The sequence below is a fragment of the Akebia trifoliata genome, chromosome 13 (assembly GCF_017979445.1).
Source record: "Akebia trifoliata isolate Shusen 1 chromosome 13, ASM1797944v1, whole genome shotgun sequence".
Classification (NCBI taxonomy): Eukaryota; Viridiplantae; Streptophyta; class Magnoliopsida; order Ranunculales; family Lardizabalaceae; genus Akebia; species Akebia trifoliata.
This window is the reverse complement of record NC_141387.1, coordinates 3,973,725-4,034,074: the sequence shown is the minus strand read 5'-3', so window position 1 is coordinate 4,034,074 and position 60,350 is coordinate 3,973,725. Positions and strand designations below refer to the sequence as shown.

Genomic DNA, 60,350 nt, shown 5'->3' with positions numbered 1-60,350 from the left:
TATTTTTAATATTATCTTGTGCGATTAATTTTTATTAGTAAAAAACCTTAGTCGCACAAGTAGTCGTCACTAACTCATGAGTCATAATAAACGTGACCTTGATCACTCCTTTTTCAAAGGATCATAAAACCCATTAAGAATTTTCTTTATGTCCCTTCTCTATATTGTGTGCCGACTACTTGTACGACTAATCTAAATCCAATTGGACTTGGGCTATTGAAACATTGTATGATGTATTTCTCATCATAGTCTATTATAACTGATTTCTTTTTTTTTTTTTGACAAGTTTATGGTACTTGCTATATTTTTCTTGGGAAAATAGTTGTTTTTGATGAAATTCATCTAGCGTAAGGAAAAAAAAGAATAAAGAAAAATCCTAATCAATTTTATGTAGTACTTGTGTCAATTGTTGCTTCAGGATATTCTTGATCGTGTTCTATTCAATGTTCCAAAACTCTCTCTCTCTCTCTCTCTCTCTCTCTCTTCACACACACACACACAAAATTGTGTCTTTGGTTTGAAGCATTACTTCGTGTTTGATTAATAAATATCTACCAAGACTCAACCTTATATAAAATTACGTGTCGTGACACTCTTTATGTATTCTGTAATTAACACATGCAAAAGGTATAAGAATGCAGAGGGATATTACATTCTCAACTTGAAAAATCTTCGACAAAGAAAAAACTCTCTTTTATTTTCACTGTACCTTCAAAAAAAAGGAAGAAAATCTGATTGATATTTTTGTTGAGGCTTTACGCGTAATATTTCATGCCGTGATAACTTACTACAGTAAAGTAAATGAAATTATTTTTTAAGTATTTATTCACCTTGAAAGTCTATATGGATTATTATTTGATGTTATGATAGAGAAGATATGTTGCTTTTAGGAATCATGGAGATCTCTAATGGTAATGGGTCTATCAAGGAATCGAGAATTCATAGTAGTGGGTGCATCATGAATTGTAAATTAGATATGACAATGTGTTTAGGTTTCTTGAAGGGAAAACAAAATATGGATCCTGTATATCCTTCACCAACTGTTATATGGTTAAACTACTAAAAATAATTATGCTCTTTTTTTCTTTTATTTTTTAAATTTTTTTATGCAGCATTAGGTGTAAAATAATTATTAATGAATTGCATATGAAAGATGTATGATTTTTGTATGCCCATTTACTTGAATTCCCTTCATTGTTTCAGAGTTCACAGGTTATTGAAGAAGAATTTGGTATGGGCATTGTTGATCCAAAGCCTGCACCTTCACCTTCTTCAAAATCTTTGGTCATAGTTTGTGCCAAATGGTTCTGCTATTAATATTTCTCAAATCGGGCCTGTTGGGTCAAGGAATGGCTCCTCCAGAACCCAACTTGCAGATTCTTGGAATCATTTAGAGACCAAACCTTGCAAGCAAAACCTATAAGATGGATTGTAGTGAGTAGCTATGTCGAGGTCGACAGTATGACATGTTGTATTCCTAATATTTATCTTTTTCAATACTTGATTCATTACAAATTTATAAAACACCTACTTGATTCATCATCATCAATAATAGAGAAATGGTTAAAAAAGAAGACAAATATAATTTCTCTAATCATAAAAGTTTACGTTATTATTTAGAACTGTGCCTGAATGGTATACTTGGAACAGCTTAAGACCATTTTTAGAATCTGAAAGAGTTTTCAATCGTTTGAAATCTTTAACGCCGCCTCAGTAAAAAAATGGGCTAAAAACCATTCATAATTGCCTTTTTGTTGTTGTAATTTTTGCTACATTTCTCATTGCCAAAGCGACATGCATGCTTGCTATTTGATCGAAGGAAAGTATCATAGTGGAAAGATTTGTGATGCGGATTTTCAAGTAGTCATCGTGAAATTTTGTGGTACCTTTCTTTGATTATATATCGATTTAAATGTTATTAAACAAAATGGATCGATCCAACAATCAAATATGTATATAGGTAGCGTTCTTTTGAAAAAAATCCTAGACAACATTCTAGACAAAGCATATGTCTTATATGGTTTGAAAGTTTCGGAATACTGATTTTTTGTGAGGATGATCTCTATGGTGAGAAAATCATCCTCACAAAAAATCTATCAATTCTGAAATTTCTTTAAAACGTGGAGTTCAATGCTTACTAATGTTCTTTTAAGTGTAAAGGTCGTCAATTGGCAAATACCTTTTAGTAAAAAAATAATATCCACGTGCAAAGCACGTGCATTTTACTAGTATAGAATAAAGACGGCTTACATTGACGCGGTGACGACTCCTGAAGGAAAAGAGATGTGATTCTAAATGCAACGTGCATCATCACAACTCATAAATGAATGAGTTAAACCGTACTCTCTATAAAGAGGTAATTGCAGTAATTTACTTGAGGAAAATGTTTGAAGTAAGACTTATTTCGACATCATTTCACACATTGCTAATATGGATATGTAAAGAAACATAGATGCTTTTCACCGAGATACAAGTAAGAAGCATCTTTGATTTTGTGCATGCCAATGTGTGAAACGATGTCAATTTCAATGTTACTCCAAAACGACTCTTACTTGCAAAAGACATACTGTATCATACAAGAGTCATGCTGGAATAACATGATTCTCACAATACTGTTGATGTGAGGTGCATACATAACCATGGATGCTTTTTCTTATGCATCTCAATGAAAAACATCTATGATTCTGTACATACATTCATGTCAACAATGTGATAATTAATGTCAAATTTAATATTACTTCAGCGTTTGCCATCATGAATTGTGATAAAATGACTCTCCACATGAGTACTTAATTGACTCCCCTTGACGTGACATTATAAATGTGCAACATACACAACTACACTTATTTATGGGTTGTGCAGTTGTGTATCCCGAGAAATATACATCTATGATTCTAGCATATGTCACGTCAAGAGAGTCGATTGAGTATGTTAAGTGGGTGAGGCATTTTGTCATTGTTCTTTCCATCATATACAAATCCTAGTCTTCTTGTATTTGCATGTTTAAGTTAAACTCGTTCACTAGGGGTAACTTAGAGATTTAAGGGCTTGCTGCATCCGTTAAATGCAGTTGTGTAACTTACGAAAATAATCTACACTTTAAGTTTTTTACTTTACTTTCGCTTGAGATTAGCAAAATCTTGGTTTGGGGTTGTGATCAAATTTAGAAAGTGATTTCCAAAGCTTTTATTACATGAACTGTATGGATAAATTACATACTAAATTTTCTCATTAGACATAATGCATGGTTAGTCCATATTTATCATTGATTTTAATAAAATGATGTATTTTAGAATTAATTACTATTATTTTTGTGTAACAGAAAAAAGTCACAAAATTTCAAGACAAATCAAAAAAATTCAAAGTTACCACTTTGATCTAGGATTCAAAACAAGACTTAGGACCCAAATTCAAGTCATTTTGGCCCACTTGGATCATGGCGCCTTGGTCAACGTGGGCACCGCGATAATGTCGGTGAATCAAATCTCAAAATTTGTGTAGAAGATTTACAGCTAAATACCATTCGTATTGAAATAGGATTTTTTAGTTATTGTAAATTTGAAAAATTTTCGAAACCTTAAAAATCCTAATTCTCCTTGAAACCCTAATCTGGACTCTATAAATAAGATACCATACTAGAGGCAAAAGGTATCTCAACTCCCTTGAGATCAACTTCTCTTCTTCTATTCTTATACTTTGTTGATTTCAAAATAAAAAATAGTAGAGAAGAATTTTATTTTCTAATATCTATTTTCTTTCTTTTTTATGTTTCATTTATTTATTATTCTTGCGATGACCATCGACCAATACTCCTCATTAGATCTGTCGAGGAAGCCGGAGCAAGTTTCTATTAATTTCTTTTTACTGTTCTCGTAGTTAGGCTTTCTTGTTTATTGTGAAATTTATTAAGTAAATATTATCAGTTGGAATGTTGATTGTTCTAACTGTTCTGATGGTTTATACTTAGATAAGTTCAAGATAAACCATACTTTACAAAAAAATCTTCAATATTTCTCTTATAATCTTGACTTAATCATTAATCACATAGTTTTGAATTCATCTGTAATATAATTGATTGATTTTTGATCCACATACATTAGTTTTTTTTTAGTTGATCGAGATAAATAGAGGACATCTAAAGATTGTTAATAAGCCATACAATGATGGATTTGACTGATCTATATTTCTTTATAGTATTTTAAACCCTTTTCTTTTAGTATCTTATTTCAGATAATTTCTCTCATTTTTTTTTAATTTAGTTATATAAATTGAATTGGATTTGAAGTGAAAAGATTACCGGATTAACGTTGTCTCTATGGTTTGACCCTTGCTTACCAATGTCTTTCTTTTGTTCTTATTTTTATCTTAAGTTATAGCTCGAACAATCAAGGTCTAAAAAGTGATTTCTAGAGCCCTAATTACATAAATTTTACGGGTAACATATACACTAAATCCCCTTATTTGATATAATTTATTATTAGTCTATAATAATTATTGATTTCAATAAAATGATCTAGTTTGGAAACTAATTACGGTTATTTTCTTGTAACATAAAATACCACAAAGTTCTAGAACAAGTTAGAAAATTTGATGAATTCACTTATACCTAGTATCCGGATAAAGTCAACTAACCAAGACCCAAGTCAATTGGGCCCATATGAACCACGACGGCTTGGTTAATCTGGGTAATACGATGATGTCAGTGAAGATCCCTTGAGATTTATACATAATTTTAGTGGTTGAAAATAATTCATATTGAATTAGGGTTTGAAAGTTTTTGTGTTTACAAAAGGACCCCGAACCATAAAAGCCATAATCTGGTCTCTATAAATAGGAGATCAGACCAGAGTTTAAATCTAAAATTTTAGGGCCTTTCTCTATTATTTTTCTTTTAGCTTTTATTTAAAGTAGAAGTTGTAATCAATGAGACTCTGCCGGTTTTAAAATCAAGAGCAATAAAAAAGACCTTTTATTCTCTATCTCTATTATTTTTCTCTTTTATGTTTATTTTATTTATTGTTCTTGCAATGACTATCGGTAAAATTATCCATTAGATCAGTCGAGGGAACCTAAGCAAGTTTCTATTAAACTCTTTTTACTATTCCTCTAACTATGCTTTATTGTTTTATTGTGAAAATCCTTAAATAAAAATTATTAGACATAATATAGATCGTTCTACCGTTTTGATGGTTTATATTTTGATTAGTTGAAAATAAACATATTTTACAAAAAAACCTTTAATATTTGTCTTGAAATTTTGACTTAATAACTGATCACATAATTGGGAATCCCTTGGTAATATAATTGATTAATTTACTATTCTAAAACATTAGTTTTATTTAGTGGATCGAGATAAATAGATGACAGTTAAAACATTAATAGAACTTATAATGGTGGATTTGACTAATCTAATCATTCTTTTATAGTTTCTATATTCCATTTTAATTTAATTTAAGTTTATTCCTAAAAACAGTTTTAATCTGTTAACTTCGAATCCCAATTGGTTTTGAGTTGAAAGAATGGCTGAATCAACGTTTTTTCTGTGGATCAATCCTTACTTGTTAAGGTTTATTTTTTGTTTATAATTTTATCATCAATTTACACTGAACAAGAGCCTTTAGAGAGAGTGAGTGAAAATGGGCCTAGACTGGGGTTTCTGTCAAACTTTGTAAAATCTCATCGAAGATAGTGGATTGATTATCACTGCTGGTGCATGTAGGCATCTTGCCAAACCATGTATATCATGTCTTCTATTTTTTGTTTTTTGTTTTGTTCTGTTATTATTTTTTTTTTTTCTCTATTTTCATTAGCATTCAATTTCTTGCTCCTACATTTTATTTGTAGCACGCTTTCATACAATAAGAAGTAGTATCATTTTTAATCATGATTACTTAGAAATATGGACATTGGGTAGTTGTTTATACCATGTGGTGCCTTAATTATTCACACAAGTTTCTAACAAATGATTACTTATATGATAAACAAAGTTTACGTAGCACTTAAGTCGATTAAGTCTCTTGAAAGCACAATATTGGTAGAGAGCCTGGTTTTAAGGGACTAAGCATTTGTGACCATAAATATCAAAGTCAGAGTCAAGAAAGATGAATTGAAGGTGATTTAAGTGGAGGAGCTTGGAAGGAAACTTATCAAGAACTTCCACAATGTGAAAAAAAACCTATATTTTACAATTCAAGGCCGTCGAATTTCACAAAATTCAATGGACTAAGGCATCAAAATTTTCAGAGTCAAATATTTTTTTTCGACGGACCAAAACTATCAAATTAATGGAGGATGACAGAAATGTGATGGCTCTAAGCCATCGAATTGGGAACATAAAAAATTTCAACAGTCATGAGTCGTCAAAATTCAGTTTCTAAAATTTGTGAGCTTTGGCCCGTGTCAAATTCTCGTGTCAAAATTTTCAATTTTCACATAGTGAATTCAAGCACCTCAACTTGGATTTGTAAGTCAATTCTTTTTGTATTACCTACTAAATTCACTTTGACATTTACGTTAGCAGACATAAAATATGCCATATACATAGTATCAGTTAAATTGAATTATTGACTTCTAGCTATCCTAAGGATTTTGATCACACCACAGTTATATTTTCTTCCTCATCATTTCATTCTCAAGAACAAGATATTTTGATGCAAATGGGTCTTGGATACAGAAAAGTAACTTTTCTTCTTTCATATATATTGCTTACGTGCTTGTTTGTATCACGATCTTGCTTTGCGATAAACCATATATCATCAACCCAATCGATCACAGATGGAGAAACATTAACGTCAGTAGGTGAAGTTTTTGAATTAGGCTTCTTTAGTCCTGGAAATTCTAGTAATCGTTACATTGGAATGTGGTACATGAAAATCTCTGATCGAAAAGTAGTATGGGTCGCTAATAGAGAGGAAACCGCTAAGTGATTTCTCTGGAGTTTTAACGATTAGTAGGGATGGAAATCTAGTGCTTTTGGATGGGAGAAAAAACACTATATGGTCCACAAATGTTACTTTTTCATCCAATAATTCAATAGCACAACTCTTAGATGATGGAAATCTTGTTTTAAATCCAAATAATTCACAGCAAAGGAATTACTTATGGGAGAGCTTCAATCACCCGACGGATACATTCTTGCAGAATATGAAGTTGGGGTTGAACACTAGAACAAAGGAAAAACATTTCCTAACTTCATGGAAAAGCAACGATGATCCATCACCCGGAAATTTCATTTTCGGTGTCGGTCATCCACAAATCCCGCAGGCTTTTGTTTGGAACGGATCGGTTCCGCATTGGAGAAGTGGGGAATGGAATGGGTCTGCCCTGATTGGAGTGCCAGCAATGAATTCAGTTTATCTTAATGGTATTCAGTACCTCCCCGATAATCAAGGAGGGGTATATTTTTCATTTTCGATGTACGACAACTCTTACATTTTACTTCTCACTATGGGTTCTTCGGGAATTCTTAGGCTAATGATTTGGTATGAAGGGGACAAGCAATGGTCTGAAAAATGGAGGACACCTGAGGATCAATGTGATTTTTATGGTAAGTGTGGGCCTTTCGGTACATGTAACATGGCTAAATCGCCGATATGTTGGTGTTTGCAAGGATTTGAACCCAATTATATTGAGGAATGGAGAAAGGAGAATTGGAGTGGAGGGTGTGTAAGAAGAACTCAATTGCGGTGTGAGAAAAATAACTCATATTTAAATGAGAAAGGAGATAAGTTTTTCAAGTTAAGAGGTGTTAAATTGCCAGATTTTTCGGAGTACTTGAATGTTGCCAATGCAACACAATGCCAAGATGAGTGCTTGAGAAACTGCTCATGCCTAGCGTATGCGTTTGTTGATGGAATTAATTGTATGGTTTGGAGGGGTGATCTGATTGATATTCAGGAGTTTCCCGTTGGTGGGGAGGTGCTTTTTCTTCGTCTTGCACACTCAGAATTTGGTAAGTTATCCATCACTCTCATGCTCCAACTTATTGCATGTTAACTTTTGCAAGAACCAAATCATTGAAGAGTGCAATCTTCTTAAGGCCATGGTGTTGGATGGTCCTCTTGATTCCTACACCCCAAATCTTCAGGACCATATATCTCTGTGAGCCAAAGAAGGATACACTCATTAAGGGGACACAATTCATAGTTAGAACTATGTATTAGTCCTGTTTACTATTTCTACATTTATGTTCTTGTTCTTGTTCATATTCGATGGTCCTCTTGATTCCTACACCCCAAATCTTCAGGACCATATATCTCTGTGAGCCAAAGAAGGATACACTCATTAAGGGGACACAATTCATAGTTAGAACTATGTATTAGCCCTGTTTACTATTTCTTCATTTCTGTTCTTGTTCTTGTTCATATTCTTATTCTTTTCTTTCTTCTCTTCTATTATTTTTTACTACAAGCGTGAATATATTGGAGCATTTAAGAATAAATTTCAATATGGAACAAGAATTTTAAAAGACAGTTGTAGTATTGATTAGATTTATATGAATTTTTTTTTGTAGTATTTAGGATTATGCAGTGACCCTATGAAAGAGATGACGAGGGTACAAAATATGATAAATCTAGAAAGGGATTCTTACCCAATAAATGACAATCTTTTTATGGTTAAGGTCAGTATTTTGCTCGAACCAAAACCTAAACTCTTTTATATAAAATTTATCCGAGTTGTGCTGGAGTAACATTGAAATTGACGTCGATGCTCAGATTGCTGTTGTGGAGGTGCACACATAGCCTTTTCCTCGTATCTCGATGAAAATTATCTATGATTCCATACATACATCCACATCAGCAATGTGAGAATCGATGTCAATTTTAATGTTACTTAAGCATTTTCCAATTCATATTGACTTGATCCTTAGGGAATCTTTATAGGTGCCCCTACCAATTGTCAAACCCAAGGATCCTTAATCAATGGTAATTTTACTTAGGGTCATAATTTTTAAAAATCAAGTAATTTTATTAGGGACATTCTATTGCACACTAAATATATTAGAGAGCTGCTATTGACACCCTAACTTTTACTTATTACATCCCAATTTCTTAAATTATTTATCATACTCTAATTAAAGATTAAAACACATCATTCAAACATTACAATAGTTTTGTCCGAGTTATTATCTCAACATTGCAAAGCATTATAACACATTCAAACAACTTCAACAGTTTCTTACAATTAGGATTAGGCTCATATAAAATTCTAAATCTAACAAATAGAAATCTAAACAAAAAAAGAGAGAGAGTTTCTATTGGCAGCCCAACTTTTACTTTTTTTTTGTCATTCACATTTGCTTAATTTGGTTGTAATAAGTAAAAGTTTGGGTGCTAATTGCAGCTCTCTTATATTATTATACATCAAATATGAAACATTTTCTTGACTTCTTCTAAGATTTCTAGTGGGTTTGTTAGGCCTCACTTTCTCCTTCCGGGCTTCCCCTGAATCAAATAAAATTTTAAATTTGTGATTTTTGGACTATAATACCATTCATTTTAATTAAAACGAAAAATCTGACAGTGAAAGATTGGTTGATTATTCAATTGTTCACATTTTCTTCAAAGAGCAAAGTCCTTGTCACCTGTACCAACTGAGTTCTTAAAAATAATATTATAGATATTTCTACGATTAACTAGTCCTAGACTCCTATTCTTTTTTCCTTCAAATACAAAATATTATTAGATTTAGTGATTTACATTAGAAAATATAATTGAATTATTGACTTCTAGTGATCGAAACAACTTCGATCACACCATAGTTATATTTCCTTCCTCATCATTTCATTCTCAAGAAGAAGATATTTTGATGCAAATGGGTATTGAAAATAGAGAAGTAAGTTCTCTTCTTTCATCTATATTGTTTGTATACTTGTTTGTTTCGCGATTTTGCTTTGGGATAAACATTATATCATCGACCCTATCAATCAAAGATGGAGAAACATTAACGTCGGTAGGTGAAGTTTTTGAATTAGGCTTCTTTAGTCCTGGAAATTCTAGTAATCGTTACGTTGGAATGTGGTACATGAAAATCTCTGATCGAAAAGTTGTATGGGTCGCTAATAGAGAGAAACCATTAAGTGATTCCTCTGGAGTTCTAACAATTAGTAGGGACGGAAATCTTATGCTTTTGGATGGGAGACAAAACACTATATGGTCCACAAACGTTACTGTTTCATCCAATAATTCAATTGCACAACTCTTAGATGATGGAAATCTTGTTTTAAAAATAAATAATTCACAACAAACCAATTACTTATGGCAGAGCTTCGATCACCCGACAGATACGTTCTTGCAGAATATGAAGATTGGATTGAACACTAAAACCAACGAAACAAATTTCCTAATTTCATGGTAAAGTGATGATGATCCATCACCCGGAAATTTCATTTTCGGTGTCGGTCATCCACAAATACCGCAGGCTTTTGTTTGGAACGGATCGGTTCTGAATTGGAGAAGTGGGGAATGGAATGGGTCTACCCTAATTGGAGTGCCAGAAATGAATTCAGCTTATCTTAATGGTATTCAGTACCTCCCTGATAATCAAGGAGGTGTATATTTTTCATTTTCGCTATACAACAACTCTTACGTTTTACTTTTCACCATGGGTTCTTCGGGAATTATTAGGGAAATGAATTGGTATGATGGGGACAAGCAATGGTCTGAAAAATGGAGGACACCTGAGGATCAATGTGATTTTTATGGTAAGTGTGGGCCTTTCGGTACATGTAACATGGCTAAATCGCCAATATGTTGGTGTTTGCAAGGATTTGAACCCAATTATATTGAGGAATGGAGAAAGGAGAATTGGAGTGGAGGGTGTGTAAGAAGAACACAATTGCAGTGTGAGAAAAATAATACAAATTTAAATAAGGGGAAAGGAGATAAGTTTTTAAAGTTGGAAGGTTTTAAATTGCCAGATTTTTCAAATTACTTGAATGTTGACAATGAAACACAATGCCAAGATGAGTGCTGGAGAAATTGCTCGTGTCTAGCGTATGCGTTTGTTGAAGGAATTGATTATATGGTTTGGGGAGGTGATCTAATTGATATTCGCGAGTTTCGCATTGGTTGAGAGAATCTTTTCCTTCGCCTTGCACACAGAATTTGGTAAGTTATTTATCCGTCTCAGGAAGAGTTCACATCGCACCTGTTCCCACAGACTGGGTGCCTATGTTTACAAGAACAGAATCATTAATGAGTACACCCTTCTTGAGGCCATGGTGTAGGATGGTCCTCTCTACACTCAAACCTTCAGGACCATATAACGCTGTGAGCGAAAGGAGGATGCATTCATCAAGGGAACATAATTCATAGTTAGAACTATGTATTAATCCTACTTACTATTTCTTCATCTCTCTTCTTGTTCAATGTCTTATTATTTATTTACTATTCTGTTTCATTATGTTTTCAACAACTCCCACTTTACAATTTTTATTTTGGATTCTTTGGGGACTCTGAGACAAACTTGTTCCGATATGTTATGGGTCAAAATGAGTTTTTTTTTTTGGTCCGTCTTAAGAAAGTTGTATATATATTTTTTCCGCTTCACTTACTAATTATGTTTTTATACAGGTGGAAAGAAACTTAAGACATACATCATTGTACTCATAACCATAGCTGTATTAATAATCGTGAGCGCCTTAGCATTCATTTTGTATTGGTTGAAGGCAAAACGAAGAGGTTAGTGCTTCGTTAGTCTGTTAGTGAGTCTAGTAAAGTTCCTAAATCATACCTTCATTTGTTTGAGATTATCAAATTTTCGATGCTCATTTTCTAATTCAGGGGAAAAGAAAGAGTTGCTAGAGATTACTGATTTAGGTAAAATTATAGAGTCTCCACGGGCAATTTTGTTGAAAGGTCATGCAGAGGGAAGCGAAAACACAGAACTACCATTATTTGACTTTGGGACCATAAAAATCGCTACAAACAACTTTGCGAATAAACTTGGGGAGGGGGGATTTGGTCCTGTTTATAAGGTAATCTTTAATTTATTAAAATGTAAGAATTAGATCGGTTTGGATATGAAGACTTAATTCCTTCCATGAATGTGTTTTTTTCAGGGTACGCTACGCGATGGACAAGAAATAGCAGTCAAAAGACTATCAAGAAGCTCTGGACAAGGCATTGAAGAGTTCAAGAATGAACTTAAGTTGATATCTAAACTCCAACATAGGAACCTTGTTAGGCTCCTCGGCTTCTGCATTGATGGGGAAGAGAAGATTTTAGTCTATGAGTACATGCCTCATAAAAGTTTGGATGCCTTTCTCTTTGGTTAGTATACCCAAATACTCTCTTAAAGATATATATCGACCTTATTTTTAATAAAAATATTGTGTGAATTTGAAATGGTTCAAAATGCATATTTTGACTAATTAAACCAAGAGTCTAGAACACCAACCTATTGATGTGGCATTTATCACTATATCATTTAATTTTATACTTGTAAAACATACCAACATGTGGACCTCATATAGTAATTGGTATGGGTCCCAGATCCAACAAGAAGAGTGTTGCTAGATTGGGGTAAACGCTTCAACATTGTTGATGGTATCGCTCGGGGGCTTCTTTATCTTCATCGTGATTCTCGACTAAGAGTGATTCATCGAGATTTGAAGGCCAGTAACATTCTTTTGGATGAGGATATGAACCCTAAAATTTCAGACTTTGGCATGGCTAGGATATTTGGAGGGAAGCAAACACTTGCAAATACGAATAGAGTTGTTGGAACATAGTAAGTTTCTTTTCATAAATAAAACCTGTTTTATTTGTCCTCCTTACCTAAATAATTTGATTAATTATAACTTGTTTACGATCGACTGCAGTGGCTATATGTCCCCAGAGTATGCCATGGAAGGTACATTTTCTGAGAAATCTGACGTCTTTAGCTTTGGAGTCTTGCTATTAGAGATTGTGAGCAGTAAGAGGAATACAAGCTTCTATCAGCATGAACAATCTTTAAACCTTTTAGGATATGTAAGCGGATTTCAATTTATTCTATTTTATATGATTTACAACTGATTGTTTCTTATAATTTTCAAGTTGGAATACTTATTATTCTTTTCAGGCATGGAGATTGTGGAATGAAGACAAGGCATGTGAGTTGATGGATCCATCATTGGTTGACTCATATTCTCCATTAGAATTGATGAGATGCATTCATGTGGGACTACTTTGTGTGCAAGAACATGCAATTGATAGGCCAAACATGTCTACAATAGTTTTCATGCTTGGCAGCGAGACAACCCTTCCAACACCAAAGCAACCTGCATTTACTTTCGAGAGAATACACGTGGTCTCTGATTTGCCTTCAAATGTAAGTAGTATCTCGATAAATACTGTTACAATAACGTCTGTTGGAGGACGATAACTTGGTGGCGCTCTTGACTTCGTTGATTACTTAGTTTTCTTGACATAAGCAGCTGTAATATTATTGTGTTCTCATGCCATTTTCTGTGTACAGAGCACACTAAACTTGAATAAGAGAAACCCAATTTTGTGCCATCCAAGCAGTACCTTAAAAATCCAGTCAGATTAAGCTCAATCATCCTAACTTGGTAATTTCATGGTGTTCACCCTATAAATCTATTATTTTCTTGATCGACCTCTATATTCTTCAAGAGGATAACTCGTTCATCATGAAAATCCTTTTTACAATGATATTTCAAATCAAGAGAAAATATTCAATATATTGACCAAATATGTACTCACTCTGTACAGTTTTTTTACTATTAATTTGATGATTTTTTTTCTAATAGTAGGGTTGATTTTGTTTTTACGATTATAAATGATAGTAATTTTGAAAAACAAATTAACAAAAACAATTATACGCCATCATTCCATCAGATTTGTGTTCTTACTCCATATTTGTAGTCCCATGCACTTATTAATCAATAATGTTGGTTGATCCAATCATCGAGTAAATATTATTCCCACACGCTTATAAAGTTACTTGATCTTGTGAACTTGGATGAAAAATCCAGTAAAAAGAGAGAAGAATCTGTCAATCACATTCGCATGGAATCAAAGGCCCAATGTAATCCATAATGTATTTTAGGCAACAATTCTCCATTTTTTTATCGAAATCACAAGAGTACAAAAGGTTCTAGAGAAAGCGTCACCTAGTGATAAAGATGTTGTGATTGGTTTATGCATCTTACATTCACAACACAGAGTACTCTGGTTGATGTTTTCTGAGTAATGCCCAATTTTACGACGAGAATCTTTTGAATTCTTTCAAACACTCGAATTTTTTAATCTCACACTTCTGGATGTGCTCAACATGCCAAGGAAATTTTTTAGTTTTTCTTTCTGAACGACACTTCAAACACGAAAGAAGAGGTGTACCATGTAAGCCAAACCTTTGTTACTCTTAAAACTAACTTAAGAACACTTGAATGAATATACTGGCAGTCCTGCATGGTAGAAATCAAGGTGAAAAGAAGAAAACTAAAGGACTCAATTTGTAAATCTTGACATGTAGGATGTAAAAATATAGTTAGAATCGCATGGCTTGAGCCAGGTAGATACTAAAGGGACTGTTTGGATGGGAAGATATATCTACTCTATCGTGTGGTATTAGTTCCCGTACCCAAACACATAAAGTGACATAAGTGTAAGCAAGCTAGTCAATTGCCTATGAAAAACTATCGATATTAAGAACTTGATAAATTAAATGAATCAAGTTTAGTATGTTATGTGCACAGATCCTGGCACGTGAGCTGGACATTATAGCAGTTTATGTCAAATACGAAAAAATAAAAAATAAAAACTACGAGATCAACTTTAGAGCCCCAACACATGATCTTCCTTCAAGTGATGTAATGGTAACACTATTTATCGAGACCATACCAGTTATATTCATAGGAAAATCAGAGCCTGTTTGTATTCTCTCGAGAGTAAATGCTGGTTGCTTTGGGGTAGGAACAGTTGTCTCACTGCCGAGCATGAAAACTATTGTAGACATAGTTGGTCTATCAATTGCATGTTCTTGCACATGTAGGAGTCCTACATGGATGCATCTCATCGATTCCACTGGGGAATATGTGTCTAACAATGATGTATCCATCAATTCCAATGCCTTGTTTTCAATCCACAAACTCCGTACCTGAAAACAATTATAAGTATTCCAACTTAAAAAAATTTCAGAAACAATTGGAATGCAAATTATAGAAACAAAATACACATATTCCAAAAGATATAAAGAATGTTCATTGTGATTTAAGCTCGTATTTTTCTTACTGCTCACAATCTCTAATAGCAAGACTCCAAAGCTAAATACATTGGATTTCTCAGAAAATATCCCTCGCATGGCATACTCTGGAGACATATAACCACCGCATTCAATTGTAAAGATGTTAAATTCTAGGTATGAGGTAAGACTGACAAACTGGTTAAATATTCAATGTAGGAAAATAACTAAAACAAGGAATAACAAACTGAGAGAAAGGGTCCTAAACTTTTTTCTTTATCAGATAACCATAAAGTACCTTGGCCCAAAAGATTCTATTTCAACTGGTTTACTCAGAGAAAACTAAAAACAAATTTCATAACCTATGCAAACATTTGTATATGTAGACCGGATCCTCCACTCCTACGAACCATAGGTTGAAACCCAACTCCTTCAGACTAGCACCAGATGGTCTAGTTATGGAAAATGGTGCCATTAGAGGGGGACAGACGTCTATAATTTGTCTTAAGGAGTGGGATTTCCAATACAATGTCCACGAATAGAGGATTTGTACACATTGCATGCTAAGGAAAATAACAAAGTAAACAGGTAAAGTCATGAAATTATACTTACTATGTTCCAACAACTCTTTTAGTATTTGCTAGTGTTTGCTTCCCACCAAATATCCTAGCCATGCCAAAGTCTAAAATTTTGGGGTTCATATCTTCATCCAAAAGAATGTTGCTGGCCTTCAAATCTTGATGAATCACTCTCAGTCGAGAATCACGATGAAGATAAAGAAGCCCCCGAGCGATACCATTAACAATTTTGAAGCGTTTACCCCAATCTAGCAACATTCATCTAGATGGATCTAATGCACACACCCATTATAATATATCAAGTTTATAATCTCCATGCATGTAATTAGTGAAATATATCATTTAACATATACTGGCAACATATGTATGTTAGTGATCTAGATTCTTGGTTTAATTGACCAAAAAATGCATTTTGAATATACTTAGTTCAAAATATTCCAAATGAACACTAGGGTATTTGGGTATACTAACAGAAGAGAAAGGCATCCAAACTTTTATGAGGCATGTACTCAGAGTAATATCTTCTCCTCCCCTGTAATGCAGAAACTCAAGAGCCTAACAAGATTCTTGTGTTGGAGTTTGCATATCAACTTAAGTTCATTCTTGAACTCTTCTATGCCTTGTCCAGAGCTTCTCGATAGTCTTTTCACTGCTATTTCTTGTCCATCTAGTAGCATACCCTGAAGTAGAAAACAAATTCATGGGAAGTCATTGTTCATTTTCAAACCTGTACATTTCTTAGATTGTAATAAATTAAAGATTACCTTATAAACATGACCAAATCCCCCCTCCCCAAGCTTAATCGCAAAGTTGTTTGTACCGATTTCTATGGTCCCAAATTCAAAGAATGGTAGTTCTGTGCTTACACTTCCCCTTGCATGATCTTTCAACAAAATTGCCTGTGGAGAGTCTATAGTTCCCTATAATTTTTCCCGAATCAATAATCTTGATAAGGTCCCAATAATCTCACTTTGGGACCGTAATTTCACCGAGATTACCATCGTATAAATACTAGTTCCCTTAAAATAATAATAAATTTTATTAAATCCCAAATTAATGTGGCTAACAATAGTTTTTTACTAATTTCAGGTAAAAAGGGCACAATCGGAAACCAACAAACAGTGTAACAATTACTGTTACAACATGCGAGCAAAAAGGAAGCATCAGGCAAAATCTCGAGGATTTTGGGTGCCACGTCACCGCGCCGCGGCTAGCCAAGACCGCACCACGGTCATTTCGAGGAATTTATCTTCGAGATTTTTACAGAAGCTTCTAAAAGCTTCGGTGGTTGTAACTGATTGGGTCATTTGAGTCGAATTATCCGCCAAACCACCCCGATTACCCGAATACAAACATTATAAATTGGGAGGTTGATTTTAGAGAAAGGGGCTCTTCTCTTCTTCCATAATTTCTGATTTTTCTTTCTTTCTTCTCTGTAATTTTTCCTTTGGGTGAGCTTTTGAGTGTAGTGAGAGCATCAAGATTAAGCCATTGGCTCTATTGTAACTCTTTTGAGAGATTATCAAGAAAGGAATCAAGTTGCATTTCTATTTTACATTTTCTTTCCATCTATCTTCTTGCTTTTAGTATTGTTGCAATTATGAATCTTGCAATGAGTGGCTAGAATCTCCTTAGAGAGTTCAATAATGCCAGAGCAAGTCCATCCATTTAATATAGTTTCAAATTCATTATTCTTGCTTATCTTGTTAAACATTCTGTAAATTCTTCTTTAATTAGATCCCTTAGCTTATATTTCTGATTCAACTTTGATAGCCATTACTTAGATAAGTTCAAGAATGGCTATGCTCTGTGAAGAATCGGAATATAGATTAAACAATCTCAATCAGATTAGGATTTACATGAATAACTTTTAGTTACTTTCGTTGATTAAACGGCTCCACTTTCTGATCCATGAGCAATGACTTGCTACATGGATTGAGTTAGATTCAGAATTAATCTGCATTGTGGATGGTTTGCAAAGGCTACATTGAACTCTCTAATCCCTCTCTCTTAGAATTTCAATCTTTATTTTCTGTTTAGATTTCAATTTAGTTTCTACTACAACTCTGTTTTGTTTTTAAAACTAATCTGTTTTTGTTTCTAAATTCTGTTTTGGCCTTTTTATCCGAATGAATCCTTGAATCTTCATTGTCCCTGTGGAACGAGTTCGACTTGCCCAAAGTCTTAGTTCACATCTTTATCTCTGCATTTATTTAGCAAAAATTACAATCGATCAAAATGGCGCCGCTGCCAGGGACAGCGAGTTGATTCATTTTTCAATTCGGAAAGTATCCGAAACAGAACCAAACGTGTTTTGCTTGAAACAGAAGCCAAACGAATAGAAAAAAATTGAAAAAATTTCATTACAATCCTCAAGATATCAGAAACCATTTCCAATTTGAAAAATCGATTTTCATCAAAAAAATTTCTCGCCGCGGTTGCCCCTAGGTGCTCCGCGGTGACGTGGAAATATTTTCTGCTGATTTTTGTTGAACAAGCTTCTGACATCATGGATATTGTAATGGTCATATTGATTTTTTTTCTTAGTATTCTGATTTGAATAAATTTGTTATTTTCAGGTGGAGGACTTAATGGAAGTCAACGAAAATTGGTGAAAAAGGCGACACGTGGAATTTTTATCCACTGAATTGATTTCCTCACTAAGAAGATCAGCAACCTCAAATTTCTCTGCATTTTATTTTTTAGAAACCAACTTGTATTAGGAACTTGAACTTGTATTAAATTTTAATAGTATCCGAGAGGGTTCGGATTGTAATAGATTTAGGGACGGACGATAGTGGGACAAAACTATCTCAGCCCCTCGGGTTCGTACACCAAATTTGGTGTTGGTGGCCCGAGTCGACTCAACTTGATCATCCCCCGTCTAGAACGGGAGGTAAATTTCGAAACACTCACGCATCACTCGCTAGTGAGTTTCTGTATTACTTTTGAGTGACTAATCTGTACACATTGGATTGCACATAGTAACAAGGGCACCCTTACGAGGATGGCACCATAAGATAAGAATCGGAGTTCATTACCGATATCTTGCCTTTCTAGGAAAATCAAATTCACAGCAAATAGATTAATTAAAATTTTATTAGACTGGACTCTAGGTTCCATCGAGCTCATTAAGCAAAGCTAATCAAAAGTTGCACCAATTGTACTTCTTGATCGTGAACAGTGCCTAAGCAAAATCTTGCCCTATAGTTCTACGTGAATTCAGGGGATAGACTACGTCTATTCAAGACGAGAGGTGATCTAAGAATGCCCTTGCTCAGCATTGTGCGCCACCTCTCCTCTGGAGATTAAACTGGCTGTTCCGATTTCAGAGATTTGGGTTGGAGGCTTTGATTAATCCTTTGAACCAGTTAGGAGCTGTCTAGTAATAGGCACCCAGTTTTCACGTGTGAATTTCTCCCTCCTATTGTGTGCAATTTGGTAGTGTATGTTAGGTAGGAAATCGCAGAAAAATCCAATTGTATTTGATCTGGAGATCACAAGGTCTTACCCTCTACCTAAGGTTAGACGAGAAAGCAATACCGTTCTCACTCCACCAATCCCAGAAATGGATCCACATCCACTTTTACCTCATCACATCAATGAGGATCAACGAATGCTCAATGAGTTGTTCGCACCTATTACTGCCAACCCTCCATCATGTATAATTTTACCTGCTGCTAACGTGGCACAATTTGAAATACGGGCAGCCACCATTAATATGTTGCCCAAATTTCACGGTTTCGAAAGCGAACAACCGTACAATCACCTCAATAAATTCTTGAACTTATGCCAGACATTCAAAAATGGTCACCTCGACGATGAGAATGTCAAGCTTAGGTTATTTCCACTCTCTCTTGAAGACCATGCTGCGGCTTGGTTAAACTCTTTGTCCTCAAACTCTATCACTACGTGGGATGAGTTGTCGAGAAAATTCATGACCAAATTCTTCCCTATGGCGAAGACGGAACAATTCAAAAATGCCATTCGGAACTTCAAGGGAAGACCGGATGAAGAATTCTCCCAGACTTGAGAAAGGTTCAATGACCTTCTTGTCAAGTGTCCACATCATGGGATAGACAAAGCCCAATTAGTTGATTTCTTTTACCGAGGTCTCCCAACAGCCCAGCGTATTCTTCTTGAATCTATGCATCAGGGTAAATTCATGAATCAAACTCCTAATCAAGCTTATGAATTCTTAATTGAATTGGCTGAGAATGCTCGAAATTGGAGCACAAACATAGGGGATTTTGATAGAGGAGATTTAGGAGTCAAGAAGCCGGGCATGTATGAGGTTAAGTCTGATCCTGAACTTAAGAATGTCATGAATAGCCTTGTGAGTAGCTTACAAAATCTCAACAAAAAGTTTGACGCTTTCAGTGTCAAAACCAACTTTCAAGAAGCCACTCCAATTCTACAAGTAGCCACAGAGACATTTTCATCATGTCAGCTGTGTGAGAATTTCAATCATTCTACGGAGAATTGTCCCACCTTGACTCTCTCGCAGTCAGAGCAAGCTAATGCTATTGGAAATTACAGCACATACAGGAAACCCACTCCTAACTCCTATAGTCAGACGTACCATCCCGATAATAGGTTTCACCCCAATTTTTCATATCGACAAAATAAACCTATCCAATCAGGAGGTCTTCCAGGGTTTCAAAAAATTTTCAATCGTCAAACTCATGCTAGTACGAACCTATCTTTGGTTCCGCAACAATCTTATTCTTCACCTCAAAATTCTGATCAACGGGCGATCGTTGTCGACCCTATGACCAATTACTCTCCTCCAGTTGTTCAACCAAACTCAGCATTAGAATCAATGATGGCTGAGATATTAAAGCAACAACAGCAACTTATACATCAACAAATCCAAACTACCCAGAACCCGTCTCAGACCAACCAGGTCACTGCGCAAGCAATCAAAAATTTAGAGGTTCAGATGGGTCAATTAGCTTCATCCATAGGAGAGAAAAATAAAGGCCAGTTTCCTAGTCAAACTGTGCCAAATCCAGCAGGAACTGTTCCAAGAGGACAGTATGAAATCAATAGTCAGGCAGGTCCCTCTAATTCTGTCCAAGCCATCCACACCTTACGATCTAACAAATTGGTGGACAATAAAGTTGAAATGCCTGAGGAGGTTCGATCCAAAGAAACAACCTCTAGTGCACCTTCCACAGAAAAAGAAGACCAGTCTAAGGAAACACCTCCTCCTCTCGAGAGTCGAGTGATCATTCTCAAAGCCCCGTTCCCTCATAGACTTCTAGACAACAAAAAGGGAAAACAATTGGAAGGAATCTTAGAAGTATTCCAGAATGTTCAAATAAATATTCCCTTCCTTGACGCAATTCGTCAAATTCCCTCATATGCCAAGTTTCTCAAGGATCTTACCACAGTGAAGCGAAAAAATCCTGTGCCAAGAGAGGCTGTGATGACAGCCCAGTCTTCCTGTCTGATTCAGTAGATAATTGTTCCTAAATTCAAGGATCCAAGCTGTCCTACAATTTCTGTGCACATTGGAGATACGATGATTGAGAAATGTCTATTAGATCTTGGGGCTAGTGTGAATCTTCTTCCTTTCTCAATCTACCAGCAATTAGGTTTAGGTGAACTTAAACCTACAGATATCACTCTGAGTCTAGCAGATAGATCGGTGAAGATTTCCAAAGGAATAGTGGAGGATGTGATTATCAAGGTGTAGGATTTCTACTTTCCTGTCGACATCGTAGTGTTTGACACTGAACCTGTCATTAACCCAAATTCTCATGTTCCAGTCATCTTAGGAAGACCCTTCTTAGCCACTTCTGATGCAGTCATCAAGTGTCGCAATGGTATCATGACCCTATCATTTGGGGATATGAAGGTCAAAATGAATGTCTTCCAAAATAAGTTTCAATCTACTGACATTGATGATTTGGAAGAAGTCAACATGATCGACACCCTAATCAGTAGCACTTTTGAGGAAGTGGAGAACAAGAATCCGTTAGAAGAGTATTTTGGCCAATTCGGCCTTGAGTTCGATACTGAGAAATCCATCAGGGAGGTGAACTCTCTTCTTGAATCTGTCCCTATGATGGATTGGCAGCCAAAAATTCAGAGTCTGTCCTCTCTCTCGTCATCACCAATAGTAGAAGAAATTCCAAAGCTCGAGTTAAAGCAATTGCCTGATACGCTGAAATACGCATTTTTGGGTAATGCTGAAACCTTCCCTGTCATTATCTCCCCTACTCTAGAAAAATCACAAGAAAATCGGTTACTTGACGTTCTGCGCAAAAATCGAGAAGCTATTGGGTGGACCATAGCTGATATCAAAGGCATCAGTCCTTCTGTGGTCATGCATCAAATTCATCTTGAGAAAAATTTCAAACCATCGAGAGAACCACAGAGGCGACTCAATCTGGTGTTACAAGAGGTCGTCCGAAAAGAAGTCATCAAACTTTTAGATGCGGGTATTATATACCTCATCTCGGATAGTAAATGGGTTAGTCCAGTTCAGGTTGTCCCTAAAAAGTTGGGTGTCACAAGTTGTGACAAATCAGGATAATGAACTCATACCTACTCGAGTCCAAACCGGATGGCGAGTTTGTATAGACTACCGAAAATTGAATACGATGACACATAAGGATCACTTCCCTCTTTCATTCATCGATCAGATGCTTGAACGTTTAGCCGGTCATGCCTATTATTATTTTCTTGATGGATATTCGGGATACAACCAAATCCCAATAGCCCCAGAAGACCAAGAAAAAACAACGTTTACCTGTCCATTTGGGACCTTCGCCTATCGACGTATGCCCTTTGGGCTATGTAATGCTCCTGCCACCTTTCAAAGGTGCATGTTGGGTATATTTTCTAATATGGTCGAAGACTTTCTTGAAGTCTTCATGGACGATTTTTCTGTATTTAGGTCGAGTTTTGATGACTGTTTGGATCATTTGAAGTTAGTTTTGAAAAGATGTCGAGAGAAGCATCTCGTGCTAAATTGGGAAAAGTGTCACTTCATGGTTACCTCTGGGATAGTTCTAGGACATATTATCTCCCACAAAGGAATTGAGGTAGATAAAGCCAAGGTTGATCTTATAGCAAATTTGCCTCCACCTAGAACTGTGAAAGAAATCCGTTCATTCCTAGGGCATGCAGGGTTTTACAGAAGGTTCATCAAAGACTTTGGAAAATTTTCAAAACCCCTGTGTGATCTGTTAATTAAAGACATTTCTTTCGAGTTTTCTACCGCTTGCTTATCAGCCTTTGAGAAGCTAAAAACTGAGTTGACCTCAGCACCTATTATCCAACCACCCAATTGGGATCTCCCATTTGAGGTGATGTGTGATGCATCCGACTACGTTATAGGTGTTGTATTGGGGCAACGAGTTGAAAAACTCTCCCATGTAATCCAGTATGCCAGCAAGACGCTTAATGATGCCCAACTCAATTATTTCACCACGGAAAAGGAATTACTAGCAGTAGTTTTTGTCTTAGATAAATTCCGTTCCTATCTTATAGGGTCCAAAGTAGTTATTTTCACTGATCACGCAGCGCTGAAATACCTTCTTATCAAGAAGGATGCAAAAACGAGGTTGATAAGATGGATCCTTCTTCTTTAAGAGTTTGACCTCGAAATTCGAGATAAAAAGGGATGCGAAAATGTGGTTGCAGACCACCTATCTAGGCTAGTAGTTGAAACTCTATCTGACTCTCTCCCAATTTCTGAAAATTTTCCTGACGAGCAAATCATGGCAGTTTCTATTTCTGACACACCTTGGTATGCTGACATTGTCAACTACCTGGTGACAGGTCAAACTCCTACCTCATGGAGTAAACAAAATCACCTGCGCTTCCTCGCCCAAGCTAAATGATTCTTCTGGAATGATCCGTATTTATTTAAGTACTGCCCAGACCAGATAATTCGTCGGTGTATTGATGATAGAGAACAAAGTGGTATTCTCGAGTTCTGCCATAATCATGCTTGTGGTGGGCATTTTGGAGGAAGAAAACAGCAGCTAAAATCTTACAGTGTGGTTTTTATTGGCCCACAATCTTTCGTGACGCTCATCTCTTTGCTAAATCTTATGATAGATGTCAACGTCTAGGAAAAATCAGTCGAAGAAATGAGATGCCCTAACAATCAATTTTGATCATCGAAATCTTTGATGTTTGGGGTATTAACTTCATGGGTCCCTTCCCCATTTCACACGGATTCCAATACATTTTAGTCGCAGTCGACTACGTGTCAAAATGGGTTGAAGCCACAACTTGTTGAACGAATGATCATAAGGTTGTTGTTCAATTTCTCAAAAATACTGTGTTTGCCCGATTCGGTACCCCTCGTGCTATCATTAGCGATGGAGGAAAACATTTCTGTAACCGAGTTTTTGAAAGTTTGATGCGCAAATATTCAATCACTCATAAGGTAGCTACCCCGTATCACCCACAAATTAGTGGGCAGGTCGAAATTTCTAATCGTGAGATCAAAACCATTCTTGAAAAAATCGTCAATCCGACTCGTAAAGATTGGTCCTTATGATTATCTGATGCCTTGTGGGCCTACAGAACAGCGTTCAAAATTCCAATAAGAATGTCCCCTTATCGGTTAATCTTTGGTAGAGCCTATCATTTGCCAGTTGAACTTGAGTATCGAGCTTATTGGGCGATCAAACATTTAAATTTTGATCTAGCGAAGGCCGGCGAGCTTAGAAAGCTCCAACTTACTGAGTTGGAAGAATTAAGGAATGATGCTTACGATAGCGCAAAGCTATACAAAGATCGAACGAAAATCTGGCATGATAGGCACATTCAGAGAAAATCTTTCCACGTAGGCCAGAAAGTGCTCCTGTATAACTCTCGCCTTCATTTATTTTCAGGGAAATTAAAGTCTCGTTGGACTGGACCATTTTTGATTCACAATATTCACCCTCATGGAAACATCGAGGTGTTCAATCCAGCCAATGGAAATATTTTTCAAGTAAATGGCCAAAGGCTGAAGCCATTTCAGACTCTCCCTCATTCATCCGAAACAGATTCATTTTTGAGTAATCCTGTGTACCAGGATTAGCTCAATCTCATATCTGGCTGAAGACATTAAACTTAGCGCTACTTCGGGAGGCAACCCTTGATTTCTGTACATATTCTACGTGACCATATAGGATTTATTTTTCAATTCTTTCTGCATTCACTCATTTTCTTGTAGGTATACACCCTGTGTAGTGTGCTTTTCACTTTTACACCCTGTGTGGAACACTTCTTTTGGTTGTACCTACGACTTTTGCAACGTAATGACATCTGCTTTCAGGTGTACTTTACACCTCTACTCTTTAATCATTGAGGACAATGCTAAATTTAGGTTTGGGGGTGTGGGATAGCACATTTCAATTTTTCACTTTTTGTACATTATTCTCGGTACATTTTCAAAAATACCTTCATCAAAATTTTTATATGTACTGTCATCATACGAATTTTTAAACCAGGCTCATGTCCAATTTGTTTATAAATTCTTATTCCTCAAAAACAAGATATTTTGAAAAATAAAATTCACGTCACTTCTGATTGTAGTGAAAAGGTTATTTTGGATTAAGAGTTGTCTTCTTCGCCGTCTAGAATGAGAGGGAAAGCCTGAAAAATACTGAACTTTGACCTTCTTGTCCTTTGGTTGGCTGAATAGAAGAAAAACAGAACTGTAGTTGATATTTTTGAGACAGCAACTATAGGATTAGACTGGGTACCTTGAAAAGGGCTACCTGCTTTTTGAAAAAAGAATATCGAAAAAATGATAAAGCATGAAAAATGTTGAAAAGAAAAGCAGAAAGATGTGAAGGTTAGAACTGAAAAAGTGCAAATTGTGAAAAGAGTCCAATGAGACCAAAATAGTTCAGTAGGGTGAAAGCCGTCAATGGTAAAAACGTGAGTACACTGGAATATCACAGATAAAGCCCCTTAGAGATATTAAAGTGAACATCCATAGTTCTCACAATCCCAGACAGGAGGCTCAGTTTCGAGTTAGAAGTTAGGCAGACCCAACCATCTTAGCAGTTAAGAAGGGAAACCTTGTTCCGAAAAATCTATATTACAATCAGAAAAATTTGTGCACACACTCAAGATATTTCTGAAAATGAGGAATAAAAAGAATTTCTTGACTTGATTTTTGAAAATTGGTGTGATGGCATTATATACAATAATTTTGAAGTTGTTATCTTTTAAAATGTTAGAATTTTGTGGTATATTCACTGCAAACCCTCACGAGTCAAACTCGTCCACTAGGAGTAACCTAGGGGTTTAAGGGCTTACTGCATAAGCTAAATGCAGTCGGGAACCTCAGAAAGAGGAATTGTTTTTATTTAAGTTTTGCTCGGGACTAGCAAAATTGAGGTTTGGGGGTGTGATAAGGTCCCAATAATCTCACTTTGGGACCGTAATTTCACCGAGATTACCATCGTATAAATACTAGTTCCCTTAAAATAATAATAAATTTTATTAAATCCCAAATTAATGTGGCTAACAATAGTTTGTTACTAATTTCAGGTAAAAAGGGCACAATCAGAAACCAACAAACAGTGTAACAATTACTGTTACAACATGTGAGCAAAAAGGAAACATCCGACAAAATCTCAGGATTTTGGGTGCCACGTCACCGCGCCGCGGCTAGCCAAGACCGCACCGCGGTCATTTCAAGGAATTTATCTTCGAGATTTTTACAGAAGCTTCAGTGGTTGTAACTGATTGGGTCATTTGAGTCGAATTATCCGCCAAACCACCCTGATTACCCGAATACGAACATTATAAATTGGGAGGTTGATTTTAGATAAATTGGTTCTTCTCTTCTTCCATAATTTCTGATTTTTCTTTCTTTCTTTTCTGTAATTTTTCCTTTCGGTGAGCTTTTGAGTGTAGTGAGAGCATCAAGATTAAGCCATTGGCTCTATTGTAACTCTTTTGAGAGATTATCAAGAAAGGAATCAAGTTGCATTTCTATTTTACATTTTCTTTCCATCTATCTTCTTACTTTTAGTATTGTTGCAATTATGAATCTTGCAATGAGTGGCTAGAATCTCCTTAGAGAGTTCAATAATGCCAGAGCAAGTCCATCCATTTAATGTAGTTTCAAATTCATTATTCTTGCTTATCTTGTTAAACATTCTGTAAATTCTTCTTTGATTAGATCCCTTAGCTTATATTTCTGATTCAACTTTGATAGCCATTACTTAGATAAGTTCAAGAATGGCTATGCTCTGTGAAGAATCGGAATATAGATTAAGCAATCTCAATCAGATTAGGATTTACATGAATAACTTTTAGTTACTTTCGTTGATTAAACGACTGCACTTTCCGATCTATGGATTGAGTTAGATTCAGAATTAATCTGCATTGTGGATGGTTTGCAAAGGCTACATTGAACTCTCTAATCCCTCTCTCTTAGAATTTCAATCTTTATTTTCTGTTTAGATTTCAATTTAGTTTCTACTACAACTCTGTTTTGTTTTTAAAACTAATCTGTTTTTGTTTCTAAATTCTGTTTTGGCCTTTTTATCCGAATGAATCCTTGAATTTTCATTGTCCCTGTGGAACGAGTTCGACTTGCCCAAAGTCTTAGTTCACATCTTTATCTCTGCATTTATTTAGCAAAAATTACAATCGATCAAATCTCTACTTGAATTTGAAATTGAGACTTGAAAAATTGATTAATTCAAACCTAAAATGTAAGACGTTTTGCTGTGTGAGGAACTTACTTCTTCATTTCTTATTCAATCTGCACAAAATGCATGCAAAGGTAATCAAGGTAATTGATCCAGCAATGGTTATGAGTACAATGATATATCTCTTAAATTTCTTCTCACCTGTATATGAAAAATAATTGATTAGTAAAGCCAAAAATTTGTTTAGTCTAGACAAAATTTTAAATGATCAACAGAGATGCAAGAAGATAACTTTTTGTTTCTAATACCCCAATTACCCCAAAATATGATATTCATGAGAACAGGAAGCTAGATATCAAAATTATCTTTGATTTTGAACTAGAAATGAAAATTAATAAAGAAAAAATACGGGAAAAAGAAAAACCAAGGCATGGAATGAGAACAGCCTTGTAAAGAAAATACGATCTTACCAAGGCTTGAATGTGCGACACGGATGTAATGATCAACTCCATCCTTGGCAAACTTCGCTATATCAATTAAATTTCCACTCCACCACATACACGCATGGCATTATCATAAGAATAATCTAAGCAAGAACAATTTTTTAAACACTCTTGTTCACAATCCTTCAAGTTCCTAACACCCACCCAATTAACAAAATCAGGTACTTTCATCCCATCTTCAAAAATCCATCTGCTTTCCCCTCTTCACCAATGGTGTTATTTCTCTCACACTGCAATTGGGTCCTCCTCACACACCCACTTGACCAATTTCCTTTACTCCATTCCTCAAACGACTTCGGCTTGAAACCTCTCAGACAACTACAAATTGGTGATTTTAATGCATTACAGCTTCCAAAAGATCCACATTTCTCGTAAACTTCACAATCAATATGCAGAGCCAACCATTTTTCAACCCATTGATTCTTCCCTTCATCCCAACCATATTCGATTAATTTCCCTTGAGAATTCAAATCATACTTTACAAAGGAGGAATTGTTCGTATCAGAAAGAGTAACATAAACACTTCCTTCTCGATCATCTAGACCGACATTGAATCCATGGTGATAGACCGAGTACAAATCTTGTATCCTGATAAAGACACTTTGGTTCCATGGACCACTTCACCAATATCGACAAGACCCATTCCATGTTATAGTTGAGGAATGTTCACTAGGGAAAGCTCCATAAAGAAGCTTCCATAGGATGGATCGGAATCGCTTTTCCATGATCTTATAACTTGATTCTTCCCTGTCTTCATGTTGGTGCCAAACCTCATGCCTTGTAAAATCATGTGTGATGGGTGTTTGAAACTCTTCCATAAGATCCTCTCATTGGAATTCAATTCTCTCAAAATAAGATTCCCCGAATCCGATAACTCAGCACTTGAATTATAAGATATATCAGAAACATTTGTCGTCCAAAGAACTATGTTTTGACCATCTAAAACTACTAAATTGCCATCATCACCAATTGTAAAAACTCCAGAAGAATCTGTCAATGGGTTTTCTCTGTTGGCAACCCATACAATTGTTTGTATAGGAATTTTGTTATACCAAATTCCAAAGTAACGGTTTGTAGAGTTACTTGGGCTGAAGAAGCCTAGTTTGAAGATTTCTCTAGAAGAAGTAACAGTTTCAGGGTCTTTGATGTATTGGGTGAGTGTAATGGTTAGTATTCCAGAGCAGAGATTTAAGCTTATAAAACACAAAGAGAAGATCAAAGGAAGAATAGTACTACTTAGTGTACTAAAACCCATAACTTCAAAGGTTCTTGACTGGAAGAAAGCTGTGATTGATAGTAGAAGAAGAAGAGAGAGACTCTGACTATGAAACGGGCAGCCCACTTCAAAATTTTGAAGGAACCCTCCTTGTTACAAGACATGGCGCTTTGAATTTATTTCATGACTCTATATTTTCAACAAAATTGGGAAGCGTTCCGTGCCCGCTTCAAATCTTTTTTCAAGAAGTGAAGGGCAGCTGACCAGAACCCTCATTTTGACTGGAAGGAAAACAAACTTTGAAGCGGACTGCCCGCTTCAAAATTTTGAAGGAACCCTCTCCATAATGGATTACGCATGGCATTAGTCCGCTTCAAAGTTTTGAAGGAACCCTCTCCATAATGGATTACACATGGCATTTCCAAGGAGGTATTTCAGATTTTGACAGAAATGTAAGGGTATAAGAAAAATTCAAAATGCCTTGTGAGTTGTAACGAAGAGGGTTCCTTCAAAATTTGAAGTGGGCACAGACTTCTTAACGAACCTCAGGTTTTTAGACAGCAGTTTATGAGCAGAACGAGTCCCCATAGATATAAAAATAATATTACATGGGTCATGATTTTACTCTTCATTATTGTATAATACGACTATAGAATTAACTTATAATATGGGATGTTTTACCAAATTTTGCTTAAAAGATTAGCCAAGTTGACTTATTTAAAGTTTGGGATGACTGTTTCCACTTCATTTGATATGATGGCACTCTTAAAGATAAAAAAAAAAAAAGTTTCAGTCCTACTTCTTCATCCTTTAACAAAAATAAAAATAAAATAGAGAGATTCCCTTCTTCTTCTTCTTTCTTCAATAAAAAAAGAAAAAAGAATAGTGCTCTTAAATGCCCTCATCTTCAACTTCAGATTTTTTACTCTGTTTTCTTCCCAAAATCAGTTTGAAAATGAGGATTCTCAAGGAATGAGATGTTTATCATGGTTTTTCAAGTTTCTATCTTGGTTTTTGGATAGAAAAATCAAGGGTTCTAAAAGGAATAAGATAGGTTGAAAACAGTGGATTGAAAGATGAGGTACCAAGTGAACTTTGCTATCCTCTTTAGACTTGAGATTCTGTCCACTTCAAACCTCAGGAAAAATATTTGAATTCTGAAATCGAAGATGATGAACTTTTGTCTTTCGGATAGAAAAATCAAGGGTTTCTAGATGGATTAAGGTGAGGCTGAAGACAATGTATTGAAGATGAGTAAAATAGATTAAAATAATTTCACATAGAGGTTGTAGAGCTTGTAGATGACCTGGTTTTGGAAAGAAAAATCATGTGTTTTTGGTGGTTGAAGATGAGTTTACGAAGGATTAAAGATGAGGTTTAATCATTTGCATCTCAGGTCACACCACAAAGTACTATAGGTCATGTATTCTGTCTTGCTCAATTTTGAAACAATAATATTCTGAATTCTTGTAGTTAGCATGCACGCACATACATACATACACAAGCATGCATGCGCGCGCGCACACACACAGATACACAAAAAAAAAACCCTTACCCAAACAGATGGTGGCAATTATAAGCAAGTTTAGTAAAATTTGCCATGGAAAAGCTATTGATGTAAAGAATTTGCAAATTCACATTGATCTACAACATATTAAGAAAACAAGGTGATCAAGGAAATCAAGAGCACCAAGAAGTTAGCGTCCTTCAACTGACATTGTGGAAACAGTATTTATTGAGACCATTCCACTTGTATTCGAAGGTGAATTGGAGCTCATTTGTATTCTCTCGAGAGTAAACGCAGGTTGCTTTGGGGTAGGAAGAGTTGTCTCACTGCCAAGCATGAAAACTACTGTAGACATATTTGGTCTATCAATTGCGTGTTCTTGCACACAAAGGAGTCCTATATGGATGCATCTCATCAATTCTATGGGAGAATATGTGTCAACCAATGATGGATCCATCAATTCCAATGCCTTGTTTTCATTCCACAACCTCCATGCCTGAGAACAATTATAAGTATTCCAATTTGAAAATTTTCAGAAACAATTGGATTGTAAATTGTAGAAACAAATGAAAAACGAAATATACTTACATATTCCAAAAGGTATAAAGAATGTTCATTGTGACTTAAGCTTGTATTCCTCTTACTGCTCACTATCTCTAATAACAAGACTCCAAAACTAAATACATCGGATTTTTCAGAAAATATTCCTCGCATTGCGTATTCTGGGGACATATACCCACTGCATACAATTGTATAGAGTTACATTCTAAGTATATCAAAGAAAGACCAATGAACTCATTGAATATTCAATGTAGAGAAAGCACTAAAATAAGGAATAATAGTCTTGGGAGAGGGTCCTAAACTTTCTTCTATCTTAGATGACCACCAAAAAAAAAAAGTTCTCTTTCAACTGGTTTATGCAGAGAGAACCATGAAAACATTATATATGTTTGAGGACACCGGATCATCTACTCTTGAGAGTCAGAGGTGGAAGCCCAATTCCTTTGGACACATTAACCCCAAGTGTCCCAAAAATTGATGATCTATATATATGGAAAATGAGGCCGATGTGGGGACATATGTCGATTGGGATTTCGAACACGACTCCCATGAATAGTGGATTTGAATTCATGTTTGTAGACATTGCATGATAAGGACTATAACCAAATAAAAAGGTTAATTCATGAAGTGATACTTACTATGTTCCAACAACTCTTTTAGTCTTTGCTAGTGTTTGCTTTCCACCAAATATCCTTGCCATGCCAAAATCTGAAATTTTGGGGTTCATATCCTCATCCAAAAGAATGTTGCTGGTTTTTAAATCCCGATGAATCACTCTTAGTCGAGAATCACGATGAAGATAAAGAAGCCCCCGAGCAATACCATCAACAATGCTAAAGCGTTTGCTCCAATCTAGCAATACTCGCCTGGTTGGATCTAACGTGCATACCATATTATGATATGTTGTCAATAAGCTTAAGTTAGGACCTCAACTTTCTAATCCCTATACAGGTAATTAGTAAAATATACCATTAACATATGACTGTAACATCAATATGTTAGTGATATACTCTTGGTGCATTTTGTATATATTTAATTTAAAATCTTTCAAATAAACACGAGTATTTGGGTATACTAACCAAAGAGAAAGGCATCAAGACTCTTATGAGCCATGTACTCGTAGAGTAATATCTTCTCCTCCCCTGCAATGCAGAAACCCAGGAGCCTAACAAGGTTCCTGTGTTGGAGTTTGGATATCAACCTAAGTTCATTCTTGAACTCTTCTATGCCTTGACCAGAGTTTCTCGATAGTCTTTTAACCGCTATTTCAGGTCCATCAAGTAGCTTACCCTAAAAAAACAAAATCCATGGAAGGAAATGTTCATTTTCAAATTGGTCCATGCCGCACATTTAATAAATTAAAGAACTACCTTATAAACAGAACCAAATCCTCCTTCCCCAAGCTTATTTGTGAAGTTGTTTGTAGCTTCTGCTATGGTCCTGAAGTCAAATAATGGTAGTTCTAGGCTTTCTTTTCCCCTTGCATGATCTTCGAGAAAATTTGCTTGTGGAGAGTCTCTGCACTTCCCAATAATTTTACCTGAATTAATAATATCTACGAACTCTTTCTTTTTCTTTTTTACAATTTTAAATTTAACATTGAAAAATTGACAAATTGAAAAATAAAATGTACGAAGATTACCTACATGGGTGTAAAAAGAACAGCGAATATAGAGGAACTTACCTCTTTGTTTTGTTTTCAACCAACAAAAAGTGCAGGCTAAAGCACTCAAGCTAATTGATCCAGCAATAAGTACAAGTAAAACGATAAATCTCTTAAAATTCTTTTCTCCTGCATATAAAAAAATAATTATTAGAAAAAAATGTTTAGATTAGACAAAATTTAAATGGATGGATATTTAGGTTAGATACACATCCCATGATGAACATTAGTTATGCGAGTATCATAATTAATAGGGCAACAGAAATCAAACAAGCATCTTGACTGAAAACCGAACATGAACTTTGGTTTCACTCAAATGATCATAAAAATCCCACAACTTTACCCTTTTCAACATGAGAAAGCCATCTCCTTTCATCTCATCTGATATAAGTTTACTTCTCTCACACTGCATTGGAACTCTAAAACACCCACCAATCCAATTCTCCTCCCTACAAATTGGTGATTTGAGCTCATTATAGGTTCCAAAAGGCCCATATATATTATAAATGTCGCATTGACTGAGAGGTGCCTCCCAAACCCATTTTTCATCATCTTCATAACTGTCCGTGAACCTTCCGCAAAGAAAACAAAATTCATAATGCATAAAAAAATAGAAGGTAGAACCAATCAAGGGGTTGATTCCAATGGAAACTAAATTTAAATGTGATAGCTATGGGTACAGTGATTACGACTTCTTTGCATGATCTAGTTTTAAGAAATCAGTCAGTATAAGTGAGTTGTGACCACTATATTAGATGAAATTGTCAGCTTAATCAACAGATCTTCACTGCAGAGGAAGACAATTCTAACACTAATGATTACAGATCACAGCAATAAAACCAGATGTAACAATACCAATTGACGAGAAACAAACGAAAATGAAAACAAACTTTAACAAAAACTGTAAGCATGGAACCCCAAAAAAATCCACAAAGATATATATATAGGGTCGGGTTCCGTAGACACATAAAGCTACTCATAAAGCTAAACGTTTTTGTCAATATGGTTAAAAAGGTTCGGAATGGGCTGATTTTTGTGAGGATGATCTCTGTGGTGAGGGTATCATCCTGCAAAAAATCATTTCATTCCAAAACTTCTAACCCCATCAAAAGTGATTTACAAAAATTGGACGGTCTTGTTTCAACTTGTAAACTGGGGCTAGAAGTTTTAATGGGCTGATTTTTGGCAAAGGATGATCTCCTCACCATAGAGATCATCCTCACAAAAAATCAGCATTCCAAACATTACCCATGTGTTGTAAATGTGTATATATATATATATATATATATATATATATATATATATATGGGTGGGGTTCTGTAAACACATAAAGCTACTCATAAAATTATAACATTTTGTCTTATATGGTTAAAAAGGCTCGGAATGGGCTGATTTTTTGTGAGGACGATCTCTGTGGTGAGGGGATCATCCTTGCAAAAAATCATTCCATTCCAAAACTTCTAACCCCATCAAAAGTGATTTACAAAAATTGGACAGTCTTATAATTTTTCAACTTGTAAACATGGGGCTAGAAGTTTCATAATGGGCTGATTTTTGGCAGGGATGATCTCCTCACCATAGAGATCATCCTCACAAAAAATCAGCCCATTCCAAACATTTTTGCCTATATAAGACAAAATACATTGTAGCTTTATGTGTATACGGATCCCAATCCTATATATATAATTATTTTTTTCCTTTTTTTAAAAAAATAACACTAACATAGAATATAACAAAATTTACGTGGTTCGCCAAACCTAAACAAGTGACAGAGAAATTGCAACTCTGGATTTCTCCTTATACCTCTCTCTTAGACCTCTCAAACCCAAAAACCCAAATTTCCCCATTCGAATTCACTATCCTGCAACCCCAAACGAGTAGCATTTTTACAAAGGCATACATAACCAAAACTCAAAATATTATTGCCCATGATCCAATATTTGGGTAATAAGTGTAGACTACAATACAGACTAAATTTTTACACTTTCTTGGATTTCCCATTGTATCTGAAGGATATAGCAATGCTAGTTGCAATAAATAGAGTCACATTCGAAGCCTATTACTGGCTAGATATGGCATTATAAGGGGAGAAAAGGAGGGGGGGGGGGGAGGGGATGACTTACTGAGTTCTGAATGTGCTAAACGGATGTAAAGATCCACACCATCCTTGGCGAACATAGCTATGTCAATTAAATTTCCACTCCACCACATACACCCAATACTATTATCAAACGAATAAGCTGTGCAAGAACAATTCTTTAAACACCCATTCTCACATTCGTATGAGTCCCCGGCGCTCGCCCAACTTGCAAAATCAGGCACTTTCATCCTTTTCAGCTTCAAAAACCCATCTTCTTTCACCTCTTCACCAATCGTGTTATTTTTCTCACACTGCAATTGTGTCCTCCTCACACAACCACCTGACCAATTCCCCTTACCCCATTCGTCCATCGACTTGGGCACGAAACCTCTCAAACAACTACAAATTGGTGACTTCAATGCATTACAATTTCCAAAAGCCCCGCACTTTCCGTAAACTTCACAATCTGTATGAGGTGCCGACCAGCTCTCGATCCATCTTTCTTCCCTTTCATCCCAATCGTTCTCAATAAATTTCCCTTGAGAATTCAAATCAAACCTTACCAAAGAGGTACTGCTAGCAGGAGACAGAGTTATATACATTTTTCTTTGTTGATCATCTAGAACAGCATTGAATCCATGGTGATAAACCGAATGCAAATCGTGTACCCCAATAAAGACCCTTTTGTTCCAAGGACCACTTCGCCAATATCGACGAGACCCATTCCATGTTTGATCTGAAGAATGCTCGTAAGGTCAAGTTCCATAAAAAAACTTCCATGGGAAGGATCAGAATCACTTTTCCATGATTGTATGACTTGTTTCTCCCCTGTTTTTAAATCAGTCCCAAACCTCGTGTTTGGGATGAGAGTGGATGAAGGGTGTTCTAAACTCGTCCATAAAATCCTCCCCTTGTTATTACTATCTCTCAAAACTAAATTCCCAAACTCCAATAACTCAGCACTTGTATTATAAGTGATACCTGAAACATTTGTAGTCCAAAGAACTTTGTTTTGACCATCTAAAACTACTAGATTTCCATCATCACCAATTGTACAAATTCCAGAAGAATCTGTTAATGGGTTTTCTTTGTTGGCAACCCATACAACTGTTTGTGAAGGAATCTTGTTGTACCAAATTCCAATGTAACGGTTTGTAGAATTAATGGGGGAGAAGAAGCCTAGTTTGAATATTTGGTCAGAAGAAGTAATGGTTTCTGGGTCTTTGAGGTATTGGGTGGGTGTGATCGTTTCTAATGGGGTGCAGAGATTTAAGGTGAGGAGACAGAGAGAGAAGATAAAAGGTGGAAGAATAGATGTTGGATTTGTTCTAACAAAACCCATGACTGCACAGATTCTTGACAGGAAGAAACCAGAAAGTGCCATGGAAGATACATGGCGCTAGTGGAAGATGAAGGGTGGGTTTGTTTGCAGAGGCCCCTAATCTTACTTTTGACTTTGAGGATGAGTAGTCATGAATGCACGCGGTTAGATAAACAGTTTACGTGGCAAGAGTACAGAATTATATATTTCTGTGCCCAGGCAACATCAACGGCGTTTCCAATTGCGTACATTCGTTGTTATTCTTTAAGGATTTTGAAGTTATTTAATGACTTGTGAAGAAGTTATTCAATTGACTCCTTAACGTGACATGTGTTAAAACCGTGTCTTGTACTAGGCGTCAAGTCTTCTCATTTTAGCCTTATTTGAAAGGAAATATAGACACCCTATTCAAGTCTAAGAGGAACTCCAACTGTCTCCCTATCCCCGTACATCTATTACAATCATACATTCTTTTTCCCAAGATACATCGTAAAGTTGTACGCTAGTCATATGTAATTTGAACTGTGATAACCACAAAGCTTTGCTTTTGCCAAATCCCAATACGTCTTTAATTGAGTGTTAACACTTGATCCACCGTCTTCACTTTCTATATTCATTCTCGAAAATTGAAATAGAAAAATAGGAATTGTCACCTTCCAATCTATTATAGTCAGTAAATATCTCGACATGAGCTAAGAGGCAGATCTTGTGCCACTCCACCAGGTCATATGAAACTAGCATGCATCCTAGCTCCTCGAACTTTTTCATGAAGAATCAAAAGTGAAACGTTGTGCTAGGACGAAGGGGTTACGGAAAAAGAAAATGTTCCAAAGAAGGAAATTAGTGTTCCCAATGCTTCTTCATGCCCAATGAAATGTTCTAATCTTGGAATGCTTTACTCCTAACCCCACAAGGTTTTGAGACGGAGCTTAACCTCCTAAGTCTCGGTTAAGAATGACTCACATAGTGCACGATTTCATAGATAGTTTCATTCGACATCGTGAAGGAGGAAATTTTAGGTATTTGAATATTTCCCCACTGTTCTGATGCATTTACTGTTATTATCTTTGTAAATATGATCGTTAAATAATATTTCAAGAGTAAAAAAGTAATGATTCTAACATATGTCAAGAGACATTAGAAAATTACAGCTCTTCCTTATATTTGAGGAGAGAAACAAAATTTTTCTCCCATATAATCTCCCTATTCTCTTTTTTATTATGATTTTCCTTAAAAGAATAAAAATACCTTTAATCAAAATTACACGTTGTGCCATGTATCCTATTAACGGCTATAGTCTCCATAGAAAAGTACCTTACTTAATGAAATTTGGGATCCACCAATCGCATGTACCCAAGTGTATTGAATGGCCTTTTTAATTTATAAAATACCCTTATTAGTTACAAAATTACCTTTGTATGTGTGATGTGGCAAATGCTGAGGAGTCTTGAGCAAAAAACGACTCGTCCCCATCACCCCAGTGTACCTACGCCCTTAGTTGTGTTTGTTGCGACAAAACTTGCTTGCAAACAACAACTCATGATGCATGACATCTCTTTGAAACTTCAGGAGTTTATCTAACATTTATCCAAAACTTAGGGGGTATATCAAAATTAATTTCTTTTAAAAAAAATTCAGTGGGGCCATAGCCCCCAATTGCCCCTATGTGGCTCCACCCGCTGCTTCTATTAACACGCCAATTTTTACTAATAGCACACATATTCTTTTGATTTTCAAGATTGGATTGGTGGGCTATATATAAAAGATTATTTATCAATAGAATCTTCCAAAATCAATCATATACTAATAAAATATGGGGAGCTTGGTGATGATATTTGTGATATGGTTAGGGGAACCCGTGTGTTTTGAAGAGTTCAAGGGCTATAAAAGTGACAAATTCGTTGTGAAAACAGGTATTGGGAATTGAAATGAACGGTGTACCAAAATCGGAATTTCATCATATTCAGCACACGAAAAGAAAATTCAACCTTTATCAATTGGTGTGCCATTCCTAAAGTTTAGTGTGATAGTGAAAGTTCTCTAATAATATTACTTTGATTTTGAAAATATTTTTTATAGATTATGCCCATTAAAAAACATTAAATGGTGCGAGACATCGCTCTTCATACCTAATGTACTATTGCAAACGTTGATTTTGAAGCACATGTCTTGGTACCAAGCTAATGGAAGGGTCAATAATATGTCATATTTGAAAGAAATGGTCAAAGAAGTGGTGCCTAAGTGGGTTGGTCGTACCTTGATTTTTCAAATCTTGTTATAATGAAAAAGTCTGATTACCTCCAATTTGTTTTGATCCGAAAAAATAGGATTTGGATCTAAAATTTGGATTGAAAATTGTAGATCTGATAAATTTTAAATTAACCTCAACCCAATCCGCTAAAAATTTGGATTGATTTTAATTCTTCGTTTTTTTAAGAAAAATTCTACTACATAGTACATACTTTCTTGACTTTTGGTAGACCTATGCACAAAATTAAACTTGATTAACATAAATTACAAAATCATATATGTAAATTGCATTTAATCAGATTGGATCGGATTGGTTTAGAATTGAGTGAACATTTAGTTGGATTGCATTTGATTCAAATTTTTATTGATTTGATCGGATCAGATTTAGATCATATAATAAAAAATTCAGATTTGTATCGATTTGGTATTGATCTGATCCATTGCCAGCCCTAGTTCCAGCTCTTATGTATAGAAACATATTTTGTTAATTAGCTTACATCATTTTCGTCCTAATTTATTTATTGGTTTATAATTCTTTACTAATAGCTGATTAAGATTCTTAGTTTGATTTGGGAAAATTGAAATAGTCAAATCAAATGCAAGGTTTTGAGTTTTATAATGTCCAATCTTTTCTCTGTCTTTTGCACTAGAAGTGAAAATATGTGGGTCTAGTATAGTTGACCTTTGCGTGGGGAAAGGTTGGGATTTGTTAAAATAATAATAATAATTTATTTTTTTGGGACCTTGTTTTCTAACACTCATCAAATTACACTAATTAAAGAACTATTATTTATTTTTTCTAAATCCATAAAAATCATGCATTTAATTTACGCGCTTTCTCCCCATCAATTGACTTAGAAGCTAACTTCAATAGTCAGTCTCTTGCTAGCATAAGCCAAATTAATCTCTTGATATTGAAATTGTGGAAGTGGTTTAGGCCTATGCGGACCAATTCAGAATTTATCAAATTTGAGACAAGACCACATACATATAGGATGATGGCAAGTGATTTGTATCAGATTGCAAGCCACTTGTGTCCACTATTAAGAAAACAAGGTATTTATCGAGATCATACCAGTTATGTTCGAAACAAATCAGACATTGTATACATCCTCTCAAGTATAATGCAGGTTGTTTCAGGGTAGGAAGAATAGTTGTCTCGCTGCCAAGCATGAAAATTATTGTAGACATGGTTGGCCTATCAATGCCAAACATTAATAATTAAGTATTCCCACTTGAAAATTTTCAGTAACAATCAGATTGTAAATTTTGAGAGTTCGAATAAATTAAAAAATATTAATATAAATAATAAAAATATTTTAGGACCTTACATTGCACATCTTGACATGAAAGTGTATGGAAACCATAGATACTTTTTATTGAAATATGAGTGAAGAACCAACTATAGTTCCCATCCACTTTCACGTCAGGATGGGTGATATGAGGTCCAATCTTGAGGTCACTCCAGCACGGTTCAATTATTAATTAAATTTAACCATTTTTAATAGATAATATGACTAGTCCACTCAATCGTTCTAAAAAAAAAAAAAAAAGGCAATATCAATGATGTGTAAGGAGAACATTATTTAATAAACTGTTTTAATATACAAAAACAAGTAACAACCTTATCCAAAAATGATGTTCTAACAAAAAGAAGCCTTGCATGATTTCTTTAGGAATAATTTTTCACTGATCTCGGAGAACAACCCCAAAGTCATGTTAACCAAAAATGCATCTCAAGGGTAATCAAAGCTCTGCCATTAAGAGTTGGTGTCTGTTGAGTTGCTTGTTTTCGAAACAGGGTTTCATCTATCTAAGATTTGTGCTATTAAATTATTGGGTACACCAATAATGTTTGTCGACTAAAGAATGTTTTGCATACCATCCAGCAAAGAGTACAAATTTTCCATCTTTGCCGGTTGTTAGAATTCCAGATATTTCTCTTAAAGGCTCTTCTCTATTACTTTTTGATCAAAGATTTTCATGAACCATATCCCAACGTAGCGGTTACTAGTATTTTTTGGACTAAAGAAGCCTAATTCGAAGACATCATCTTTAGAGATTATTGTTTCTCCATCTTTGATCGGTTGGGTTGGAGAAATGATGTCTGTGGCAGTGTAAGATTGTGAAACAAACAATAGATGAAATAAAAGAACTTTCTTTTTGGTTTCCAATGCCCATTTGCCTCAAAACATGATATTCATAAGAGAGAACAAGTAGTAATCAGGTATAGTCTACAACTCTGTTTGGAAAACTTGTAAAACTGGTCTGAATGTAAATAACAATACCAATTAATTGATTAATACTTTGTTGTTTTTAATTAGACTTTTGACTTGCAAAATAGATAGTCCACCAATAAAGAAACTCTCTGAAAAATAGAAGAACATAACCATCAAGATAAGTTCAATTGACAAGAAAAAACACTTAATATATTTTAAGTTCTTCTAAGAGATATGGATAATATTTTTAAGAATAATGATGAATGCACGCGATTGGTTGGGTACGCAGATAACATGGTCAGGGCACAAAACTGCACATTTTATGGTTCCATGCCCTTATCATGTCAGCTGTGTACTAAAACCGCGTTCATTCATCACGACTCTATTTTTAATATAATGTAAGATTGATGTTAGAGTTGCAAATAAAGTCAACGGATACAAATTCATTCCTCTATGTGAGTCTACCCTGATTACAAGTGTCACTGTTCACATAATTAACACAATGTCAATTAAAAATAAATAAATTGTCCCATAACAAACAAGTAGACAAACAATACGGAAAAAAATAAAATAAGGGGCATTTCTTTTCTGTTCCCAGTACACATTTGTTTCAAAAGTTCCTGTTCTTTAAGAGTCAAATCCCGAGTAAGGAAATAGGACTGTGATGTGATTGAATTAGTTGAAAGAGCCTAAAGTCTTAAGTTTCATTTAATTAATTCTTATAATATTTTTGTTTGGAGGGAGGACCAGCTAAGCAAACAGATTTCTATTTGACTAGTCTCATGGAAATTAAATTTAAATGTGATAGTATGTGATTGGTGATTACGAGGTCTTTACATTCTAATTTTTATTTTAAAGAACAACCCTACAAAGCACAAACCTTGAGACACATGATAGGGTTTCTGGGGTAGGTTGAAGACAATAGGTTTTGAGAAGAAAATCAAGTATTTTTTGGCAAGGGATTGAAGACTATGGGTTGAGGGCCAGATGAAGAGGTTAGAATATATTTGCGCTAGAGGTTGAAAGACAAAGGGTTTTGGGGGGAAAATTAGAGATTTTAGCATAGAGGTTGAAGATAAGGATATCTTGGTCATTTTCTTATGCTCTCATAGATAGAAGTCAAGGGCTATGTCATCAATTTGAAGACTCTGGATGTCTTGTGACGAAAATCCAGAGGGCTAACTAGAAATCATCTTACAATTTTCAAAACATACATTACTTGTATTAATTTTTCTTTTCAAAATTTATTTTAACATACACTTTTAAAGAATCTCTTGGAGGATTTCGACTTTGAAACTGGTAGCCAGTTTTGAAATTTTAAGGAACCCTCATTGTTACAAGACACGTGGCGTTTTGAATTTATTTCATACCCCTACACTTCCGTAAAATTTGAAATTTCTCCCTGAAAATTCCTCGTGTAATTCAATGTAGAGGTTCCTTCAAACCCACACATTTTCATTTTTTTAGTGAGAAATACGAAGACAAGCTTGAATTTGTTATCAAAAGTCAAAAACAAGCATTTGACTACTTCAAATTTAATTTCCCAGACCAAACTAAAAATCTCAATCAGTGATTAGTTAAGAGTAAATATAATAATTAAAAAGTTAGGTTGAAAACAATATAAGCTAATACAAAAAGACCTAGAACAGTAAGTCTACATTCAAAAATTATCCTTTAATCATTTTTTTCATATAAAATGACTTTTTATATAAATGATGTCATTTAATACAATAAAATTCAATTTTGAGCTATCTATCCAGGTTTGAGAGAATTCCCCCCGTTTCCAAACTTGTGACATACACCCTAATTGGGTCTTCATGTCTAATGTAAAATGTTCTAAATGCCTTGAATTCAACTTCTTGTCAAAAACCCTTGATTTTTCTCAAACGGCAAAAATCATATATTGAGGCAAAATTTTTATAGTCTCCTCCTCAACTTAAAGATTATAGAGAAAATTACCAATCAGCATAGAAAAATTGAAAATTTATTAAAACAGCACCCTATTCATTTTAATTCTGAAAATGCCAAATAACCCTTTTTGAATGAAAATATTTTACCAAAACGGAAAATTTTAAAATTAATAGTGTTTTAATACCAAAAATACTCTTTTAGCATCCTTGAATGAAACAGTATACATATTCCCTGTTTCAATAACCAAAAAGAAATGAAATTATTTTAGTACCATGATGTTTATTTCAGCACTTGACAGCCTTGCAATTAACTTTTAATATCGATGGAGATCTGAAAACCAACAAATTCCATGGTTAAAAAAAAAAAAAAAACCTTTAGTATTTAAATATGCAAGTTTTGTTATAAATCTACAATACCTTAATTCTAACAAAGATGATGATTTACGAGTTTTTAGATCTCCATCAACGTCGAAAAATGCCTAAAAACTGTTGAGTATTGAAATAAATCAAATCTTAAAAGGAAACATCACTGTCCAAAAATAGTTATATTTCTATTTGTTTACTTAAACAGGGGAAATGTATATTGTTTTATAAAAGGATTGGAGTTCGCCCATGCCTATGGCATGTGCATCTTATTTGGGTTAAAGGGGTATAAAAGAAAAAATAATAAAGTTAGAGATTTATTAAGAAAGGGAGAGAAAAAGAAAATAATAAAGTGGGTTAAAGGGGTAAAGAAGAAACTAAAGGGGTGTTATTGAAATGGGAGTAAAAGAAAAAATATAGTAAAATTGGAGGGATATTATTAAAGAGAGGGGGGAGGAAAGGAAAGACAATATAGAAAAAATATAGATCCCAGTCTACTATAATTAGAATGAGATGTTTATTTCTCACAAACTGTATCAAAATAGGATCCGCTGATGTATTTTATTATATAGATGTTAAAATATCATTTTTTGATATTTAAAAAATGTTCATTTTAAAATTTATCTTTTTGCTAAAATATTGTAATTTTGAAAATAATATTTTTGTATTTTTTTCGGAATCAAAATGAATAGTATATCATTGTTGCAATTGTTTTAATTTTCAATACACGTTTTGGTAAAACTCCCAAAATTATATCTCCAACCTACAAACCCTAAGAACAAAATAGGATTTCTAGGGGAAGTTGAAGACAATGAGTTTTTGGAAGAAAAATCAATGGTTTTTTGGCAAGGGATTGAAGACAATCATTTGTGAACAAAGCTGAATAGGAAAATTTTGTTGGTAAAATTACTTAATAGATCCTGTGGAAGGTATTTTTATTTTGTATTCTAACTTGTCCCTAACTTTTCAGTGGTCCATGTAATAAATATTTTTTAATATAAAATGGTCTCTCGATCTCCCTTTATAATATTTTTGGAGTACCCAGACTACCCTTTTCTCACCTTCTTCACATTCTTGGATTCTTAAATGGCAATTGCAATCATTCTCTATTTGTTATTTACGGGAAAAAAAAATCGTCAGAAATAATTTCAAATGTTGACATTTTCTTCAAAGAATATAGTGCTTTCAACTTCTCAGAAGGTGTTCTTAAAAAATAAAAATTAGCACGTAAAGATGTCGATTGTAATCACTGATCACATACTATCACATTTAAATTAATTTCCATGAGATTACTCAAATAGAAATCTATTTGTTTAACTGGTCCTAGACTCTTCTTAGTCTCCCTTCAAACAAAAATATTATTGGAGTTAATTAAATCAAACTTTAGATTTTTGGCTAATTTTACAATTTTGATAACATCAGTCCTATTTCATTACACTGCATTTGATTCTCAAGAACAGGATCTTTTGATACAAATGGTATTAGGAACAGAAAATAAACTTCTCTTATTTCATCTGTTTTGGGACATTTATTTATTTTATTTTGGTAAGGTTAGTGGTTTGTAGTTAGTCGATGAAGGTGAATTTTGGGACATTTTGTAAGGTATTTAAATTGTCAATATGTCGGCTTTTGCAAGGGCTTCATCCCAGTATTATTCAGGAATGAAGAAATGTGGTATTAGAGTATCTATTTATAATCTATTGTATTTAGGTATATGGAGAAACACTCAATCAAATTTACATTTAGTTAGGGTAATTATATGGTTATGTAACTGAATTAATGTAGGGTGAATTACTATTTCGTCAGCTGAAAGTGAGTTATTTACAATTCCGGCTAACTGTTCATTTTAATTATCAAAACGTGAACAATCACGTTTTCGTTAAAAAAAATTCAGAACAAAGTGACTATTTGACAGGTTTAAAGTGACAATTTCGCAGGTTTAAAATGAAATTGTCACTTTAAACCTGTGAAATAGTCACTTTAAAAACCTCCGAATTCGTTATCGTCCACATTTTGGTAATTAAAATGAACAGTGAGCCGGAATCGTAAATTTATCAAAAGTTGATCACTTTTTGGTAAATATCTCATGATTGTAACCATTATCTATTCAATCTTTGTTTGGGGGATTGGATGTGATGGTGTGTTAGAAAAATGAACCGTGGATTTAAATCTCGTCCAATACGTGTGACTTGTCTATCTGACTCAGTGGTGGATGATACCAAGACATATCAGACGATTTAAAACCATGACTGCAATGTAAAACAAGTGGATCAACTTCAAATGAGGGGAAAGGAAATGAGTTTTTCAAGTTGGTGGGGTTGAAATTGCTAGATTTTTCAGATTACTTGAATGTTGCCAATACAACACAATGCCACGACGAGTTCTTGAGTGGACACAAATGCAGCTTTATTGAGTATTTCACAATTGACATTGGGTTAATATGTAAACAATGGCACTTGTCATCAGAGTAGTGGTGCATAGTAGAATGATTATTAACCCTTGACTTGATTTGCAATTCTAACCTCAATCTTACATTGTTATATTAAAAATATTATCCTAATCTCTTACAAAAACTTGAATGGCTTAAAATATGCAAAGTCTTCACTCTATCAATTGAACTTAGTTGTTGGTTATGTTTTCTATTTTACAGAGAGGTTATTTGCAAGTGGACTGTCTATTTTGCAAGCCAAGTCCAACTAAGAATAAATAAAAAATTAATCAGTTGGTTGCTATTGTAATTTACATTAAGACCAGTTTTCCAAGTGATCAGAAGAGAGTTGTAGACTATATCTGATAGCTTCTTGGTCTTAGGAATATCATGTTTTGATGCAAATGGGAATTGGAAACAGAAAAGTAAGTTCTCTTCTTTCATCTATTTTGATTGTTTACTTGTTTGTTTTACGGTCTTGCACTGCCACAGACATTATATCTCCAACCCAACCGATCAAAGATGGAGAAACAATAATATCTGAAGGCAAAGTCTTTGAATTAGGCTTCTTTGGTCCAAAAAATACTAGTACACGCTATGTTGGGATATGGTACATGAAAATCTTTGATCAAAAAGTAGTATGGGTCGCAAACAGAGAGAAACCTGTAAGAGATTTCTCTGGAGTTCTAACAATCGGCGAAGATGGAAATCTTGTGCTTTTGGATGGAATGCAAAACATTCTATGGTCGACAAACATTATTGGTGCGCCCAATAATTTAATAGCACAAATCTTGGATGAAGGAAACCTTGTTTTGAAAACAAACAACTCAAGAGACACTAACTCTTTATGGCAGAGCTTTGATTACCCTTCGGATACTTTTTTGGCAAATATGACTTTGGGGTTGTCCCCAGAGACCGGTGAAAAGCTATTCCTAACTTCATGGAAAAGTGCTGGTGACCCATCCCCAGGAAATTTTACCTTGAGACTAGATGACCAAGAAATAGCACAATGCGTCATTTGGAATGGGTCTGCCCGACATTGGAGAACTGGGCAATGGAATATGACCGGCTTTATTGGAATACCAACCATGTACTCTGACTCCCAGGGTGGTGCAATCTTTTCCCTTGATAATCGAGGAGGGTCACACTTGTCATTCTTTGAATTCAATAGCTTGTTCGTAACAATTTTTGTTTTGGATTCCATGGGGTTTCTAAGGCAAATGAGTACTTATCAAGACAAGAAAGGGAATGTAATTTGGGTGGCACCTAGTTACCAATGCGACAATTATGGTACATGTGGGCCTTTTGGAGCTTGTAATGTTACTAAATCACCAATTTGTACGTGCTTGAGAGGGTTTGAATCGAAATTTGCCGAGGAATGGAGTAAGGAGAAGTGGATGGGTGGTTGTGTTAGAAGAACTCCTCTGCAGTGTTCGACAAACAGTAGTTTAGATGGGAAGAAAGGAGACCGCTTTCTGAAGTTAGAAGGGATGAATTTACCGGATCGTTCAGATTTTTTAACTTTTCTTGATGTGAAGGAATGTGAAGACGTGTGCTTGAAAAATTGTAGTTGTGTAGCTTATTCATATGTTAGTGGTATTGGGTGTTTGATTTGGAGTGGAGATCTGATCGATATTCAGAAGTTCTCTGACGGTGGGGAGGATCTCTTCCTTCGCCTTGCACATTCAGAATTCAGTAAGTAATCTAATATAAATACAAAGAGTTTATACATCAGATTGAGGTGTTTTGGAAGCATTTCAAAAATAAAAGTTGACATAGATGTTATGATATCTTCCTTCACTTAGCACATTTCAATGATAAATCAACATTGACTATAATCTCTTCGAAGCTTATTATGCCTTCCAGTTTATTTGACAATCTGTGTCGAATCTAAATATCCATGCATTTTGATAAATTTTATGAAAGCTGTACAGAAAACTTTTCATCTTCACTCACATTTCGTATGCAGGTGAAAAGAAACGTAAGACATACATCATTGTACTTATATCCATTGTTGGATCAATAACCTTGAGTGCCTTAGCATACATATTGTATAGATTGAAGCTGAAACGAAGAGGTAAGTGCCTCGTTACTTTTGTTAGTGAATATAGTAATGCTCACTACAAGTTTTTCTAACCATGTAGCTAAACGTCAAACCTTCACACATCTAAGTTAATACATGTTTTTGGTGTTCAATTTCAAATACAGGGAAAAATAAAGAGTTTGCAGAGATTATTCATTTAGGTAGAAGTATAGAGAACTGCAGGGATTCTCCACAAGCAAATTTTTTGAAAGATCGTGCTAGGGGAAGAGAAAGCCAGGATCTACCATTTTTTGACTTTGAGACCATAATAATAGCAACAAATAACTTTACAAATAAGCTCGGGGAGGGGGGATTTGGTCCTGTTTATAAGGTAATTTTAATATATTAAATGCTAGACATTGACTAATTTGCAAATGAACACTACCTTCAATGAAGTATTGTTTCTTCAGGGTACTCTACAAGACGGACAAGAAATAGCAGTTAAAAGACTATCGAGAAGCTCCGGACAAGGCATTGAAGAGTTCAAGAATGAACTTAAGTTGATATCCAAACTCCAACACAGGAACCTTGTTAGGCTCCTAGGTTTCTGCATTGAAGGGGAAGAAAATATATTGGTCTATGAGTACATGCCTCATAAAAGTTTGGATTTGTTCCTCTTTGGTTAGTATACCCAAAATACTCTTTTGAAGATTTATATTGATATTTTTCTTTTGTGATAAATATATGTAATATTTATTGGAAGAAATATAAATTGAATAGATTCAAAATTTACTTTTTGATTCATTAAACAAACAGTCTAGATCACAAAATACCAATGATTCAATCATATATGTTAACAGTATATTTCACTAACCTTCTCTTGTAGTCATTATACTATGATGTGTATGTGCATTAGATGCAACCAGACGAATGTTGCTAGATTGGGAAAAACGCTTCAACATAGTTGATGGTATCGGTCGGGGGCTTCTTTACCTTCATCGTGATTCTCGATTGAGAGTGATACATCGAGATTTGAAGGCCAGCAACATTCTTTTGGACGAGGATATGAACCCCAAAATTTCAGATTTTGGCTTGGCAAGGATATTTGGTGGGAAGCAAACACTAGCAAATACTAAGAGAGTTGTCGGAACATAGTAAGTATCATTTCATGAATAAACCTGTTTATCTGGTTATGGTCCTTAGCATGCAATGTGTGCAAACATGATCAAAATCCTCAACTCCCTAAAAGTAAAAAATGGAAACCCAACTCCTTCAACAAATTAACATGATGTTTCCCCCCTAATGTCTTCATTTCCCGTGAGTAGGCCATCAGTTAGTGGGACCCTTATGTTAATGAGTCAATATTAAGGGAGTTCAATTTCCATAGCTTATGGAATTGGATTTTTAGTTTTCACTCTTAATATTGGGTTTTTGGATATGTTGCTTGTGTGGTTATCTAATAATGAAGCAAGTTCAGGATTCACTTGCTAAGTCCATGATTCACTGTTTTAGTTCTCTCTACATTAATAATTAACTCTTTTACAATGCAGTGGTTACATGTCCCCTGAATATGCCATGGAAGGGATATTTTCTGAGAAATCCGATGTCTTCAGCTTTGGAGTCTTGTTATTAGAGATTGTGAGCAGTAAGAGGAATACAAGCATTAATCACCATGCACAACCTTTAAACCTTTTAGGATATGTAAGCACATTATTTCCATTTATCCTAGATCGTATAATTTACAATCTGATCGATTGTTTCTTACCATTTTCAAGTTGGAATACTTATTAATATTTCAGGCATGGAGATTGTGGAATGAAGGAAAGGCATTGGAATTGATGGATCCATCATTGGTAGACTCATATTCTTCTTTCGAATTGATGAGATGCATACATGTGGGACTCCTTTGCGTGCAAGAACATGCGATTGATAGGCCAACCATGTCTACAATAATTGTCATGCTTGGCAGTGAGACAACTCTTCCTCCTCCAAAGCAACCTGCATTTATACCTGAGAGAATTTATACAGAGTCTGACTTGCCTACGAATATAAGTGGTATGAACTCGATAGATATAGCCACCATAACATCAGTAGAAGGACGATAATTTGTTGGTGCTCTAGACCTTCTTAATCACCTAGTTTTCTTAATATTGGACATAAGTAGCTAGTAATCTTATATATCACATGCCATCTGCAATGTTACACTAGTAATATATATTATTCATCCTATATGTGTATGTTAATTAATGTCTCAAATTTGATTAGTCTTGAATTGGTCTGCATAGGCCAAATCCATTTCTACAATATCAAATAATTAATTTGGCTTTATATTAGCAAGATTGATTATTAAAGTTTGTTTCTAAGTCGATTGATGGAGAAGTTATGAGAAACCATGGAAATTATATATATCGTTTTTATTGACTTGGAAAAAGTAAATAATGGTCCTTTAATAATTAATATGATGAGTATTAGAAAACAAGGTCCCAAATAAATAAATATTTTTTTTTTTTTGACAAATCCCAATCTTTCACCACCCAAAGGTCAGTGCATTACACCTACACGTTTTCACTTTTTTAGTGCAAAATACAGAGAAAATATTGAATTTATATCAAAAGTGAAAGCCAAGCATTTGACTATTTCAATTTTCCCAAACCAAAGAAAGAGTCTTAACCAGCGATTAGTTAAGACTTAATATAATAATAAGAAATTAGACTGAAAAACGATATAAGCTAATATATAAAGGGCTAGAACAATTAGTCTTCTTTTTTAAAAATAGCCTTTATTTTTTCATATAAAATAACTTCTTATATAAATGATGTCATTTAGTACGATAAAATTTTGAGATAGCCATCCAGATTGGAGAGAATCCCCAAACTTGTGACACCACCCTCGTCTTCAAGCCTGATATAAAATATCCAAAATGCCCTTGATTTCTCTTGTCAAAAACCCTTGATTTTCCCTACAAACCATTCTCTTCTATATCTAAGGCCAAACTTTTGAGCTTCTTCAACCTTAAAGATTACATCTCCAACCTACAAACCTCAAGAACAAGATAGCATTACGTGAAAATTGAAAATTTCGATATAAAAAATTGACGGGCCAAGGCCCACGAATTCTAGAAACTGAATTTTGATCGTCTAGGACCATCGAAATTCTTGATGTTCCCAGATTTGACGGTTTAGAAGTGTCGAATTTCTCTCATCCTTCATTAATTTGACAGTTTCAGCCTATTGGAAAAAGATAATTTGACGTCAATTCGACCTCTTGGTCCATTGAAGGCAGCCAAATTTGGACTTTTTTCACATTGTGTAAGATTTCAAGAGGGGAGGGGGTTGAAGATAATGGATTTTGGAAAGAAAAATCAATGATTTTTTGCTAGGGATTGAAGGTAATGGTTTGATGACTTAATAGACCCTGTTTCTTTCTAAATGATCCCTGACTTTTAGGTGGTATCTTGATAGTTCATTTACTTAAATTTTATATCAAATGGTCGTCAACCTCAACTCCTCTTATAATATTTTTCGAGTACTCAATCTACACTTTTCTCATCCTCTTTACATTCTTGGATTTTTAAATGGCAATTGCAGACTCTGAGTAATGTTCCAAAATTCTATCTTTGCCACACATCTATTGTAGCTAGATATTGTAGATGGAACTGCAGCATATCGCATGACGACAAACCTCCACAAAACAACAACGTGGGTTAGGTTGGATCAGGTGGATCTAATATATATAATAGTGACCAATGTCAATAAAATAAGATTTGATGATTAGATGAAAGATATTATTTAAATGGCAAGCCTAATATAAGGTATTATTTTTGGTGGGGAGTGTTCGGGGACAACGAGATGAAATGGTAGTTGAAAATAATTGAGATAAGAGATCAACTTATCAAACAAATTTTCCTCAAGGAGGAGTCAAGAAAATGGAATGAATTATAAGATCTAAGGAGACATTAGAGCTGGTGATGATGTTGGAGTTGTTGGCCATCCCAAGAGAATTAAACAAGGGTTGAGTTATATGGTATCAAAAGATTATTGGCTGTGATGATGACTCTATGGATCATAGTATTATATTACAAAATCTTAATGTAATTTATTTAGAGGATGATAAGAAAGAATCTTAGGTTAGATATAAAGTTTAAATAAAATATAATTTAATCTAATTCTAATTTTTATAAGGATAATTTTAATCTTCACGATAATATAATATGATCAATCACCAAACACCTTACTATTATATATTCACTAATGCTGGGGGACATTGGATAGACTATGAGTCTCACATTGCTGACATGAAGGTGCACAAATAATTGTAAATACTTTGTATTTGTATCTCGAGGAAATACATTTACGATTATGTATGCATCAAAGTCAGAAATGTGAGAATCACAGTAAATCCCACCCCAACATGGCTCTTGTATATTATAGAAAAATTATCAAAACAACACCAATTTCAAGAAAGTTAAGACAAGGACATTTTAAAAATATTTCTTAAACTAACACGCTTATTATAATAGTGAAAGTTAAAAAAATTTCTAAGGCTGGCAAAATTTTCTTCTTGACCATGGTTGCAAGTTAAAGACGAAGGCATTTTAGAGAAGAATTATGGTAAGTAATTTTAATCTATTAAACTCATCATTAATCCATCCTTTTTATGACCTCTCTTTAATCCCTTGTAAAGACCTTCAATTTTTTTTATCAAAATTTTTCTCTTCTACTTCAAAAATCTTATCTTGTTCTTGATGTTTGGAGGTTGGAAGGCAAATTTATTTTACAAGGTTAAATCAGATAAAAATATTTTTCCAAGTATAGAAGATGTCTAATTTTGAGAAGAAAAATCAAGGATTTTCAATTACAACTTAATAAAAGAAAAAATAAATAGAATGTCCTCTTCTTCAACCAATAACCAAAAACCCTGGATTTATTTTCCAAAAATTAGTCATCCGCATGCCCTACAACCTCTAGTAAGTTATTTTAATCTATTAAATCTTCAATTTATCATTTTCAATCTCACTCTAATCCCTTATATAAGTTCTTGATTTTTCTATATAAAATTATGATTAAAACCTCAACTTCAAACCGATTTTAGGAAAAAATGAGCGTAAAAATTGCATCCTCATCTTCTAGCAACTTTTGAGAAGAAAATGTGGTAGACAAATCTTATTAAGGACGAGAGCATCTAAGTTTGACTTGTCTAGAAACTCATGAATCCAATTCCCAACCATGTAAACAAGAAATTCATTGGTTGGGATTTATCCTTGGGTTAGGTATCTCCGAGATATGTATTATTGAGATTGAGATATGCATAAACCTCAATAAGATCATGTGTTTCATGTGTTTTACACGTGTTATTGGAACTCCACACCTTTTAGTTATTTAAGTTTCACAAGTCAAGATAATTTGAAGGACTTGAAATATTTTTCATTTTTTTTTTTAAGGATAGCAGTTTACTCTTTTTAGAAATACATGTAGAGCACATTGGTCCGGCAATTAACTAATCATTCACACATAATTTGGTAAAATGCTCTAATTTATACATGAGTCATTGAAACTCGACCTTTTTTAGCAATTTAATTTTCATAGGTCAAGATAATTTCAAGGAACATTAAGTCTATAGAAAAATCTGTTGGTTTGACTTTTTTTTTTTTTTTTTTATTTTCTAATGCAAAATTTACTCTTTCAAGAAATATTTCAGAACACGTTTGTCCGGCAATTAACTAATCATTTACACATGGTTTGATAAAATACCTTACTTTATATCTATAGTATTCTATATCAAATGTGAAGAAAACTATCTATTTAAGAAAATAATTGTTTGAATTTTAGTTGGTATGTATGTTGCTCACCAAGAGTGGCTTAGGAATTCTTTCCATTAGATTTGAGCATTTTTTTCAAAATGGGACTATTAAGCTGAGTTTTCATGGGTACTTTGGTCCACCATCATATGCACAACATGGGCAAGCATTCTATTCTAGAGGTCAATGGGGGCATGGAGGTGAACATTTTGTGTGGAAGTCTAATAGGTTAGGTAAGATGTCATTGGGGCTCCCATTGCTGCATGTATCTCGTCACTCCAATATAATATTACTTTGCACATTATTATTATTACTTTAATAAAAGAGGGATTTACCTGTAACACATATCTGTTGCAAATTTATTATAAAAATTTCCTTACTTTATCAAGTTTGTTACGGTACAAACCCTATTATGGATCAGGTTAGCAAGACTAACTTAGTAAGATTTTAAATCTTACTAAGGGTCATTGGACAATCAAATTGTCAATCTAACATCACAGACTTCCTGATTTTATGAAAAAAATCAGATTCAAAAGATATATAAAAAAAAAAAAAATTGAGCTTGATGTGAGGTATTAAAATCGATGGGTAAACTCCCATATTTAAAATTAAAATTCATTGGTGAAAATTAGTTTTTTTTTTTAAAGTTATTTTTCAAAGTTCTTAGAATTGAATCCTCCATAACCTTATGTCATCATATCATGTTTTGGATGTAACAAATTGATGCGGCTAGATCCACTCCAAGGTTTGTTGAGTGACAAATTAACGTCATCAATTTGAATTTTATGATGTGGATCACCGCTGTATAACAAACTTGACAAAAAAAAGTTTGTTGAGTAACAATCCTGATAAAGTAAGGTTCTTTTGCAATTGTCAAAACTTCAAGGGAGTTTTTGTAATAAAATGCAACAATCTGATAAATATCTCCTAATAAAATACTCTTTGTTTTAAAAAGTTATTTACCAAAGTTTTGGATATTTACATAGTGTTGTTAATATTGATTAAGTTATCACATAATGTTAACAATTTAATAACTTTTTGTCAACACATGTAACACTTTTGGCATTTTTGGAAACTTCGGTAATTATTTGGGAACTTACCCAAAAATAAACTATGAGTGCTGATTTTGTAATTGAACCTAACAGGAGAATTGATAAACTCACTAACGTGATATGTGCAAAGAACAGTAGAATTTTTGTCTCGGGATACACAACTGCACGTATTCTTTGCACATGCCACATCAGTGAGTTTATGAGTTATCCTATCATGTTGAGTAAGAAAATCATTACACATAGATTATAGAGTGACCGAAGGAGGATCTAGTAGAACCAAATTCTTAAGTGATAATTTTAAGGTACCCCACTGTGTTTTGGTGAAAATAATACCTCTCTGTGATTTCAAACTAATGATCTACCCTGAACTTTAGTCTTGCATGAGAATTAAGCTGCCATAATAAACTAACAACAAAAACTCTTGTTTTTTCTATTTTTTTTCTCTCATAAAAAAACCATTGTCTTTTATCTTTTAAGATAAGATAAAATTTTGAGAGCTTATATTTCCATGCCAACTTTTACTACTAGCACCCCAAGATGTGTGATAATTCTTTGATGATTTACATATGAAATGGGGTCCTGTTAGCAAAAGTTAGTGTGACAATATAATCTCTCTAAATTCTTTTAAACTACTCAACTTCTTCAAGCTTGCCTTCAACTTATAGAAAAGATGGCCTATTTTTTCTTTACTAAAAATTTATCATCTTCAACCTACCCAAACTCTTCTTGTTCTTGAGGTTTGATGCTCCTCAAAATATTTAGTTTGAAAAGGAGGGTAAAATATTTTAATCTAAAAGTTGAAAATGATGAGTTTTTAGGGGGAAAAAATAACTTTTTAACAAGGATGAGGTTGAGGGAGTTTAATCATTTTCCTCAGTCTCTCACAAGGAATCTAAATCAAGGGTACTTCATCTAGGGCTACACTTTGGGCAGGTTGTAGGATAAACCCAGACTCAACTCAAGTGGTAAAACCCTCAACTTGAGCTTGAGCTTCTAAACTCAATTTGAGCTCGAGTTAACCTGAGTTTGGTAATAGATTTTGGGCATCATTTTTAGGGTTAAAAAGGTACATGTGGAAAGATGGTAAAGTTAGAAGGGTATTATTAAAAAAGTGAGGGGGGAGAGAATAGAAAAGACAATAAAAATGACTTAGGAAAAAGAAAAAAGATAATAAAATGGGATTGTGTGAATCCCACTCTTTTGTCTCAATTTTTACACACTACAATACAATAATTGAGTGTGGATCATATTTGTGTTTTATTATATATACTAAAGTTTGCTCGTGCTTTTTGAGGTATAAAGTTAGAGAGGTATTATTGAAAAAAGAATGAGGAGATTAATAATAAAGTTGAAGGGAGGAAAGAGAAAAAGACAATAAAATGGAATTACATGAATCTCATTCTTTTATCTTAATCTCTGTACTTTATAAAACTGTAACTAAATATAATTTTTGGGTTAAAGGGGTGAAAAAGAAAATATGATAAAATTAGAAGAATATTATTGAAAAGAAGGGCAAAAGAGGAAATATAGTAAAATTGTTAGGATATTATTTTAAAAAGGTGGGAGGGGGATGACAAAAAAGATAAAAAAAAAAAAAATTTGAGGGATGTGAAGAGCAAAGATAATAGTGAGTAGTGTGGACCATACTCCATTGTTATTGGAGTGAGACATTTATATATGATAAAACTGTAATTAGAGTGAGATCCACCATTGTGCTCTTTCATATAACTTAAAGTTAAAGTTGAGCTAGGTTGCCCGAACCCTTAACCTCAACCTGAACTAAAGTCGGGTTGAGTTATTATAAACCAAGCTCAAGTCATATTCTTCATAACTCAACCTAGGATCACCCATCGAATGAATTAAACTCGGGCCAAAATGCTCAAGATGCAGCCTAAACTTAAACAACCTATCTTAAAAAACAAAAAAGAAAAAAAAAAAAAAAAAGGAAAGAACAGTTTGAAAAATAAGGATTATCTTCACTAACACTAAATCTTCAAAATTGCTTAATCTTTAAATGCATTGTGACTTAAATAGTAGATATAGTTATTATTAATTAATAGTTTGGAGTATAATAACACTATAATGGGTGTGGCAATATCAGATCCTATACTATTCATGGAACCACTGGCTCTTGATGAGCGTGCGACCTACAATATTCCAGAGTGCTTATTTATGAACTAGAAAGTCTTCACTCGACTGATGTGCCATGGACACAAAATCATGGATCTCTTTTCTCGGGATACATATAAAAGATGTTTAATTGTGCATCCCGAGAAAAAAATTTATAATTCTTTATTCATGCCACGTCATTCAAGTATTATCCGAGTGAAGACTTTCTAGGTAGGTAATCACGCTCTGGGTCTCAAAAGATCTGCGCTAAAGAACCACGTGGGACGAGCACTTTCGCATATATTATTAGGTCAAACATTTTCCACATTTCGAATTCGGACGCTTCCCGACTAGCAGCCAAAGATCACAACTACCGAAGTAAACTTTTGCTGCTCCACGCCGTACCAAAGAGACGTGTTTCCAAGCATGATAAAAACTGCCACGTATACAAGTTGTCCTGATTTTCACTATTTTTGAATCCTGTGGGCTCCACTTCCCGTCAATTAATGACTAAAAATGCCCACCATTTATGACAATGTTCAACTTTGGCTTTTTGCAGTACACAGATGCTTTGGTCAAAGGTTCTTTAATTCCTGGAAGTGACCTCCATTGATCTCTACTACATTAATTCAGAAGAGAATTTCAGTTGATCTCAGTAATACCCATTGTTTTCTGTGAAATGGGTACTTGTAATTGTTGTTGCAGGATCCCAATTATTCTCCTTTCATTTCTGTTCTTCTTCTCCTGTTCTTTCTCTGTAATTTCCAATGCTGCAGATACAATAAGTCATGGCCAATCCATCACAGATGGCCAAACCATAATCTCTAATGGTGAGGAATTTGCATTGGGTTTCTTCAGCCCAGCGAATTCAACAAATCGATATGTCGGAATTTGGTATAACAAGATTTCGGTACAAACAGTTGTATGGATTGCAAATAGAGATAATCCAATTATGGATTCCTCTGGTGTTTTCACCTTGGGAAGTAATGGAAATTTGATGGTATTAGATGGCAATGGAACATCTGTTTGGTCGTCAAATTCTTCGGTTATATCGAATGATTCTTGTGCAATTCTCATGGATTCGGGAAATTTTATTCTTTCGATTAAGGAATATGTAGGTCGAACCGATAAGGCAACATGGCAAACTTTCGATTATCCAACCGATACGTATCTACCTGGAATGAGAGTTGGTTTGAATCTTCTAGATGGCAAGAGTCATATCTTCACTTCATGGAAAACAGATAATGATCCATCTAAAGGGAATTTTACGATGGCCGCTGATCCCGATGGATCAGCGCAGATTGTAATGTGGGAAGGCTTGAAAAGGCGTTGGCGAAGCGGGCTATGGAACGGGCAGCTATTTATAGGTGTACCCAATATGAGTGTTCTCTATCTTTACGGTTTTAAGATCTCTGACGACGAACGTGGACAAATGTTCTTCACTTACACTCCGGTTAACAGTTCCGTAATCTTGAGGTTTCGAATACGATGGGATGGAAGAGAGGAGCAAGTATTTTGGGATGAGAGGAGAAAAGAATGGATCCATTATTGGTCCCAACCTATTAACGATTGCGAGCTTTACAACCAATGTGGCCCTTTTGGGAGTTGTAATATGTTGAGTACACCTATTTGTAGCTGTCTTTATGGGTTTGTACCAAAGTCTATAAATGAATGGAATAGTGGAAATTGGTCAAGTGGGTGTGTTAGGAGAACAGAATTACAGTGTGAGAGAAATATTACTAGTGCTAATGAGGTTGACGGAGATGGGTTTAGGGAGGTTGAAGGGGTGAAATTGCCAGATTTTGCTACTTGGAGGAGGACAATTTCAAGCATGAATGAGTGTGCAGATGTGTGCTTGAGCAATTGTTCGTGCAAGGCTTATGCGTTTGTTAGTGGTATCGGTTGCCTCACATGGGCTCAAGATGTAGTTGATATTCAGCATTTTGGTGAGGGTGGGAACGAACTATATATCCGTCTGCCTAGTTCCGAACTAGGTAAGTTTAATTTAGTTGAAATGTTCTGTTTTTGATCTTCTCTATTTTATAAGGCTCAGGCCTGAATTATCTTCGAATTATGTTCTTAGATAATGTACTTAGTTGACATGGTTAGTGGGTTTCCTTTCTTCTTCATTCATGTGTTACTGCAACAATATATTCTAACCTTATCAACTTCTTTTGATTACAGGTAAGAAAAGAAAAATACCAATATTTGTAATAGTAATAGCTGTAATTATTGGGACAATAGTCTTAAGCACATCCGCCTACTTAATCTGGAGGTACAAAGCAAAACAAAGAGGTAATGATTCACTTCCTTTCACATATTTTGGGACATTAATTTTTGTCTTCAATGTTAAAGATTAATCGGGTTTTGTGCTCTCAGATTTGGCAAGAAAGCGAAAAGGACAGCTAATGTTAGATTTGAGCAAGAGCCGAGAATTTTGGACAGATTTATCAGGAACAGATGATATTGGGGAAGGGAACCAAGGAAATGGACCCGAATTACCATTGTTTAGTTTCAACGATATAGCAACCGCTACGAACAACTTTTGTAATACAAATAAGCTTGGACAAGGGGGTTTTGGTCCTGTTTTTAAGGTAAATTTCAAAATTACATGCTCTAGATTCCTGGAATATAAGGTGATTATAAATAACTAAATTTACTTTTTTGTTGTTATGCAGGGCATTCTTCCTTGTGGAATGGAAATAGCTGTTAAGAGACTCTCAAGAAGGTCTGGCCAAGGAAGTGAGGAATTCAAAACTGAATTTGTACTAATTGCCAAACTACAACACAGAAATCTAGTTAGGCTTTTGGGATGTTGTGTTCAAGGGGAAGAAAGGATGCTGGTCTATGAATACTTGCCTAACAAAAGCTTGGATGCCTTTATTTTCAGTTTGTCCCTCTTCCTTTTTCTACATTTGATTAGTTTCTGCTTTTGATTTGAAAATTTTCATTCGAGTTAGCTGTACTTATATAAAGAATTCAAATTTATGTTGGTTGCATTTTGTTATAAACAGATTCTACAAAGAAATTAGAACTAGATTGGGGAAAACGATTCAACATCATTGAAGGAATTGCACGGGGGCTCCTTTATCTTCACAGAGATTCAAGATTAAGAATAATTCATCGAGACCTAAAAGCTAGCAACATTTTATTGGACAAAGAGATGAACCCCAAGATTTCAGACTTTGGCATGGCCAAGATTTTCGGAGGGAATCAAAATCAAGCAAATACAAACAGAGTAGTTGGGACATAGTAAGTATCAAATATGACCTGGCATTCGCAGACATGTATATGTACTTATTAATCTCTTAACCCATATTGACAAATTGATTCAAATGTAGTGGCTATATGTCTCCTGAGTATGCAATGGAAGGGCTGTTCTCTGTGAAATCGGATGTTTATAGCTTTGGTGTACTACTTCTAGAGATAGTGAGTGGCAAGAGAAACACACAACGCCACTCCGAGCAAACTTCCAACCTTCTTGTTCACGTAAGTATCTATGTCCATGTAATTCAAAACCCATCATATTTAACACGAATTCAGAATTTCTAACAGTAGAGTGGATGACTTTGGGATGGTTTCAGGCATGGAAGCTTTGGAATGAAGGGAAAGCAATGGAGTTCTTTGATTCATCTATAAGTGATTCGTGTTCTAAAAGCGACGTGTTGAGATGCATACATGTGGGACTGTTGTGTGTGCAGGACAACGCGGTGGATAGGCCTACGATGTCGTCTGTTGTTTTAATGTTGGGAAGCGAAACTGCAAGTATTCCTACACCTAGAGAACCCACATTTACTATTGCAAGAACTCCTGTTGAGATGGAATCAAGTTTGGAGAGTTCTGAAGTTATAACCAACAATAATGTAACAGTTACCATGATTGTAGGAAGATAAAATTTCCATATTCCAGTTGTCTCTATGTATCATATATGAAATTTCAGAAACTTAATACGTT

The 60,350-nt window shown here is 34.7% G+C and overlaps 6 protein-coding genes and 3 pseudogenes across 6 annotated transcripts in view; 6 read left to right on the top strand and 3 right to left on the bottom strand.

Annotated features, from left to right (window-relative positions):
- The first annotated feature begins 6,656 nt into the window (after positions 1-6,656).
- On the top strand, positions 6,657-7,995 carry LOC147387396 (G-type lectin S-receptor-like serine/threonine-protein kinase B120 pseudogene; annotated as a pseudogene).
- A 1,818-nt stretch (positions 7,996-9,813) lies between these two features.
- On the top strand, positions 9,814-11,315 carry LOC147387395 (G-type lectin S-receptor-like serine/threonine-protein kinase B120 pseudogene; annotated as a pseudogene).
- A 495-nt stretch (positions 11,316-11,810) lies between these two features.
- On the top strand, positions 11,811-13,368 carry LOC147387394 (G-type lectin S-receptor-like serine/threonine-protein kinase At1g11330). The gene is made up of 5 exons (XM_086420538.1): positions 11,811-11,977; positions 12,062-12,272; positions 12,495-12,732; positions 12,824-12,974; positions 13,066-13,368. The coding sequence occupies exons 2-5, from the start codon at positions 12,239-12,241 to the stop codon at positions 13,366-13,368; spliced, it is 726 nt and encodes a 241-aa protein (XP_086276664.1). The 5' UTR covers positions 11,811-11,977; positions 12,062-12,238.
- Positions 13,369-14,769: 1,401 nt separating this feature from the next.
- On the bottom strand, positions 14,770-19,484 carry LOC147387393 (G-type lectin S-receptor-like serine/threonine-protein kinase At1g11410). Its single transcript, XM_086421581.1, has 5 exons — positions 19,413-19,484; positions 16,532-16,687; positions 16,328-16,447; positions 15,247-15,387; positions 14,770-15,105 (listed from the first exon to the last, which is right to left on the bottom strand). The coding sequence occupies exons 1-5, from the start codon at positions 19,482-19,484 to the stop codon at positions 14,770-14,772; spliced, it is 825 nt and encodes a 274-aa protein (XP_086277707.1).
- A 4,858-nt stretch (positions 19,485-24,342) lies between these two features.
- On the top strand, positions 24,343-24,819 carry LOC147387392 (uncharacterized). The gene has a single exon (XM_086421579.1). The coding sequence runs from the start codon at positions 24,343-24,345 to the stop codon at positions 24,817-24,819; it is 477 nt and encodes a 158-aa protein (XP_086277705.1).
- A 2,807-nt stretch (positions 24,820-27,626) lies between these two features.
- LOC147387391 (G-type lectin S-receptor-like serine/threonine-protein kinase At1g11300 pseudogene) lies at positions 27,627-29,412 on the bottom strand (annotated as a pseudogene).
- A 1,285-nt stretch (positions 29,413-30,697) lies between these two features.
- LOC147387390 (G-type lectin S-receptor-like serine/threonine-protein kinase At1g11300) lies at positions 30,698-36,505 on the bottom strand. The gene is given in 8 exon segments (XM_086421578.1): positions 30,698-31,116; positions 31,209-31,359; positions 31,820-32,057; positions 32,261-32,471; positions 32,552-32,915; positions 33,218-33,416; positions 34,968-35,642; positions 35,645-36,505. Coding segments are annotated over 8 exon segments (2,808 nt in total). The 5' UTR covers positions 36,309-36,505; the 3' UTR covers positions 30,698-30,810.
- A 9,314-nt stretch (positions 36,506-45,819) lies between these two features.
- LOC147387389 (G-type lectin S-receptor-like serine/threonine-protein kinase SD1-13) lies at positions 45,820-49,543 on the top strand. Its single transcript, XM_086421577.1, has 7 exons — positions 45,820-47,110; positions 47,385-47,492; positions 47,624-47,829; positions 47,909-48,119; positions 48,355-48,592; positions 48,989-49,139; positions 49,238-49,543. The coding sequence occupies exons 1-7, from the start codon at positions 45,820-45,822 to the stop codon at positions 49,541-49,543; spliced, it is 2,511 nt and encodes an 836-aa protein (XP_086277703.1).
- Positions 49,544-56,972: 7,429 nt separating this feature from the next.
- LOC147387388 (G-type lectin S-receptor-like serine/threonine-protein kinase B120) overlaps positions 56,973-60,350 on the top strand; it is a 3,620-nt gene continuing 242 nt past the window's right edge. Inside the window, exons 1-7 of the mRNA XM_086421062.1 lie at positions 56,973-58,390; positions 58,581-58,691; positions 58,776-58,990; positions 59,075-59,285; positions 59,411-59,648; positions 59,738-59,885; positions 59,981-60,350. The exon at positions 59,981-60,350 is cut by the window's right edge and continues 242 nt beyond it. Of these exons, the coding sequence (XP_086277188.1) occupies positions 57,076-58,390; positions 58,581-58,691; positions 58,776-58,990; positions 59,075-59,285; positions 59,411-59,648; positions 59,738-59,885; positions 59,981-60,289 (2,547 nt within the window). The 5' untranslated portion in view covers positions 56,973-57,075 and the 3' untranslated portion in view covers positions 60,290-60,350. The remainder of the gene's footprint in view (positions 58,391-58,580; positions 58,692-58,775; positions 58,991-59,074; positions 59,286-59,410; positions 59,649-59,737; positions 59,886-59,980) is intronic.

Excerpts from the sequence above, each read along its gene's own strand:
- LOC147387392 (XM_086421579.1), top strand. The coding sequence starts at position 24,343 with ATGTCCCCTTATCGGTTAATCTTTGGTAGAGCCTATCATTTGCCAGTT.
- LOC147387393 (XM_086421581.1), bottom strand. The coding sequence starts at position 19,484 with ATGGTGGCTGCCCGTATTTCAAATTGTGCCACGTTAGCAGCAGGTAAA. Across the intron at positions 16,688-19,412 it reads TACATGATGGAGGGTTGGCA|GGAACTATAGACTCTCCACA; the intron begins GTAATAGGTGCG and ends GAAAAATTATAG. Across the intron at positions 16,448-16,531 it reads GATTTGGTCATGTTTATAAG|GGTATGCTACTAGATGGACA; the intron begins GTAATCTTTAAT and ends TTTCTACTTCAG.
- LOC147387389 (XM_086421577.1), top strand. The coding sequence starts at position 45,820 with ATGGGAATTGGAAACAGAAAAGTAAGTTCTCTTCTTTCATCTATTTTG. Across the intron at positions 47,830-47,908 it reads GATTTGGTCCTGTTTATAAG|GGTACTCTACAAGACGGACA; the intron begins GTAATTTTAATA and ends TTGTTTCTTCAG. Across the intron at positions 48,593-48,988 it reads AAGAGAGTTGTCGGAACATA|TGGTTACATGTCCCCTGAAT; the intron begins GTAAGTATCATT and ends TTTACAATGCAG.
- LOC147387394 (XM_086420538.1), top strand. The coding sequence starts at position 12,239 with ATGCCTCATAAAAGTTTGGATGCCTTTCTCTTTG. Across the intron at positions 12,273-12,494 it reads TTTGGATGCCTTTCTCTTTG|ATCCAACAAGAAGAGTGTTG; the intron begins GTTAGTATACCC and ends TATGGGTCCCAG. Across the intron at positions 12,975-13,065 it reads CTTTAAACCTTTTAGGATAT|GCATGGAGATTGTGGAATGA; the intron begins GTAAGCGGATTT and ends TATTCTTTTCAG.